This window comes from Rhipicephalus microplus, unplaced genomic scaffold (assembly GCF_043290135.1).
Source record: "Rhipicephalus microplus isolate Deutch F79 unplaced genomic scaffold, USDA_Rmic scaffold_53, whole genome shotgun sequence".
Lineage (NCBI taxonomy): Eukaryota > Metazoa > Arthropoda > Arachnida > Ixodida > Ixodidae > Rhipicephalus > Rhipicephalus microplus.
In genome coordinates this window covers 1,274,512-1,339,869 of record NW_027464626.1, presented here as the reverse complement: position 1 = coordinate 1,339,869, position 65,358 = coordinate 1,274,512, and positions in this window count along the sequence as shown.

Genomic DNA, 65,358 nt, shown 5'->3' with positions numbered 1-65,358 from the left:
TCAAGTTGTGGAGTTTAAAGTTGTGGAGTATCTAGTTGTGGAGTTTCAAGTTGTGGAGTTTGAAGTTGTGGAGTCTCAAGTTGCGGAGTTTCTAGTTGTTGAGTTTCTAGTTGTGGAGTTTCTAGTTGTGGAGTTTCTAGTTGCGGAATCTCGAGCTGTGGATTTTCTAGTTGCGTAGCTTAAGGTTTTGAGGTTTCAAGTTGTGGAGTTGCTAGTTGTGGAGTTTCTAGTTGTGGAGTTTCTAGTTGTGGAGTCTCTAGTTGTGTAGTTTCTAGCTGCGCAGTTTCTAGTTGTGGAGTTTCTATTTGTGGAGTTTCTAGTTGTTGAGTTTCTAGTTGTGGAGTTTCTAGTTGTGGAGTTTCTAGTTGCGGAATCTCTAGCTGTGGATTTTCTAGTTGTGGAACTTAAGGTTGTGAGGTTTCAAGTTGTGGAGTCTCTAGTTGTAGAGTTACTAGTTGCGGAGTATCTAGTTGTGGAGTTTCCAGTTGTGGAGTTTCTTGTTGTGGAGTGGCGGAGTCTCTGGTTGTGGAGTTTCTAGTTGTTGAGTTTCGAGTTGTGGAGTCTCTAGTTGTGGAGTTTCTAGTTGTGGAGTTTCCAGTTGTGGAGTATCTAGTTGGGGAGTTTTAAGTTGTGGAGTTTCTAGTTGCGGAGTTTCTAGTTGCGGAGTATTTAATAGTGGAGTTTCTACTTTTGAAGTTTCAAGTTGCGGAGACTCAAGTTGTGGCTTTTCCAGTTGTGGAGTTTTTAGTTGTGGAGTTTCTAGTTGTTGAGTTTCTAGTTGTGAACTCTCTAGTTTTGCAGTTTCTAGTTGTGGAGTTTTTAGATATAGAATTTCTAGTTGCCGAGTCTCTATTTGTGGAATTTCTAGTTGCAGAGTCGCTAGTTGTGGAATTTCTTGTTGCCGAGTCTCTATTCTTGGAATTTCTAGTTGCCGAGTCTCCATTTGTGGAATTTGTAGTTGTGGAGTTTCAAGTTGTGGAGTTTCTATTTGCAGAGTTTCTAGTTGTGGAGTTTCAAGTTGTGGAGTCTCTAGATGTGGAGTTTCTAGTTGTCGAGTTTCCAGTTATGGCGTATCTAGTAGTGGAGTTTCCAGTTGTGGAGTTTCTAGTTGTGGAGTTTCTAGTTGCGGAGTCCCTAGTTGTGGAGTTTCTGATTGCGGAGTTTCTAGTTGTGGAGTTTCCAGTTGCGGAGTCTCAAGCTGTGCAGTTTCTAGTTGTTGAGTTTTTAGTTGTGGAGTTTTTAGTTGTTGAGTTTCTAGTTTGAAGTCTCTACTTGTAGATTCTCTAGTTGTGGAGTCTCAAGTTTATGAGTTTCTAGTTGAAGAGTTTTTAGTTGTGGAGTGTCTAGTCGTGGAGTTTCCAGTTGTGGAGTTTCGAGTTTTGGAGTTTCTAGTTGTGGAGTCTCTAGTTGTGTAGTTTCAAGCTGCGGAGTTTCTAGTTGTGGAGTTTTCATTTGTTGAGTTTCTAGTTGTGGAGTGTCAAGTTGTGGAGTTTAAAGTTGTGGAGTTTCAAGTTGTGGAGTCTCTAGTTGTGGAGTTTCTTGTTGTGGAGTTGCAGAGTCTCTGGTTGTGGAGTTTCTAGTAGTTGAGTTTCGAGTTGTGGAGTCTCTAGTTGTGGAGTTTCTAGTTGCGGAGTTTCCAGTTGTGGAGGATCTAGTTGTGAAGTTTCCAGTTGTGAAGTATCTAGTTGTGGAGTTTCCAGTTGTGGAGTATCTAGTTGTGGAGTTTTAAGTTGTAGAGTTTCTATTTGCGGAGTTTCTAGTTGCGGAGTATTTAATAGCGGAGTTTCTAGTTGTGAAGTTTCAAGTTGCGGAGTCTCAAGTTGTGGAGTTTCCAGTTGTGGAGTTTTTAGTTGTGGAGTTTCTAGTTGTTGAGTTTCAAGTTGTGTAGTTCCTAGCTGCGCAGTTCCTAGTTGCGGAGTTTCTATCTGTGGAGTTTCTAGCTGCGGAGTTTCTAGTTGCAGAGTCTCTGGTTGTGGAGTTTCTAGTTGCGGAGTTTCTAGTTGTTGAGTTTCTAGTTGTGGAGTTTCTAGTTGTGGAGTTTCAAGTTGCGGAATCTCTAGCTGTGGATTTTCTAGTTGCGTAACTTAAGGTTGTGAGGTTTCAAGTTGTGGAGTTTCTAGTTGTGGAGTTTCTAGTTGTGGAGTTTCTATTTGTGGAGTTTCTAGTTGCGCAGTATCTAGTTGTGGAGTTTCCAGTTGTGGAGTTTCTAGTTGTGGAGTTGCGGAGTCTCTGGTTGTGGAGTTTCTAGTTTTGGAGTTTCGAGTTGTGGAGTCTTTAGTTGTAGTTGTGGAGTTTCTAGTTGTGGAGTTTCCAGTTGTGGAGTATCTAGTTGTGGAGTTTTCAGTTGTGTAGTTTCTGGCTGCGGAGTTTCTAGTTGCGGAGTTTCTATTTGTGGAGTTTCTAGCTGCGGAGTTTCTAGTTGCAGAGTCTCTGGTTTTGGAGTTTCTAGCTGCGGAGTCTCTAGTTGTGGAGTTTTTAGTTGTGGAGTTTCTAGATATGGAATTTCTAGTTGCCGAGTCTCTATTCGTGGAGTTTGTAGTTGTGGAGTTTCTTTTTGTGGAGTTTCAAGTTGTGGAGTTTCAAGTTGTGGAGTTTCTAGTTCCGGAGTTTCTAGTTGTTGAGTTTCTAGTTGTGGAGTTTCTAGTTGTGAAGTTTCTAGTTGCGGAATCTCTAGCTGTGGATTTTCTAGTTGCGTAACTTAAGGTTGTGAGGTTTCAAGTTGAGGAGTTTCTAGTTGTGGAGTTTCTAGTTGTGGAGTCTCTAGTTGTGTAGTTTCTAGCTGCGGAGTTTCTAGTTGCGGAGTTTCTATTTGTGGAGTTTCTAGCTGCGGAGTTTCTAGTTGCAGAGTCTCTGGTTGTGGAGTTTCTAGTTGCGGAGTCTCTAGTTGTGCTATTTCTAGTTGTGGGGTTTCTAGTTGTGGATTTTCCAGTTGTGGAGTTCTTAGTTGTGGACTTTCGAGACATGAAATTTCTTGTAGCCGAGTCTCTAATTGTGGAGTTTGTAGTTGTGGAGTTTCGAGTTGTGGAGTTTCTACTTGTGGAGTTTCTAGCTGCGGAGTTTCTAGTTCAGTCTCTAGTTTTGGAGTTTCTAGTTGCGAATTCTCTAGTTGAACAGTCTCTAGTTGTAGAGTTTCTAGTTGTGGAGTTTCTAGTTGTGGAGTTTCAAGTTGTGGAGGTTCTAGTTGTTGAGTTTCTAGTTTGAAGTCTCTAGTTGTAGTCTCTAGTTGTGGAGTCTCTAGTTTAGGAGTTTCTGGTTTTAGAGTTTTTAGTTGTGGAGTGTCTAGTTGTGGAGTTTCCAGTTGTGGAGTTTCCAGTTGTGGAGTTTCGAGTTGTGGAGTTTTGAGTTCTGGAGTTTCTAGTTGTGGAGTTTCTAGTTGCGGAATCTCTAACTGTGGATTTTCTAGTTGCGGAACTTAAGGTTGTAAGGTTTCAAGTTGTGGAGTTTCTAGTTGTGGTGTTTCTAGTTGTGGAGTTTCTAGTTGTGGAGTCTCTAGTTGTGGAGTTTCTAGCTGCAGAGTTTCTAATTGTGGAGTTTCTGTTTGTGGAGTTTCTAGCTGCAGAGTTTCTAATTGTGGAGTTTCTGTTTGTGGAGTTTCTAGCTGCAGAGTTTCTAGTTGCAGAGTCTCTGGCTGTGGAGTTTCTAGTTGCGGAGTCTCTTGTTGTAGAGTTTCTAGTTTTGGAGTTTCTAGTTGTGGAGTTTTTAGTTGTGGGGTTTTTAGTTGTGAAGTTTCTAGATATGGAATTTTTTGTAGTTGCCGAGCCACCATTTGTGGAGTTTGTTGTTGTGGAGTCTCTAGTTGTAGAGTTACTAGTTGCGGAGTATCTAGTTGTGGAGTTTCCAGTTGTGGAGTTTCTTGTTGTGGAGTTTCTAGTTTCGGAGTTTCTAGTTGTGGAGTTTCAAGTTGTGGAGTTTCAAGTTGCGGAGTCTCAAGCTGTGCAGTTTCTAGTTGTTGAGTTTTTAGTTGAGGAGTTTTTAGTTGTTGAGTTTCTAGTTTGAAGTCTCTACTTGTAGATTCTCTAGTTTTGGAGTCTCAAGTTTAGGAGTTTCTAGTTGAAGAGTTTTTAGTTCTGGAGTGTCTAGTTGTGGAGTTTCCAGTTGTGAAGTTTCGAGTTTTGGAGTTTCTAGTTCTGGAGTCTCTAGTTGTGTAGTTTCTAGCTGCGGAGTTTCTAGTTGCGGAGTTTTCATTTGTTGAGTTTCTAGTTGTGGAGTCTCAAGTTGTGGAGTTTAAAGTTGTGGAGTATCTAGTTGTGGAGTTTCAAGTTGTGGAGTTTGAAGTTGTGGAGTCTCAAGTTGCGGAGTTTCTAGTTGTTGAGTTTCTAGTTGTGGAGTTTCTAGTTGTGGAGTTTCTAGTTGCGGAATCTCGAGCTGTGGATTTTCTAGTTGCGTAGCTTAAGGTTTTGAGGTTTCAAGTTGTGGAGTTGCTAGTTGTGGAGTTTCTAGTTTTGGAGTTTCTAGTTGTGGAGTCTCTAGTTGTGTAGTTTCTAGCTGCGCAGTTTCTAGTTGTGGAGTTTCTATTTGTGGAGTTTCTAGTTGTTGAGTTTCTAGTTGTGGAGTTTCTAGTTGTGGAGTTTCTAGTTGCGGAATCTCTAGCTGTGGATTTTCTAGTTGTGGAACTTAAGGTTGTGAGGTTTCAAGTTGTGGAGTCTCTAGTTGTAGAGTTACTAGTTGCGGAGTATCTAGTTGTGGAGTTTCCAGTTGTGGAGTTTCTTGTTGTGGAGTGGCGGAGTCTCTGGTTGTGGAGTTTCTAGTTGTTGAGTTTCGAGTTGTGGAGTCTCTAGTTGTGGAGTTTCTAGTTGTGGAGTTTCCAGTTGTGGAGTATCTAGTTGGGGAGTTTTAAGTTGTGGAGTTTCTAGTTGCGGAGTTTCTAGTTGCGGAGTATTTAATAGTGGAGTTTCTACTTTTGAAGTTTCAAGTTGCGGAGACTCAAGTTGTGGCTTTTCCAGTTGTGGAGTTTTTAGTTGTGGAGATTCTAGTTGTTGAGTTTCTAGTTGTGAACTCTCTAGTTTTTGCAGTTTCTAGTTGTGGAGTTTTTAGATATAGAATTTCTAGTTGCCGAGTCTCTATTTGTGGAATTTCTAGTTGCAGAGTCGCTAGTTGTGGAATTTCTTGTTGCCGAGTCTCTATTCTTGGAATTTCTAGTTGCCGAGTCTCCATTTGTGGAATTTGTAGTTGTGGAGTTTCAAGTTGTGGAGTTTCTATTTGCAGAGTTTCTAGTTGTGGAGTTTCAAGTTGTGGAGTCTCTAGATGTGGAGTTTCTAGTTGTCGAGTTTCCAGTTATGGCGTATCTAGTAGTGGAGTTTCCAGTTGTGGAGTTTCTAGTTGTGGAGTTTCTAGTTGCGGAGTCCCTAGTTGTGGAGTTTCTAATTGCGGAGTTTCTAGTTGTGGAGTTTCAAGTTGTGGAGTTTCCAGTTGCGGAGTCTCAAGCTGTGCAGTTTCTAGTTGTTGAGTTTTTAGTTGTGGAGTTTTTAGTTGTTGAGTTTCTAGTTTGAAGTCTCTACTTGTAGATTCTCTAGTTGTGGAGTCTCAAGTTTATGAGTTTCTAGTTGAAGAGTTTTTAGTTGTGGAGTTTCGAGTTTTGGAGTTTCTAGTTGTGGAGTCTCTAGTTGTGTAGTTTCAAGCTGCGGAGTTTCTAGTTGTGGAGTTTTCATTTGTTGAGTTTCTAGTTGTGGAGTCTCAAGTTGTGGAGTTTAAAGTTGTGGAGTTTCAAGTTGTGGAGTCTCTAGTTGTGGAGTTTCTTGTTGTGGAGTTGCAGAGTCTCTGGTTGTGGAGTTTCTAGTAGTTGAGTTTCGAGTTGTGGAGTCTCTAGTTGTGGAGTTTCTAGTTGCGGAGTTTCCAGTTGTGGAGGATCTAGTTGTGGAGTTTCCAGTTGTGAAGTATCTAGTTGTGGAGTTTCCAGTTGTGGAGTATCTAGTTGTGGAGTTTTAAGTTGTAGAGTTTCTATTTGCGGAGTTTCTAGTTGCGGAGTATTTAATAGCGGAGTTTCTAGTTGTGAAGTTTCAAGTTGCGGAGTCTCAAGTTGTGGAGTTTCCAGTTGTGGAGTTTTTAGTTGTGGAGTTTCTAGTTGTTGAGTTTCAAGTTGTGTAGTTCCTAGCTGCGCAGTTCCTAGTTGCGGAGTTTCTATCTGTGGAGTTTCTAGCTGCGGAGTTTCTAGTTGCAGAGTCTCTGGTTGTGGAGTTTCTAGTTGCGGAGTTTCTAGTTGTTGAGTTTCTAGTTGTGGAGTTTCTAGTTGTGGAGTTTCTAGTTGCGGAATCTCTAGCTGTGGATTTTCTAGTTGCGTAACTTAAGGTTGTGAGGTTTCAAGTTGTGGAGTTTCTAGTTGTGGAGTTTCTAGTTGTGGAGTTTCTATTTGTGGAGTTTCTAGTTGCGCAGTATCTAGTTGTGGAGTTTCCAGTTGTGGAGTTTCTAGTTGTGGAGTTGCGGAGTCTCTGGTTGTGGAGTTTCTAGTTTTGGAGTTTCGAGTTGTGGAGTCTTTAGTTGTAGTTGTGGAGTTTCTAGTTGTGGAGTTTCCAGTTGTGGAGTATCTAGTTGTGGAGTTTTCAGTTGTGTAGTTTCTGGCTGCGGAGTTTCTAGTTGCGGAGTTTCTATTTGTGGAGTTTCTAGCTGCGGAGTTTCTAGTTGCAGAGTCTCTGGTTTTGGAGTTTCTAGTTGCGGAGTCTCTAGTTGTGGAGTTTTTAGTTGTGGAGTTTCTAGATATGGAATTTCTAGTTGCCGAGTCTCTATTCGTGGAGTTTGTAGTTGTGGAGTTTCTTTTTGTGGAGTTTCAAGTTGTGGAGTTTCTAGTTGTGAAGTTTGTAGTTGCGGAATCTCTAGCTGTGGATTTTCTAGTTGCGTAACTTAAGGTTGTGAGGTTTCAAGTTGAGGAGTTTCTAGTTGTGGAGTTTCTAGTTGTGGAGTCTCTAGTTGTGTAGTTTCTAGCTGCGGAGTTTCTAGTTGCGGAGTTTCTATTTGTGGAGTTTCTAGCTGCGGAGTTTCTAGTTGCAGAGTCTCTGGTTGTGGAGTTTCTAGTTGCGGAGTCTCTAGTTGTGGTATTTCTAGTTGTGGGGTTTCTAGTTGTGGAGTTTCCAGTTTTGGAGTTCTTAGTTGTGGACTTTCGAGACATGAAATTTCTTGTAGCCGAGTCTCTAATTGTGGAGTTTGTAGTTGTGGAGTTTCGAGTTGTGGAGTTTCTACTTGTGGAGTTTCTAGCTGCGGAGTTTCTAGTTCAGTCTCTAGCTTTGGAGTTTCTAGTTGCGAATTCTCTAGTTGAACAGTCTCTAGTTGTAGAGTTTCTAGTTGTGGAGTTTCTAGTTGTGGAGTTTCAAGTTGTGGAGGTTCTAGTTGTTGAGTTTCTAGTTTGAAGTCTCTAGTTGTAGTCTCTAGTTGTGGAGTCTCTAGTTTAGGAGTTTCTGGTTTTAGAGTTTTTAGTTGTGGAGTGTCTAGTTGTGGAGTTTCCAGTTGTGGAGTTTCCAGTTGTGGAGTTTCGAGTTGTGGAGTTTTGAGTTCTGGAGTTTCTAGTTGTGGAGTTTCTAGTTGCGGAATCTCTAACTGTGGATTTTCTAGTTGCGGAACTTAAGGTTGTGAGGTTTCAAGTTGTGGAGTTTCTAGTTGTGGTGTTTCTAGTTGTGGAGTTTCTAGTTGTGGAGTCTCTAGTTGTGGAGTTTCTAGCTGCAGAGTTTCTAATTGTGGAGTTTCTGTTTGTGGAGTTTCTAGCTGCAGAGTTTCTAATTGTGGAGTTTCTGTTTGTGGAGTTTCTAGCTGCAGAGTTTCTAGTTGCAGAGTCTCTGGCTGTGGAGTTTCTAGTTGCGGAGTCTCTTGTTGTAGAGTTTCTAGTTTTGGAGTTTCTAGTTGTGGAGTTTTTAGTTGTGGGGTTTTTAGTTGTGAAGTTTCTAGATATGGAATTTTTTGTAGTTGCCGAGCCACTATTTGTGGAGTTTGTTGTTGTGGAGTCTCTAGTTGTAGAGTTACTAGTTGCGGAGTATCTAGTTGTGGAGTTTCCAGTTGTGGAGTTTCTTGTTGTGGAGTTTCTAGTTTCGGAGTTTCTAGTTGTGGAGTTTCAAGTTGTGGAGTTTCAAGTTGCGGAGTCTCAAGCTGTGCAGTTTCTAGTTGTTGAGTTTTTAGTTGAGGAGTTTTTAGTTGTTGAGTTTCTAGTTTGAAGTCTCTACTTGTAGATTCTCTAGTTTTGGAGTCTCAAGTTTAGGAGTTTCTAGTTGAAGAGTTTTTAGTTCTGGAGTGTCTAGTTGTGGAGTTTCCAGTTGTGAAGTTTCGAGTTTTGGAGTTTCTAGTTCTGGAGTCTCTAGTTGTGTAGTTTCTAGCTGCGGAGTTTCTAGTTGCGGAGTTTTCATTTGTTGAGTTTCTAGTTGTGGAGTCTCAAGTTGTGGAGTTTAAAGTTGTGGAGTATCTAGTTGTGGAGTTTCAAGTTGTGGAGTTTGAAGTTGTGGAGTCTCAAGTTGCGGAGTTTCTAGTTGTTGAGTTTCTAGTTGTGGAGTTTCTAGTTGTGGAGTTTCTAGTTGCGGAATCTCGAGCTGTGGATTTTCTAGTTGCGTAACTTTAGGTTTTGAGGTTTCAAGTTGTGGAGTTGCTAGTTGTGGAGTTTCTAGTTGTGGAGTTTCTAGTTGTGGAGTCTCTAGTTGTGTAGTTTCTAGCTGCGCAGTTTCTAGTTGTGGAGTTTCTATTTGTGGAGTTTCTAGTTGTTGAGTTTCTAGTTGTGGAGTTTCTAGTTGTGGAGTTTCTAGTTGCGGAATCTCTAGCTGTGGATTTTCTAGTTGTGGAACTTAAGGTTGTGAGGTTTCAAGTTGTGGAGTTTCTAGTTGTGGAGTTTCTAGTTGTGGAGTTTCTAGTTGTGGAGTTTCTAGCTGTGGAGTGTCTAGTTGAGGAGTTTCTAGCTGCGGAGTTTCTAATTGTGGAGTTTCTGTTTGTGGAGTTTCTAGCTGCAGAGTTTCTAGTTGCAGAGTCTCTGGCTGTGGAGTTTCTAGTTGCGGAGTCTCTAGTTGTAGAGTTTCTAGTTGTGGAGTTTCTAGTTGTGGAGTTTTTAGTTGTGGGGTTTTTAGTTGAGGAGTTTCTAGATATGGAATTTCTAGTTGCCGAGTCTATATTTGTTGAGTTTGTTGTTGTGGAGTTTCTAGTTGTAGAGTTTTTAGTTGTGGAGTCTCTAGCTGCGGAGATTATAGTTGTGGAGTTTCTAGTTGTGGAGTTTCTAGTTGTACAGTTTCTGGTTGTGGAGTTTCTAGTTGTGGAGTTTCAAGTTGTGGAGTTTCTAGTTGTGGAGTCTCAAGCTGTGGAGTTTAAAGTTGTGGAGTTTCAAGTTGGGGAGTCTCTAGTTGTGGAGTTTCTAGTTGCGGAGTATCTAGTTGTGGAGTTTCCAGTTGTGGAGTTTCTATTTGTGGAGTTGCGGAGTCTCTAGTTGTGGAGTTTCTAGTTGTGGAGTTTCTAGTTGTGGAGTTTCGAGTTGTGGAGTTTCTAGGTGCAGAGTCTCTGGTTGTGGAGTTTCTAGTTGCGGAGTTTCTAGTTGTAGATTTTCTGGTTGTGGAGTTTCTAGTTGTGAAGTTTAAAGTTGTGGAGTTTCTAGTTGTGGAGTATCAAGTTGTGGAGTTGCAGAGTCTCTGGTTGTGGAGTTTCTAGTAGTTGAGTTTCAAGTTGTGGAGTCTCTAGTTGTGGAGTTTCTAGTTGCGGAGTTTCCAGTTGTGGAAGATCTAGTTGTGGAGTTTCCAGTTGTGAAGTATCTAGTTGTGGAGTTTGCAGTTGTGGAGTATCTAGTTGTGGAGTTTTAAGTTGTAGAGTTTCTATTTGCGGAGTTTCTAGTTGCGGAGTATTTAATAGCGGAGTTTCTAGTTGTGAAGTTTCAAGTTGCGGAGTCTCAAGTTGTGGAGTTTCCAGTTGTGGAGTTTTTAGTTGTGGAGTTTCTAGTTGTTGAGTTTCAAGTTGTGTAGTTCCTAGCTGCGCAGTTCCTAGTTGCGGAGTTTCTATCTGTGGAGTTTCTAGCTGCGGAGTTTCTAGTTGCAGAGTCTCTGGTTGTGGAGTTTCTAGTTGCGGAGTTTCTAGTTGTTGAGTTTCTAGTTGTGGAGTTTCTAGTTGTGGAGTTTCTAGTTGCGGAATCTCTAGCTGTGGATTTTCTAGTTGCGTAACTTAAGGTTGTGAGGTTTCAAGTTGTGGAGTTTCTAGTTGTGGAGTTTCTAGTTGTGGAGTTTCTATTTGTGGAGTTTCTAGCTGCGGAGTTTCTAGTTGCAGAGTCTTTGGTTGTGGAGTTTCTAGTTGCGGAGTCTCTAGTTGTGAAGTTTCTAGTTGTGGAGTTTCTAGATATGGAATTTCTAGTTGCCGAGTCTCTATTTGTGGAGTTTGTAGTTGTGGAGTTTCTCGTTGTGGAGTTTCAGGTTGTGGAGTTTCTAGTTGTGGAGTCTCTAGTTCCGGAGTTTCTAGTTGTTGAGTTTCTAGTTGTGGAGTTTCTAGTTGTGGAGTTTCTAGTTGCGGAATCTCTAGCTGTGGATTTTCTAGTTGCGTAATTTAAGGTTGTGAGGTTTCAAGTTGTGGAGTTTCTAGTTGTGGAGTTTCTAGTTGTGGAGTCTCTAGTTGTGTAGTTTCTAGCTGCGGAGTTTCTAGTTGCGGAGTTTCTATTTGTGGAGTTTCTAGTTGCAGAGTCTCTGGTTGTGGAGTTTCTAGTTGCGGAGTCTCTAGTTGTGGTATTTCTAGTTGTGGGGTTTCTAGTTGTGGAGTTTCCAGTTGTGGAGTTTTTAGTTGTGGACTTTCGAGACATGAAATTTCTTGTAGCCGAGTCTCCATTTGTGGAGTTTGTAGTTGTGCAGTTTCAAGTTGTGGAGTTTCTACTCGTGGAGTTTCTAGCTGTGGAGTTTCTAGTTCAGAGTCTCTAGTTTTGGAGTTTCTAGTTGCGAATTCTCTAGTTGAAGAGTCTCTAGTTGTAGAGTTTCTAGTTGTGGAGTTTCTAGTTTTAGAGTTTCAAGTTGTGGAGTTTCTAGTTGTTGAGTTTCTAGTTTGAAGTCTCTAGTTGTAGTCTCTAGTTGTGGAGTCTCTAGTTTAGGAGTTTCTGGTTGTAGAGTTTTTAGTTGTGGAGTGTCTAGTTGTGGAGTTTCCAGTTGTGGAGTTTCCAGTTGTGGAGTTTCGAGTTGTGGAGTATTGAGTTCTGGAGTTTCTAGTTGTGGAGTTTCTAGTTGCGGAATCTCTAGCTGTGGATTTTCTAGTTGCGGCACTTATGGTTGTGAGGTTTCAAGTTGTGGAGTTTCTAGTTGTGGAGTTTCTAGTTGTGGAGTCTCTAGTTGTGGAGTTTCTAGCTGCGGAGTTTCTAATTCTGGAGTTTCTGGTTGTGGAGTTTCGAGTTTTGGAGTTTCTAGTTGTGGAGTCTCTAGTTATCTAGTTTCTAGCTGCGGAGTTTCTAGTTGCGGAGTTTTCATTTGTTGAGTTTCTAGTTGTGGAGTCTCAAGTTGTGGAGTTTAAAGTTGTGGAGTTTCAAGTTGTGGAGTCTCTAGTTGTAGAGTTACTAGTTGCGGAGTATCTAGTTGTGGAGTTTCCAGTTGTGGAGTTTCTTGTTGTGGAGTGGCGGAGTCTCTGGTTGTGGAGTTTCTAGTTGTTGAGTTTCGAGTTGTGGAGTCTCTAGTTGTGGAGTTTCTAGTTGTGGAGTTTCCAGTTGTGGAGTATCTAGTTGGGGAGTTTTAAGTTGTGGAGTTTCTAGTTGCGGAGTTTCTAGTTGCGGAGTATTTAATAGTGGAGTTTCTACTTTTGAAGTTTCAAGTTGCGGAGACTCAAGTTGTGGCTTTTCCAGTTGTGGAGTTTTTAGTTGTGGAGTTTCTAGTTGTTGAGTTTCAAGTTGTGAACTCTCTAGTTTTGCAGTTTCTAGTTGTGGAGTTTTTAGATATAGAATTTCTAGTTGCCGAGTCTCTATTTGTGGAATTTCTAGTTGCAGAGTCGCTAGTTGTGGAATTTCTTGTTGCCGAGTCTCTATTCTTGGAATTTCTAGTTGCCGAGTCTCCATTTGTGGAATTTGTAGTTGTGGAGTTTCAAGTTGTGGAGTTTCTATTTGCAGAGTTTCTAGTTGTGGAGTTTCAAGTTGTGGAGTCTCTAGATGTGGAGTTTCTAGTTGTCGAGTTTCCAGTTATGGCGTATCTAGTAGTGGAGTTTCCAGTTGTGGAGTTTCTAGTTGTGGAGTTTCCGGTTGCGGAGTCCCTAGTTGTGGAGTTTCTGATTGCGGAGTTTCTAGTTGTGGAGTTTCAAGTTGTGGAGTTTCCAGTTGCGGAGTCTCAAGCTGTGCAGTTTCTAGTTGTTGAGTTTTTAGTTGTGGAGTTTTTAGTTGTTGAGTTTCTAGTTTGAAGTCTCTACTTGTAGATTCTCTAGTTGTGGAGTCTCAAGTTTATGAGTTTCTAGTTGAAGAGTTTTTAGTTGTGGAGTGTCTAGTTGTGGAGTTTCCAGTTGTGGAGTTTCGAGTTTTGGAGTTTCTGGTTGTGGAGTCTCTAGTTGTGTAGTTTCAAGCTGCGGAGTTTCTAGTTGTGGAGTTTTCATTTGTTGAGTTTCTAGTTGTGGAGTCTCAAGTTGTGGAGTTTAAAGTTGTGGAGTTTCAAGTTGTGGAGTCTCTAGTTGTGGAGTTTCTTGTTGTGGAGTTGCAGAGTCTCTGGTTGTGGAGTTTCTAGTAGTTGAGTTTCGAGTTGTGGAGTCTCTAGTTGTGGAGTTTCTAGTTGCGGAGTTTCCAGTTGTGGAGGATCTAGTTGTGAAGTTTCCAGTTGTGAAGTATCTAGTTGTGGAGTTTCCAGTTGTGGAGTATCTAGTTGTGGAGTTTTAAGTTGTAGAGTTTCTATTTGCGGAGTTTCTAGTTGCGGAGTATTTAATAGCGGAGTTTCTAGTTGTGAAGTTTCAAGTTGCGGAGTCTCAACGTGTGGAGTTTCCAGTTGTGGAGTTTTTAGTTGTGGAGTTTCTAGTTGTTGAGTTTCAAGTTGTGTAGTTCCTAGCTGCGCAGTTCCTAGTTGCGGAGTTTCTATCTGTGGAGTTTCTAGCTGCGGAGTTTCTAGTTGCAGAGTCTCTGGTTGTGGAGTTTCTAGTTGCGGAGTTTCTAGTTGTTGAGTTTCTAGTTGTGGAGTTTCTAGTTGTGGAGTTTCAAGTTGCGGAATCTCTAGCTGTGGATTTTCTAGTTGCGTAACTTAAGGTTGTGAGGTTTCAAGTTGTGGAGTTTCTAGTTGTGGAGTTTCTAGTTGTGGAGTTTCTATTTGTGGAGTTTCTAGTTGCGCAGTATCTAGTTGTGGAGTTTCCAGTTGTGGAGTTTCTAGTTGTGGAGTTGCGGAGTCTCTGGTTGTGGAGTTTCTAGTTTTGGAGTTTCGAGTTGTGGAGTCTTTAGTTGTAGTTGTGGAGTTTCTAGTTGTGGAGTTTCCAGTTGTGGAGTATCTAGTTGTGGAGTTTTCAGTTGTGTAGTTTCTGGCTGCGGAGTTTCTAGTTGCGGAGTTTCTATTTGTGGAGTTTCTAGCTGCGGAGTTTCTAGTTGCAGAGTCTCTGGTTTTGGAGTTTCTAGCTGCGGAGTCTCTAGTTGTGGAGTTTTTAGTTGTGGAGTTTCTAGATATGGAATTTCTAGTTGCCGAGTCTCTATTCGTGGAGTTTGTAGTTGTGGAGTTTCTTTTTGTGGAGTTTCAAGTTGTGGAGTTTCTAGTTGTGGAGTTTCTAGTTCCGGAGTTTCTAGTTGTTGAGTTTCTAGTTGTGGAGTTTCTAGTTGTGAAGTTTCTAGTTGCGGAATCTCTAGCTGTGGATTTTCTTGTTGCGTAACTTAAGGTTGTGAGGTTTCAAGTTGAGGAGTTTCTAGTTGTGGAGTTTCTAGTTGTGGAGTCTCTAGTTGTGTAGTTTCTAGCTGCGGAGTTTCTAGTTGCGGAGTTTCTATTTGTGGAGTTTCTAGCTGCGGAGTTTCTAGTTGCAGAGTCTCTGGTTGTGGAGTTTCTAGTTGCGGAGTCTCTAGTTGTGCTATTTCTAGTTGTGGGGTTTCTAGTTGTGGAGTTTCCAGTTGTGGAGTTCTTAGTTGTGGACTTTCGAGACATGAAATTTCTTGTAGCCGAGTCTCTAATTGTGGAGTTTGTAGTTGTGGAGTTTCGAGTTGTGGAGTTTCTACTTGTGGAGTTTCTAGCTGCGGAGTTTCTAGTTCAGTCTCTAGTTTTGGAGTTTCTAGTTGCGAATTCTCTAGTTGAACAGTCTCTAGTTGTAGAGTTTCTAGTTGTGGAGTTTCTAGTTGTGGAGTTTCAAGTTGTGGAGGTTCTAGTTGTTGAGTTTCTAGTTTGAAGTCTCTAGTTGTAGTCTCTAGTTGTGGAGTCTCTAGTTTAGGAGTTTCTGGTTTTAGAGTTTTTAGTTGTGGAGTGTCTAGTTGTGGAGTTTCCAGTTGTGGAGTTTCCAGTTGTGGAGTTTCGAGTTGTGGAGTTTTGAGTTCTGGAGTTTCTAGTTGTGGAGTTTCTAGTTGCGGAATCTCTAACTGTGGATTTTCTATTTGCGGAACTTAAGGTTGTGAGGTTTCAAGTTGTGGAGTTTCTAGTTGTGGAGTTTCTAGCTGCAGAGTTTCTAATTGTGGAGTTTCTGTTTGTGGAGTTTCTAGCTGCAGAGTTTCTAGTTGCAGAGTCTCTGGCTGTGGAGTTTCTAGTTGCGGAGTCTCTTCTTGTAGAGTTTCTAGTTTTGGAGTTTCTAGTTGTGGAGTTTTTAGTTGTGGGGTTTTTAGTTGTGAAGTTTCTAGATATGGAATTTTTTGTAGTTGCCGAGCCACTATTTGTGGAGTTTGTTGTTGTGGAGTCTCTAGTTGTAGAGTTACTAGTTGCGGAGTATCTAGTTGTGGAGTTTCCAGTTGTGGAGTTTCTTGTTGTGGAGTTTCTAGTTTCGGAGTTTCTAGTTGTGGAGTTTCAAGTTGTGGAGTTTCAAGTTGCGGAGTCTCAAGCTGTGCAGTTTCTAGTTGTTGAGTTTTTAGTTGAGGAGTTTTTAGTTGTTGAGTTTCTAGTTTGAAGTCTCTACTTGTAGATTCTCTAGTTTTGGAGTCTCAAGTTTAGGAGTTTCTAGTTGAAGAGTTTTTAGTTCTGGAGTGTCTAGTTGTGGAGTTTCCAGTTGTGAAGTTTCGAGTTTTGGAGTTTCTAGTTCTGGAGTCTCTAGTTGTGTAGTTTCTAGCTGCGGAGTTTCTAGTTGCGGAGTTTTCATTTGTTGAGTTTCTAGTTGTGGAGTCTCAAGTTGTGGAGTTTAAAGTTGTGGAGTATCTAGTTGTGGAGTTTCAAGTTGTGGAGTTTGAAGTTGTGGAGTCTCAAGTTGCGGAGTTTCTAGTTGTTGAGTTTCTAGTTGTGGAGTTTCTAGTTGTGGAGTTTCTAGTTGCGGAATCTCGAGCTGTGGATTTTCTAGTTGCGTAACTTAAGGTTTTGAGGTTTCAAGTTGTGGAGTTGCTAGTTGTGGAGTTTCTAGTTGTGGAGTTTCTAGTTGTGGAGTCTCTAGTTGTGTAGTTTCTAGCTGCGCAGTTTCTAGTTGTGGAGTTTCTATTTGTGGAGTTTCTAGTTGTTGAGTTTCTAGTTGTGGAGTTTCTAGTTGTGGAGTTTCTTGTTGTGGAGTGGCGGAGTCTCTGGTTGTGGAGTTTCTAGTTGTTGAGTTTCGAGTTGTGGAGTCTCTAGTTGTGGAGTTTCTAGTTGTGGAGTTTCCAGTTGTGGAGTATCTAGTTGGGGAGTTTTAAGTTGTGGAGTTTCTAGTTGCGGAGTATTTAATAGTGGAGTTTCTACTTTTGAAGTTTCAAGTTGCGGAGACTCAAGTTGTGGCTTTTCCAGTTGTGGAGTTTTTAGTTGTGGAGTTTCTAGTTGTTGAGTTTCTAGTTGTGAACTCTCTAGTTTTGCAGTTTCTAGTTGTGGAGTTTTTAGATATAGAATTTCTAGTTGCCGAGTCTCTATTTGTGGAATTTCTAGTTGCAGAGTCGCTAGTTGTGGAATTTCTTGTTGCCGAGTCTCTATTCTTGGAATTTCTAGTTGCCGAGTCTCCATTTGTGGAATTTGTAGTTGTGGAGTTTCAAGTTGTGGAGTTTCTATTTGCAGAGTTTCTAGTTGTGGAGTTTCAAGTTGTGGAGTCTCTAGATGTGGAGTTTCTAGTTGTCGAGTTTCCAGTTATGGCGTATCTAGTAGTGGAGTTTCCAGTTGTGGAGTTTCTAGTTGTGGAGTTTCTAGTTGCGGAGTCCCTAGTTGTGGAGTTTCTAATTGCGGAGTTTCTAGTTGTGGAGTTTCAAGTTGTGGAGTTTCCAGTTGCGGAGTCTCAAGCTGTGCAGTTTCTAGTTGTTGAGTTTTTAGTTGTGGAGTTTTTAGTTGTTGAGTTTCTAGTTTGAAGTCTCTACTTGTAGATTCTCTAGTTGTGGAGTCTCAAGTTTATGAGTTTCTAGTTGAAGAGTTTTTAGTTGTGGAGTGTCTAGTTGTGGAGTTTCCAGTTGTGGAGTTTCGAGTTTTGGAGTTTCTAGTTGTGGAGTCTCTAGTTGTGTAGTTTCAAGCTGCGGAGTTTCTAGTTGTGGAGTTTTCATTTGTTGAGTTTCTAGTTGTGGAGTCTCAAGTTGTGGAGTTTAAAGTTGTGGAGTTTCAAGTTGTGGAGTCTCTAGTTGTGGAGTTTCTTGTTGTGGAGTTGCAGAGTCTCTGGTTGTGGAGTTTCTAGTAGTTGAGTTTCGAGTTGTGGAGTCTCTAGTTGTGGAGTTTCTAGTTGCGGAGTTTCCAGTTGTGGAGGATCTAGTTGTGGAGTTTCCAGTTGTGAAGTATCTAGTTGTGGAGTTTCCAGTTGTGGAGTATCTAGTTGTGGAGTTTTAAGTTGTAGAGTTTCTATTTGCGGAGTTTCTAGTTGCGGAGTATTTAATAGCGGAGTTTCTAGTTGTGAAGTTTCAAGTTGCGGAGTCTCAAGTTGTGGAGTTTCCAGTTGTGGAGTTTTTAGTTGTGGAGTTTCTAGTTGTTGAGTTTCAAGTTGTGTAGTTCCTAGCTGCGCAGTTCCTAGTTGCGGAGTTTCTATCTGTGGAGTTTCTAGCTGCGGAGTTTCTAGTTGCAGAGTCTCTGGTTGTGGAGTTTCTAGTTGCGGAGTTTCTAGTTGTTGAGTTTCTAGTTGTGGAGTTTCTAGTTGTGGAGTTTCTAGTTGCGGAATCTCTAGCTGTGGATTTTCTAGTTGCGTAACTTAAGGTTGTGAGGTTTCAAGTTGTGGAGTTTCTAGTTGTGGAGTTTCTAGTTGTGGAGTTTCTATTTGTGGAGTTTCTAGTTGCGCAGTATCTAGTTGTGGAGTTTCCAGTTGTGGAGTTTCTAGTTGTGGAGTTGCGGAGTCTCTGGTTGTGGAGTTTCTAGTTTTGGAGTTTCGAGTTGTGGAGTCTTTAGTTGTAGTTGTGGAGTTTCTAGTTGTGGAGTTTCCAGTTGTGGAGTATCTAGTTGTGGAGTTTTCAGTTGTGTAGTTTCTGGCTGCGGAGTTTCTAGTTGCGGAGTTTCTATTTGTGGAGTTTCTAGCTGCGGAGTTTCTAGTTGCAGAGTCTCTGGTTTTGGAGTTTCTAGTTGCGGAGTCTCTAGTTGTGGAGTTTTTAGTTGTGGAGTTTCTAGATATGGAATTTCTAGTTGCCGAGTCTCTATTCGTGGAGTTTGTAGTTGTGGAGTTTCTTTTTGTGGAGTTTCAAGTTGTGGAGTTTCTAGTTGTGGAGTTTCTAGTTCCGGAGTTTCTAGTTGTTGAGTTTCTAGTTGCGGAGTTTCTAGTTGTGAAGTTTCTAGTTGCGGAATCTCTAGCTGTGGATTTTCTAGTTGCGTAACTTAAGGTTGTGAGGTTTCAAGTTGAGGAGTTTCTAGTTGTGGAGTTTCTAGTTGTGGAGTCTCTAGTTGTGTAGTTTCTAGCTGCGGAGTTTCTAGTTGCGGAGTTTCTATTTGTGGAGTTTCTAGCTGCGGAGTTTCTAGTTGCAGAGTCTCTGGTTGTGGAGTTTCTAGTTGCGGAGTCTCTAGTTGTGGTATTTCTAGTTGTGGGGTTTCTAGTTGTGGAGTTTCCAGTTGTGGAGTTCTTAGTTGTGGACTTTCGAGACATGAAATTTCTTGTAGCCGAGTCTCTAATTGTGGAGTTTGTAGTTGTGGAGTTTCGAGTTGTGGAGTTTCTACTTGTGGAGTTTCTAGCTGCGGAGTTTCTAGTTCAGTCTCTAGTTTTGGAGTTTCTAGTTGCGAATTCTCTAGTTGAACAGTCTCTAGTTGTAGAGTTTCTAGTTGTGGAGTTTCTAGTTGTGGAGTTTCAAGTTGTGGAGGTTCTAGTTGTTGAGTTTCTAGTTTGAAGTCTCTAGTTGTAGTCTCTAGTTGTGGAGTCTCTAGTTTAGGAGTTTCTGGTTTTAGAGTTTTTAGTTGTGGAGTGTCTAGTTGTGGAGTTTCCAGTTGTGGAGTTTCCAGTTGTGGAGTTTCGAGTTGTGGAGTTTTGAGTTCTGGAGTTTCTAGTTGTGGAGTTTCTAGTTGCGGAATCTCTAACTGTGGATTTTCTAGTTGCGGAACTTAAGGTTGTGAGGTTTCAAGTTGTGGAGTTTCTAGTTGTGGTGTTTCTAGTTGTGGAGTTTCTAGTTGTGGAGTTTCTAGTTGTGGAGTTTCTAGCTGCAGAGTTTCTAATTGTGGAGTTTCTGTTTGTGGAGTTTCTAGCTGCAGAGTTTTTTATTGTGGAGTTTCTGTTTGTGGAGTTTCTAGCTGCAGAGTTTCTAGTTGCAGAGTCTCTGGCTGTGGAGTTTCTAGTTGCGGAGTCTCTTGTTGTAGAGTTTCTAGTTTTGGAGTTTCTAGTTGTGGAGTTTTTAGTTGTGGGGTTTTTAGTTGTGAAGTTTCTAGATATGGAATTTTTTGTAGTTGCCGAGCCACTATTTGTGGAGTTTGTTGTTGTGGAGTCTCTAGTTGTAGAGTTACTAGTTGCGGAGTATCTAGTTGTGGAGTTTCCAGTTGTGGAGTTTCTTGTTGTGGAGTTTCTAGTTTCGGAGTTTCTAGTTGTGGAGTTTCAAGTTGTGGAGTTTCAAGTTGCGGAGTCTCAAGCTGTGCAGTTTCTAGTTGTTGAGTTTTTAGTTGAGGAGTTTTTAGTTGTTGAGTTTCTAGTTTGAAGTCTCTACTTGTAGATTCTCTAGTTTTGGAGTCTCAAGTTTAGGAGTTTCTAGTTGAAGAGTTTTTAGTTCTGGAGTGTCTAGTTGTGGAGTTTCCAGTTGTGAAGTTTCGAGTTTTGGAGTTTCTAGTTCTGGAGTCTCTAGTTGTGTAGTTTCTAGCTGCGGAGTTTCTAGTTGCGGAGTTTTCATTTGTTGAGTTTCTAGTTGTGGAGTCTCAAGTTGTGGAGTTTAAAGTTGTGGAGTATCTAGTTGTGGAGTTTCAAGTTGTGGAGTTTGAAGTTGTGGAGTCTCAAGTTGCGGAGTTTCTAGTTGTTGAGTTTCTAGTTGTGGAGTTTCTAGTTGTGGAGTTTCTAGTTGCGGAATCTCGAGCTGTGGATTTTCTAGTTGCGTAACTTAAGGTTTTGAGGTTTCAAGTTGTGGAGTTGCTAGTTGTGGAGTTTCTAGTTGTGGAGTTTCTAGTTGTGGAGTCTCTAGTTGTGTAGTTTCTAGCTGCGCAGTTTCTAGTTGTGGAGTTTCTATTTGTGGAGTTTCTAGTTGTTGAGTTTCTAGTTGTGGAGTTTCTAGTTGTGGAGTTTCTAGTTGCGGAATCTCTAGCTGTGGATTTTCTAGTTGTGGAACTTAAGGTTGTGAGGTTTCAAGTTGTGGAGTTTCTAGTTGTGGAGTTTCTAGTTGTGGAGTTTCTAGTTGTGGAGTTTCTAGCTGTGGAGTGTCTAGTTGAGGAGTTTCTAGCTGCGGAGTTTCTAATTGTGGAGTTTCTGTTTGTGGAGTTTCTAGCTGCAGAGTTTCTAGTTGCAGAGTCTCTGGCTGTGGAGTTTCTAGTTGCGGAGTCTCTAGTTGTAGAGTTTCTAGTTGTGGAGTTTCTAGTTGTGGAGTTTTTAGTTGTGGGGTTTTTAGTTGAGGAGTTTCTAGATATGGAATTTCTAGTTGCCGAGTCTATATTTGTTGAGTTTGTTGTTGTGGAGTTTCTAGTTGTAGAGTTTTTAGTTGTGGAGTCTCTAGCTGCGGAGATTATAGTTGTGGAGTTTCTAGTTGTGGAGTTTCTAGTTGTACAGTTTCTGGTTGTGGAGTTTCTAGTTGTGGAGTTTCAAGTTGTGGAGTTTCTAGTTGTGGAGTCTCAAGCTGTGGAGTTTAAAGTTGTGGAGTTTCAAGTTGGGGAGTCTCTAGTTGTGGAGTTTCTAGTTGCGGAGTATCTAGTTGTGGAGTTTCCAGTTGTGGAGTTTCTATTTATGGAGTTGCGGAGTCTCTAGTTGTGGAGTTTCTAGTTGTGGAGTTTCTAGTTGTGGAGTTTCGAGTTGTGGAGTTTCTAGGTGCAGAGTCTCTGGTTGTGGAGTTTCTAGTTGCGGAGTTTCTAGTTGTAGATTTTCTGGTTGTGGAGTTTCTAGTTGTGAAGTTTAAAGTTGTGGAGTTTCTAGTTGTGGAGTATCAAGTTGTGGAGTTCAAAGTTGTGGAGTTTCAAGTTGGGGAGTCTCTAGTTGTGGAGTTTCTAGTTGTGGAGTATCTAGTTGTGGAGTTTCCAGTTGTGGAGTTTCTAGTTGTGGAAATGCGGAGTCTCTAGTTGTGGAGTTTCTAGTTGTGGAGTTTCTAGTTGTGGAGTTTCGAGTTGCGGAGTTTCTAGTTGCAGAGTCTCTGTTGGTGGAGTTTCCAGTTGTGGAGTATCTAGTTGTGGAGTTTCCGGTTGTGAAGTTTCTAGTTGTGGAGTTTCCAGTTGGAGTATCTAGTTGTGGAGTTTCTAGTTGCGGAGTTTTTAATAGCTGAGTTTTCTAGTTGTGGAGTTTGAAGTTGCGGAGTCTCAAGTTGTGGAGTTTCCAGTTGTGGCGTTTTTAGTTGTGGAGTTTCTAGTTGTTGAGTTTCTAGTGTTGAAGTCTCTAGTTTTGCAGATTCTAGTTGTAAAGTTTTTAGTTGTGGAGTTTCTAGATATGGAATTTCTAGTTGCCGAGTCTCTATTTCTGGAGTTTGTAGTTGTGGAGTTTCTAGTTGTGGAGTTTCAAGTTGTGGAGTTTCTAGTTGTGGAGTCTCTAGCTGCGGAGTTTCTAGTTGTGGAGTTTCTAGTTGTGGAGTTTCTAGTTATGGAATTTCTAGTTGCGGAATCTCTGGCTGTGGATTTTCTAGTTGCGTAACTTAAGGTTGGGAGGTTTCAAGTTGTGGAGTTTCTAGTTGTGGAGTTTCTAGTTGTGGAGTTTCTAGTTGTGGAGTCTCTAGTTGTGTAGTTTCTAGCTGCGGAGGTTCTAGTTGCGGAGTTTCTATTTGTGGAGTTTGTAGCTGCGGAGTTTCCAGTTGCAGAGTCTCTGGTTGTGGAGTTTCTAGTTGCGGAGTCTCTAGTTGTGGAGTTTCTAGTTGCGGAATCTCTAGCTGTGGATTTTCTAGTTGCGTAACTTAAGGTTGTGAGGTTTCAAGTTGTGGAGTTTCTAGTTGTGGAGTTTCTAGTTGTGGAGTTTCTAGTTGTTGAGTTTGTAGTTGTGGTGTTTCTAGTTGTGGAGTTTCTATTTGTGGAGTCTCTAGTTGCAGAGTTTCTAGTTGTGGAGTTTCTAGTTGTGGAGTTTCTGGTTGTGGAGTTTCTAGTTGTGGAGTCTCAAGTTGTGGAGTTTCAAGTTGTGGAGTTTTAAGTTGTGGACTCTCTAGTTGTGGAGTTTCTAGTTGCGCAGTATCTAGATGTGGAGTTTCCAGTTGTGGAGTTTCTAGTTGTGGAGTTGCGGAGTCTCTGGTTGTGGAGTTTCTAGTTTTGGAGTTTCGAGTTGTGGAGTCTTTAGTTGTAGTTGTGGAGTTTCTAGTTGTGGAGTATCTAGTTGTGGTGTTTACAGTTGTGTAGTTTCTAGCTGCGGAGTTTCTAGTTGCGGAGTTTCTATTTGTGGAGTTTCTAGCTGCGGAGTTTCTAGTTGCAGAGTCTCTGGTTGTGGAGTTTCTAGTTGCGGAGTCTCTAGTTGTGAAGTTTCTAGTTGTGGAGTTTCTAGATATGGAATTTCTAGTTGCCGAGTCTCTATTTGTGGAGTTTGTAGTTGTGGAGTTTCTCGTTGTGGAGTTTCAGGTTGTGGAGTTTCTAATTGTGGAGTCTCTAGTTCCGGAGTTTCTAGTTGTTGAGTTTCTAGTTGTGGAGTTTCTAGTTGTGAAGTTTCTAGTTGCGGAATCTCTAGCTGTGGATTTTCTAGTTGCGTAACTTAAGGTTGTGAGGTTTCAAGTTGAGGAGTTTCTAGTTGTGGAGTTTCTAGTTGTGGAGTCTCTAGTTGTGTAGTTTCTAGCTGCGGAGTTTCTAGTTGCGGAGTATTTAATAGCGGAGTTTCTAGTTGTGAAGTTTCAAGTTGCGGAGTCTCAAGTTGTGGAGTTTCCAGTTGTGGAGTTTTTAGTTGTGGAGTTTCTAGTTGTTGAGTTTCAAGTTGTGTAGTTCCTAGCTGCGCAGTTCCTAGTTGCGGAGTTTCTATCTGTGGAGTTTCTAGCTGCGGAGTTTCTAGTTGCAGAGTCTCTGGTTGTGGAGTTTCTAGTTGCGGAGTTTCTAGTTGTTGAGTTTCTAGTTGTGGAGTTTCTAGTTGTGGAGTTTCTAGTTGCGGAATCTCTAGCTGTGGATTTTCTAGTTGCGTAACTTAAGGTTGTGAGGTTTCAAGTTGTGGAGTTTCTAGTTGTGGAGTTTCTAGTTGTGGAGTTTCTATTTGTGGAGTTTCTAGTTGCGCAGTATCTAGTTGTGGAGTTTCCAGTTGTGGAGTTTCTAGTTGTGGAGTTGCGGAGTCTCTGGTTGTGGAGTTTCTAGTTTTGGAGTTTCGAGTTGTGGAGTCTTTAGTTGTAGTTGTGGAGTTTCTAGTTGTGGAGTTTCCAGTTGTGGAGTATCTAGTTGTGGAGTTTTCAGTTGTGTAGTTTCTGGCTGCGGAGTTTCTAGTTGCGGAGTTTCTATTTGTGGAGTTTCTAGCTGCGGAGTTTCTAGTTGCAGAGTCTCTGGTTTTGGAGTTTCTAGTTGCGGAGTCTCTAGTTGTGGAGTTTTTAGTTGTGGAGTTTCTAGATATGGAATTTCTAGTTGCCGAGTCTCTATTCGTGGAGTTTGTAGTTGTGGAGTTTCTTTTTGTGGAGTTTCAAGTTGTGGAGTTTCTAGTTGTGGAGTTTCTAGTTCCGGAGTTTCTAGTTGTTGAGTTTCTAGTTGCGGAGTTTCTAGTTGTGAAGTTTCTAGTTGCGGAATCTCTAGCTGTGGATTTTCTAGTTGCGTAACTTAAGGTTGTGAGGTTTCAAGTTGAGGAGTTTCTAGTTGTGGAGTTTCTAGTTGTGGAGTCTCTAGTTGTGTAGTTTCTAGCTGCGGAGTTTCTAGTTGCGGAGTTTCTATTTGTGGAGTTTCTAGCTGCGGAGTTTCTAGTTGCAGAGTCTCTGGTTGTGGAGTTTCTAGTTGCGGAGTCTCTAGTTGTGGTATTTCTAGTTGTGGGGTTTCTAGTTGTGGAGTTTCCAGTTGTGGAGTTCTTAGTTGTGGACTTTCGAGACATGAAATTTCTTGTAGCCGAGTCTCTAATTGTGGAGTTTGTAGTTGTGGAGTTTCGAGTTGTGGAGTTTCTACTTGTGGAGTTTCTAGCTGCGGAGTTTCTAGTTCAGTCTCTAGTTTTGGAGTTTCTAGTTGCGAATTCTCTAGTTGAACAGTCTCTAGTTGTAGAGTTTCTAGTTGTGGAGTTTCTAGTTGTGGAGTTTCAAGTTGTGGAGGTTCTAGTTGTTGAGTTTCTAGTTTGAAGTCTCTAGTTGTAGTCTCTAGTTGTGGAGTCTCTAGTTTAGGAGTTTCTGGTTTTAGAGTTTTTAGTTGTGGAGTGTCTAGTTGTGGAGTTTCCAGTTGTGGAGTTTCCAGTTGTGGAGTTTCGAGTTGTGGAGTTTTGAGTTCTGGAGTTTCTAGTTGTGGAGTTTCTAGTTGCGGAATCTCTAACTGTGGATTTTCTAGTTGCGGAACTTAAGGTTGTGAGGTTTCAAGTTGTGGAGTTTCTAGTTGTGGTGTTTCTAGTTGTGGAGTTTCTAGTTGTGGAGTTTCTAGTTGTGGAGTTTCTAGCTGCAGAGTTTCTAATTGTGGAGTTTCTGTTTGTGGAGTTTCTAGCTGCAGAGTTTTTTATTGTGGAGTTTCTGTTTGTGGAGTTTCTAGCTGCAGAGTTTCTAGTTGCAGAGTCTCTGGCTGTGGAGTTTCTAGTTGCGGAGTCTCTTGTTGTAGAGTTTCTAGTTTTGGAGTTTCTAGTTGTGGAGTTTTTAGTTGTGGGGTTTTTAGTTGTGAAGTTTCTAGATATGGAATTTTTTGTAGTTGCCGAGCCACTATTTGTGGAGTTTGTTGTTGTGGAGTCTCTAGTTGTAGAGTTACTAGTTGCGGAGTATCTAGTTGTGGAGTTTCCAGTTGTGGAGTTTCTTGTTGTGGAGTTTCTAGTTTCGGAGTTTCTAGTTGTGGAGTTTCAAGTTGTGGAGTTTCAAGTTGCGGAGTCTCAAGCTGTGCAGTTTCTAGTTGTTGAGTTTTTAGTTGAGGAGTTTTTAGTTGTTGAGTTTCTAGTTTGAAGTCTCTACTTGTAGATTCTCTAGTTTTGGAGTCTCAAGTTTAGGAGTTTCTAGTTGAAGAGTTTTTAGTTCTGGAGTGTCTAGTTGTGGAGTTTCCAGTTGTGAAGTTTCGAGTTTTGGAGTTTCTAGTTCTGGAGTCTCTAGTTGTGTAGTTTCTAGCTGCGGAGTTTCTAGTTGCGGAGTTTTCATTTGTTGAGTTTCTAGTTGTGGAGTCTCAAGTTGTGGAGTTTAAAGTTGTGGAGTATCTAGTTGTGGAGTTTCAAGTTGTGGAGTTTGAAGTTGTGGAGTCTCAAGTTGCGGAGTTTCTAGTTGTTGAGTTTCTAGTTGTGGAGTTTCTAGTTGTGGAGTTTCTAGTTGCGGAATCTCGAGCTGTGGATTTTCTAGTTGCGTAACTTAAGGTTTTGAGGTTTCAAGTTGTGGAGTTGCTAGTTGTGGAGTTTCTAGTTGTGGAGTTTCTAGTTGTGGAGTCTCTAGTTGTGTAGTTTCTAGCTGCGCAGTTTCTAGTTGTGGAGTTTCTATTTGTGGAGTTTCTAGTTGTTGAGTTTCTAGTTGTGGAGTTTCTAGTTGTGGAGTTTCTAGTTGCGGAATCTCTAGCTGTGGATTTTCTAGTTGTGGAACTTAAGGTTGTGAGGTTTCAAGTTGTGGAGTTTCTAGTTGTGGAGTTTCTAGTTGTGGAGTTTCTAGTTGTGGAGTTTCTAGCTGTGGAGTGTCTAGTTGAGGAGTTTCTAGCTGCGGAGTTTCTAATTGTGGAGTTTCTGTTTGTGGAGTTTCTAGCTGCAGAGTTTCTAGTTGCAGAGTCTCTGGCTGTGGAGTTTCTAGTTGCGGAGTCTCTAGTTGTAGAGTTTCTAGTTGTGGAGTTTCTAGTTGTGGAGTTTTTAGTTGTGGGGTTTTTAGTTGAGGAGTTTCTAGATATGGAATTTCTAGTTGCCGAGTCTATATTTGTTGAGTTTGTTGTTGTGGAGTTTCTAGTTGTAGAGTTTTTAGTTGTGGAGTCTCTAGCTGCGGAGATTATAGTTGTGGAGTTTCTAGTTGTGGAGTTTCTAGTTGTACAGTTTCTGGTTGTGGAGTTTCTAGTTGTGGAGTTTCAAGTTGTGGAGTTTCTAGTTGTGGAGTCTCAAGCTGTGGAGTTTAAAGTTGTGGAGTTTCAAGTTGGGGAGTCTCTAGTTGTGGAGTTTCTAGTTGCGGAGTATCTAGTTGTGGAGTTTCCAGTTGTGGAGTTTCTATTTATGGAGTTGCGGAGTCTCTAGTTGTGGAGTTTCTAGTTGTGGAGTTTCTAGTTGTGGAGTTTCGAGTTGTGGAGTTTCTAGGTGCAGAGTCTCTGGTTGTGGAGTTTCTAGTTGCGGAGTTTCTAGTTGTAGATTTTCTGGTTGTGGAGTTTCTAGTTGTGAAGTTTAAAGTTGTGGAGTTTCTAGTTGTGGAGTATCAAGTTGTGGAGTTCAAAGTTGTGGAGTTTCAAGTTGGGGAGTCTCTAGTTGTGGAGTTTCTAGTTGTGGAGTATCTAGTTGTGGAGTTTCCAGTTGTGGAGTTTCTAGTTGTGGAAATGCGGAGTCTCTAGTTGTGGAGTTTCTAGTTGTGGAGTTTCTAGTTGTGGAGTTTCGAGTTGCGGAGTTTCTAGTTGCAGAGTCTCTGTTGGTGGAGTTTCCAGTTGTGGAGTATCTAGTTGTGGAGTTTCCGGTTGTGAAGTTTCTAGTTGTGGAGTTTCCAGTTGGAGTATCTAGTTGTGGAGTTTCTAGTTGCGGAGTTTTTAATAGCTGAGTTTTCTAGTTGTGGAGTTTGAAGTTGCGGAGTCTCAAGTTGTGGAGTTTCCAGTTGTGGCGTTTTTAGTTGTGGAGTTTCTAGTTGTTGAGTTTCTAGTGTTGAAGTCTCTAGTTTTGCAGATTCTAGTTGTAAAGTTTTTAGTTGTGGAGTTTCTAGATATGGAATTTCTAGTTGCCGAGTCTCTATTTCTGGAGTTTGTAGTTGTGGAGTTTCTAGTTGTGGAGTTTCAAGTTGTGGAGTTTCTAGTTGTGGAGTCTCTAGCTGCGGAGTTTCTAGTTGTGGAGTTTCTAGTTGTGGAGTTTCTAGTTATGGAATTTCTAGTTGCGGAATCTCTGGCTGTGGATTTTCTAGTTGCGTAACTTAAGGTTGGGAGGTTTCAAGTTGTGGAGTTTCTAGTTGTGGAGTTTCTAGTTGTGGAGTTTCTAGTTGTGGAGTCTCTAGTTGTGTAGTTTCTAGCTGCGGAGGTTCTAGTTGCGGAGTTTCTATTTGTGGAGTTTGTAGCTGCGGAGTTTCCAGTTGCAGAGTCTCTGGTTGTGGAGTTTCTAGTTGCGGAGTCTCTAGTTGTGGAGTTTCTAGTTGCGGAATCTCTAGCTGTGGATTTTCTAGTTGCGTAACTTAAGGTTGTGAGGTTTCAAGTTGTGGAGTTTCTAGTTGTGGAGTTTCTAGTTGTGGAGTTTCTAGTTGTTGAGTTTGTAGTTGTGGTGTTTCTAGTTGTGGAGTTTCTATTTGTGGAGTCTCTAGTTGCAGAGTTTCTAGTTGTGGAGTTTCTAGTTGTGGAGTTTCTGGTTGTGGAGTTTCTAGTTGTGGAGTCTCAAGTTGTGGAGTTTCAAGTTGTGGAGTTTTAAGTTGTGGACTCTCTAGTTGTGGAGTTTCTAGTTGCGCAGTATCTAGATGTGGAGTTTCCAGTTGTGGAGTTTCTAGTTGTGGAGTTGCGGAGTCTCTGGTTGTGGAGTTTCTAGTTTTGGAGTTTCGAGTTGTGGAGTCTTTAGTTGTAGTTGTGGAGTTTCTAGTTGTGGAGTATCTAGTTGTGGTGTTTACAGTTGTGTAGTTTCTAGCTGCGGAGTTTCTAGTTGCGGAGTTTCTATTTGTGGAGTTTCTAGCTGCGGAGTTTCTAGTTGCAGAGTCTCTGGTTGTGGAGTTTCTAGTTGCGGAGTCTCTAGTTGTGAAGTTTCTAGTTGTGGAGTTTCTAGATATGGAATTTCTAGTTGCCGAGTCTCTATTTGTGGAGTTTGTAGTTGTGGAGTTTCTCGTTGTGGAGTTTCAGGTTGTGGAGTTTCTAATTGTGGAGTCTCTAGTTCCGGAGTTTCTAGTTGTTGAGTTTCTAGTTGTGGAGTTTCTAGTTGTGAAGTTTCTAGTTGCGGAATCTCTAGCTGTGGATTTTCTAGTTGCGTAACTTAAGGTTGTGAGGTTTCAAGTTGAGGAGTTTCTAGTTGTGGAGTTTCTAGTTGTGGAGTCTCTAGTTGTGTAGTTTCTAGCTGCGGAGTTTCTAGTTGCGGAGTTTCTATTTGTGGAGTTTCTAGCTGCGGAGTTTCTAGTTGCAGAGTCTCTGGTTGTGGAGTTTCTAGTTGCGGAGTCTCTAGTTGTGGTATTTCTAGTTGTGGGGTTTCTAGTTGTGGAGTTTCCAGTTGTGGAGTTCTTAGTTGTGGACTTTCGAGACATGAAATTTCTTTTAGCCGAGTCTCTAATTGTGGAGTTTGTAGTTGTGGAGTTTCGAGTTGTGGAGTTTCTACTTGTGGAGTTTCTAGCTGCGGAGTTTCCAGTTCAGTCTCTAGTTTTGGAGTTTCTAGTTGCGAATTCTCTAGTTGAACAGTCTCTAGTTGTAGAGTTTCTAGTTGTGGAGTTTCTAGTTGTGGAGTTTCAAGTTGTGGAGTTTCTAGTTGTTTAGTTTCTAGTTTGAAGTCTCTAGTTGTAGTCTCTAGTTGTGGAGTCTCTAGTTTAGGAGTTTCTGGTTGTAGAGTTTTAAGTTGTGGAGTGTCTAGTTGTGGAGTTTCCAGTTGTGGAGTTTCCAGTTGTGGAGTTTCGAGTTGTGGAGTTTTGAGTTCTGGAGTTTCTAGTTGTGGAGTTTCTAGTTGCGGAATCTCTAACTGTGGATTTTCTAGTTGCGGAACTTAAGGTTGTGAGGTTTCAAGTTGTCGAGTTTCTAGTTGTGGTGTTTCTAGTTGTGGAGTTTCTAGTTGTGGAGTCTCTAGTTGTGGAGTTTCTAGCTGCAGAGTTTCTAATTGTGGAGTTTCTGTTTGTGGAGTTTCTAGCTGCAGAGTTTCTAATTGTGGAGTTTCTGTTTGTGGAGTTTCTAGCTGCAGAGTTTCTAGTTGCAGAGTCTCTGGCTGTGGAGTTTCTAGTTGCGGAGTCTCTAGTTGTAGAGTTTCTAGTTTTGGAGTTTCTAGTTGTGGAGTTTTTAGTTGTGGGGTTTTTAGTTGTGAAGTTTCTAGATATGGAATTTTTTGTAGTTGCCGAGCCTCTATTTGTGGAGTTTGTTGTTGTGGAGTTTCTAGTTGTGGAGTCTCTAGTTGTAGAGTTACTAGTTGCGGAGTATCTAGTTGTGGAGTTTCCAGTTGTGGAGTTTCTTGTTGTGGAGTTGCGGAGTCTCTGGTTGTGGAGTTTCTAGTTGTTGAGCTTCGAGTTGTGGAGTCTCTAGTTGTGGAGTTTCTAGTTGTGGAGTTTCCAGTTGTGGAGTATCTAGTTGTTGAGTTTACAGTTGTGAAGTATCTAGTTGTGGAGTTTCCAGTTGTGGAGTATCTAGTTGTGGAGTTTTAAGTTGTGGAGTTTCTAGTTGCGCAGTTTCTAGTTGCGGAGTATTTAATAGCGGAGTTTCTACTTGTGAAGTTTCAAGTTGCGGAGTCTCAAGTTGTGGAGTTTCCAGTTGTGGAGTTTTTAGTTGTGGAGTTTCTAGTTGTTGAGTTTCTAGTTGTGAAGTCTCTAGTTTTGCAGTTTCTAGCTGTGGAGTTTCTTGATATAGAATTTCTAGTTGCCGAGTCTCTATTTGTGGGATTTCTAGTTGCCGAATCTCTAGTTGTGGAGTTTCTAGTTGCAGAGTCTCTAGTTGTGGAATTTCTAGTTACCGAGTCTCTATGTGTGGATTTTCTAGTTGCCGAGTCTCTATTTGTGGAGTTTGTAGTTGCGGAGTTTCTAGTTGTGGAGTTTCTAGTTGCAGAGTTTCTAGTTGTGGAGTTTCAATTCGTGGAGTCTCTAGATGTGGCGTATCTAGTAGTGGAGTTTCCAGTTGTGGAGTTTCTAGTTGTAGAGTTTCAAGTTGTGGAGTTTCAAGTTGCGGAGTCTCAAGCTGTGCAGTTTCTATGTTTGAGTTTCTAGTTGTGGAGTTTTTAGTTGTTGCGCTTCTAGTTTGAAGTCTCTACTTGTAGATTCTCTAGTTGTGGAGTCTCAAGTTTAGGAGTTTCTAGTTGAAGAGTTTTTAGTTGTGGAGTGTCTAGTTGTGGAGTTTCTAGTTGTGAAGTTTCGAGTTTTGGAGTTTCTAGTTGTGGAGTCTCTAGCTGTGCAGTTTCTAGCTGCGGAGTTTCTAGTTGCGGAGTTTTCATTTGTTGAGTTTCTAGTTGTGGAGTCTCAAGTTGTGGAGTTTAAAGTTGTGGAGTTTCAAGTTGTGGAGTCTCTAGTTGTAGAGTTACTAGTTGCAGAGTATCTAGTTGTGGAGTTTCCAGTTGTGGAGTTTCTAGTTGTGAAGTCTCTAGTTTTGCAGTTTCTAGTTGTGGAGTTTCTAGATATAGAATTTCTAGTTGCCGAGTCTCTATTTGTGGAATTTCTAGTTGCCGAGTATCTAGTTGTGGAGTTTCTAGTTGCAGAGTCTCTAGTTGTGGAATTTCTAGTTGCCGAGTCTCTAGTTGTGTAGTTTCTAGCTGCAACGTTTCTAGTTGCGGAGTTTCTATTTGTGGAGTTTCTAGCTGCGGAGTTTCTAGTTGCGGAGTTTCTAGTTGTTGAGTTTCTAGTTGTGGAGTTTCTAGTTGTGGAGTTTCTAGTTGCGGAATCTCTAGCTGGGGATTTTCTAGTTGCGTAACTTAAGGTTGTCAGGTTTCAAGTTGTGGAGTTTCTAGTTGTTTAGTTTCTAGTTGTGAAGTCTCTAGTTTTGCAGTTTCTAGTTGTGGAGTTTCTAGATATAGAATTTCTAGTTGCCGAGTCTCTATTTGTGGAATTTCTAGTTGCCGAGTCTCTAGTTGTGGAGTTTCTAGTTGCAGAGTCTCTAGTTGTGGAATTTCTAGTTGCCGAGTTTGTATTTTTGGAATTTCTAGTTGCCGAGTCTCTATTTGTGGAGTTTGTAGTTGTGGAGTTTCTAGTTGTGGAGTCTCTAGTTGCGGAGTTTCTAGTGTGGAGTTTCTAGTTGTGAAGTTTCTAGTTATGGAGTTTCCAGTTGCGGAATCTCTAGCTGTGGATTTTCTAGTTGCGTAACTTAAAGTTGTGAGGTTTCAAGTTGTGGAGTTTCTAGTTGTGGAGTTTCTAGTTGTGGAGTCTCTAGTTGTGTAGTTTCTAGCTGCGGAGTTCCTAGTTGCGGAGTTTCTATTTGTGGAGTTTCTAGCTGCGGAGTTTCTAGTTGCAGAGTCTCTGGTTGTGGAGATTCTAGTTGCGGAGTCTCTAGTTGTGGAGTTTTTACTTGTGGAGTTTCCAGATATGGAATTTCTAGTTGCCGAGTCTCTATTTGTGGAGTTTGTAGTTCTGGAGTTTCTAGTTGTGGAGTTTCAAGTTGTGGAGTTTCTGGTTGTGGAGTCTCTAGTTGCGGAGTTTTTAGTTGTTGAGTTTCTAGTTGTGGAGTTTCTAGTTGTGGGGTTTCTAGTTGCGGAATCTCTAGCAGTGGATTCTCTAGTTGCGTAACTTAAGGTTGTGAGGTTTCAAGTTGTGGAGTTTCTAGTTGCGGAGTTTCTAGTTGTGAAGTTTCTAGTTGTGGAGTCTCTAGTTGTGTAGTTTCTAGCTGCGGAGTTTTTAGTTGCGGAGTTTCTATTTGTGGAGTTTCTAGCTGCGGAGTTTCTAGTTGCAGAGTCTCTGGTTGTGGAGTTTCTAGTTACGGAGTCTCTAGTTGTGGTATTTCTAGTTGTGGAGTTTCTAGTTGTGGAGTTTCCAGTTGTGGAGTTTTTAGTTGTGGACTTTCTAGACATGAAATTTCTTGTAGCCGAGTCTCTATTTGTGGAGTTTGTAGTTGTGGAGTTTCTAGTTGTGGAGTTTTTAGTTGTGGAGTTTCTAGATATGGAATTTCTAGTTGCCGAGTCTCTATTTCTGGAGTTTGTAGTTGTGGAGTTTCAAGTTGTGGAGTTTCTAGTTGTGGAGTCTCTAGCTGCGGAGTTTCTAGTTGTGGAGTTTCTAGTTGTGGAGTTTCTAGTTATGGAGTTTCTAGTTGCGGAATCTCTGGCTGTGGATTTTCTAGTTGCGTAACTTAAGGTTGTGAGGTTTCAAGTTGTGGAGTTTCTAGTTGTGGAGTTTCTAGTTGTTGAGTTTGTAGTTGTGGTGTTTCTAGTTGTGGAGTTTCTATTTGTGGAGTCTCTAGTTGCAGAGTTTCTAGTTGTGGAGTTTCTAGTTGTGGAGTTTCTGGTTGTGCAGTTTCTAGTTGTGGAGTTTCAAGTTGTGGAGTTTCTAGTTGTGGAGTCTCAAATTGTGGAGTTTCAAGTTGTGGAGTTTAAAGTTGTGGAGTCTCTAGTTGTGGAGTTTCTAGTTGCGCAGTATCTAGTTGTGGAGTTTCCAGTTGTGGAGTTTCTAGTTGTGGAGTTTCAAGTTGCAGAGTCTCAAGCTGTGCAGTTTCTAGTTGTTGAGTTTTTAGTTGTGGAGTTTTTAGTTGTTGAGTTTCTAGTTTGAAGTCTCTACTTGTAGATTCTCTAGTTGTGGAGTCTCAAGTTTAGGAGTTTTTAGTTGAAGAGTTTTTAGTTGTGGAGTGTCTAGTTGTGGAGTTTCCAGTTGTGGAGTTTCGAGTTTTGGAGTTTCTAGTTGTGGAGTCTCTAGTTATGTAGTTTCTAGCTGCGGAGTTTCTAGTTGCGGAGTGTTCATTTGTTGAGTTTCTAGTTGTGGAGTCTCAAGTTGTGGAGTTTAAAGTTGTGGAGTTTCAAGTTGTGGAGTCTCTAGTTGTAGAGTTACTAGTTGCGGAGTATCTAGTTGTGGAGTTTCCAGTTGCGGAGTTTCTTGTTGTGGAGTTGCGGAGTCTCTGGTTGTAGAGTTTCTAGTTGTTGAGTTTCGAGTTGTGGAGTCTCTAGTTGTGGAGTTTCTAGTTGTGGAGTTTCCAGTTGTGGAGTATCTAGTTGTGGAGTTTTAAGTTGTGGAGTTTCTAGTTGCGAAGTTTCTAATTGCGGAGTATTTAATAGCGGAGTTTCTACTTGTGAAGTTTCAAGTTGCGGAGTCTCAAGTTGTGGAGTTTCCAGTTGTGGAGTTTTTAGTTGTGGAGTTTCTAGTTGTTGAGTTTCTAGTTGTGAAGTCTCTAGTTTTGCAGTTTCTAGTTGTGGAGTTTCTAGATATAGAATTTCTAGTTGCCGAGTCTCTATTTGTGGAATTTCTAGTTGCCGAGTCTCTAGTTGTGGAGTTTCCAGTTGCAGAGTCTCTAGTTGTAGAATTTCTAGTTGCCGAGTCTCTATTTGTGGAATTTCTAGTTGCCGAGTCTCTATTTGTGGAGTTTGTAGTTGTGGAGTTTCTAGTTGTGGAGTTTCTAGTTGTGGAGTTTCTAGTTGCAGAGTTTCTAGTTGTGGAGTTTCAAGTTGTGGAGTCTCTAGATGTGAAGTTTCTAGTTGTCGAGTTTCCAGTTGTGGCGTATCTAGTAGTGGAGTTTCCAGTTGTGGAGATTATAGTTGTGGAGTTTCTAGTTGCGGAGTCCCTAGTTGTGGAGTTTCTAGTTGCGGAGTTTCTAGTTGGGGAGTTTCAAGTTGTGGAGTTTCAAGTTGCGGAATCTCAAGCTGTGCAGTTTCTAGTTGTACAGTTTCTGGTTGTGAAGTTTCTAGCTGTGGAGTTTCAAGTTGTGGAGTTTCTAGTTGTGGAGTCTGAAGTTGTGGAGTTTAAAGTTGTGGAGTTTCTAGTTGTGGAGTATCTAGTTGTGGAGTTTCCAGTTGTGGAGTTTCTATTTGTGGAGTTGCGGAGTCTCAAGTTGTGGAGTTTCTAGTTGTGGAGTTTCGAGTTGTGGAGTTTCTAGGTGCAGAGTCTCAGGTTGTGGAGTTTCTAGTTGCGGAGTTTCTAGTTGTAGATTTTCTGGTTGTGGAGTTTCTAGTTGTGGAGTTTCGAGTTGTGGAGTTTCTAGTTGTGGAAATGCGGAGTCTCTAGTTGTGGAGATTCTAGTTGTGGAGTTTCTAGTTGTGGATTTTCGAGTTGCGGAGTTTCTAGTTGCAGAGTCTCTGGTTGTGGAGTTTCCAGTTGTGGAGTATCTGGTTGTGGAGTTTCCGGTTGTGAAGTTTCTAGTTGTGGAGTTTCCAGTTGGAGTATCTAGTTGTGGAGTTTCTAGTTGTTGAGTTTCTAGTTGTGAAGTCTCTAGTTTTGCAGATTCTAGTTGTAAAGTTTTTAGTTGTGGAGTTTCTAGATATGGAATATCTAGTTGCCGAGTCTCTATTTGTGGAGTTTGTAGTTGTGGAGTTTCTAATTGTGGAGTTTCAAGTTGTGGAGTTTCTAGTTGTGGAGTCTCTAGTTGCGGAGTTTCTAGTTGTGGAGTTTCTAGTTGTGGAGTTTCTAGTTATGGAGTTTCTAGTTGCGGAATCTCTAGCTGTGGATTTTCTAGTTGCGTAACTTAAGGTTGGGATGTTTAAAGTTGTGGAGTTTCTAGTTGTGGAGTTTCTATTTGTGGATTTTCTAGTTGTGGAGTCTCTAGTTGTGTAGTTTTTAGCTGCGGAGTTTCTAGTTGCGGAGTTTCTAGTTGTGGAGTTTCTAGCTGCGGAGTTTCTAGTTGCAGAGTCTCTGGTTGTGGAGTTTCTAGTTGCGGAGTCTCTAGTTGTGGAGTTTTTAGTTGTGAAGTTTAGAGATATGGAATTTCTAGTTGCCGAGTCTCTATTTGTGGAGTTTGTAGTTGTGGAGTATCTAGTTGTGGAGTTTCAAGTTGTGGAGTTTGAAGTTGTGGAGTCTCAAGTTGCGGAGTTTCTAGTTGTTGAGTTTCTAGTTGTGGAGTTTCTAGTTGTGGAGTTTCTAGTTGCGGAATCTCTAGCTGTGGATTTTCTAGTTGCGTAACTTAAGGTTTTGAGGTTTCAAGTTGTGAAGTTGCTAGTTGTGGAGTTTCTAGTTGTGGAGTTTCTAGTTGTGGAGTCTCTAGTTGTGTAGTTTCTAGCTGCGCAGTTTCTAGTTGTGGAGTTTCTATTTGTGGAGTTTCTAGTTGTTGAGTTTCTAGTTGTGGAGTTTCTAGTTGTGGAGTTTCTAGTTGCGGAATCTCTAGCTGTGGATTTTCTAGTTGTGGAACTTAAGGTTGTGAGGTTTCAAGTTGTGGAGTTTCTAGTTGTGAAGATTCTAGTTGTGGAGTTTCTAGTTGTGGAGTTTCTAGCTGTGGAGTGTCTAGTTGAGGAGTTTCTAGCTGCGGAGTTTCTAATTTTGGAGTTTCTGTTTGTGGAGTTTCTAGCTGCAGAGTTTCTAGTTGCAGAGTCTCTGGCTGTGGAGTTTCTAGTTGCGGAGTCTCTAGTTGTAGAGTTTCTAGTTGTGGAGTTTCTAGTTGTGGAGTTTTTAGTTGTGGGGTTTTTAGTTGAGGAGTTTCTAGATATGGAATTTCTAGTTGCCGAGTCTATATTTGTTGAGTTTGTTGTTGTGGAGTTTCTAGTTGTAGAGTTTTTAGTTGTGGAGTCTCTAGTTGCGGAGATTATAGTTGTGGAGTTTCTAGTTGTGGAGTTTCTAGTTGTACAGTTTCTGGTTGTGGAGTTTCTAGTTGTGGAGTTTCAAGTTGTGGAGTTTCTAGTTGTGGAGTCTCAAGCTGTGGAGTTTAAAGTTGTGGAGTTTCAAGTTGGGGAGTCTCTAGTTGTGGAGTTTCTAGTTATGGAGTTTCTAGTTGCGGAATCTCTAGCTGTGGATTTTCTAGTTGCGTAACTTAAGGTTGGGATGTTTAAAGTTGTGGAGTTTCTAGTTGTGGAGTTTCTATTTGTGGATTTTCTAGTTGTGGAGTCTCTAGTTGTGTAGTTTCTAGCTGCGGAGTTTCTAGTTGCGGAGTTTCTAGTTGTGGAGTTTCTAGCTGCGGAGTTTCTAGTTGCAGAGTCTCTGGTTGTGGATTTTCTAGTTGCGGAGTCTCTAGTTGTGGAGTTTTTAGTTGTGAAGTTTAGAGATATGGAATTTCTAGTTGCCGAGTCTCTATTTGTGGAGTTTGTAGTTGTGGAGTATCTAGTTGTGGAGTTTCAAGTTGTGGAGTTTGAAGTTGTGGAGTCTCAAGTTGTGGAGTTTCTAGTTGTTGAGTTTCTAGTTGTGGAGTTTCTAGTTGTGGAGTTTCTAGTTGCGGAATCTCTAGCTGTGGATTTTCTAGTTGCGTAACTTAAGGTTTTGAGGTTTCAAGTTGTGGAGTTGCTAGTTGTGGAGTTTCTAGTTGTGGAGTTTCTAGTTGTGGAGTCTCTAGTTGTGTAGTTTCTAGCTGCGCAGTTTCTAGTTGTGGAGTTTCTATTTGTGGAGTTTCTAGTTGTTGAGTTTCTAGTTGTGGAGTTTCTAGTTGTGGAGTTTCTAGTTGCGGAATCTCTAGCTGTGGATTTTCTAGTTGTGGAACTTAAGGTTGTGAGGTTTCAAGTTGTGGAGTTTCTAGTTGTGGAGATTCTAGTTGTGGAGTTTCTAGTTGTGGAGTTTCTAGCTGTGGAGTGTCTAGTTGAGGAGTTTCTAGCTGCGGAGTTTCTAATTTTGGAGTTTCTGTTTGTGGAGTTTCTAGCTGCAGAGTTTCTAGTTGCAGAGTCTCTGGCTGTGGAGTTTCTAGTTGCGGAGTCTCTAGTTGTAGAGTTTCTAGTTGTGGAGTTTCTAGTTGTGGAGTTTTTAGTTGTGGGGTTTTTAGTTGAGGAGTTTCTAGATATGGAATTTCTAGTTGCCGAGTCTATATTTGTTGAGTTTGTTGTTGTGGAGTTTCTAGTTGTAGAGTTTTTAGTTGTGGAGTCTCTAGTTGCGGAAATTATAGTTGTGGAGTTTCTAGTTGTGGAGTTTCTAGTTGTACAGTTTCTGGTTGTGGAGTTTCTAGTTGTGGAGTTTCAAGTTGTGGAGTTTCTAGTTGTGGAGTCTCAAGCTGTGGAGTTTAAAGTTGTGGAGTTTCAAGTTGGGGAGTCTCTAGTTGTGGAGTTTCTAGTTGTGGAGTATCTAGTTGTGGAGTTTCCGGTTGTGAAGTTTCTAGTTGTGGAGTTTCCAGTTGGAGTATCTAGTTGTGGAGTTTCTAGTTGCGGAGTTTTTAATAGCTGAGTTTTCTAGTTGTGGAGTTTGAAGTTGCGGAGTCTCAAGTTGTGGAGTTTCCAGTTGTGGCGTTTTTAGTTGGGGAGTTTCTAGTTGTTGAGTTTCTAGTTGTGAAGTCTCTAGTTTTGCAGATTCTAGTTCTAAAGTTTTTAGTTGTGGAGTTTCTAGATATGGAATTTCTAGTTGCCGAGTCTCTATTTCTGGAGTTTCAAGTTGTGGAGTTTCTAGTTGTGGAGTCTCTAGCTGCGGAGTTTCTAGTTGTGGAGTTTCTAGTTGTGGAGTTTCTAGTTATGGAGTTTCTAGTTGCGGAATCTCTGGCTGTGGATTTTCTAGTTGCGTAACTTAAGGTTGGGAGGTTTCAAGTTGTGGAGTTTCTAGTTGTGGAGTTTCTAGTTGTGGAGTATCTAGTTGTGGTGTTTCCACTTGTGTTGTTTCTAGCTGCGGAGTTTCTAGTTGCGGAGTTTCTATTTGTGGAGTTTCTAGCTGCGGAGTTTCTAGTTGCAGAGTCTCTGGTTGTGGAGTTTCTAGTTGCGGAGTCTCTAGTTGTGGAGTTTCTAGTTGTGGAGTTTCTAGATATGGAATTTCTAGTTGCCGAGTCTCTATTTGTGGAGTTTGTAGTTGTGGAGTTTCTCGTTGTGGAGTTTCAGGTTGTGGAGTTAATAGTTGTGGAGTCTCTAGTTCCGGAGTTTCTAGTTGTTGAGTTTCTAGTTGTGGAGTTTCTAGTTGTGGAGTTTCTAGTTGCGGAATCTCTAGCTGTGGATTTTCTAGTTGCGTAATTTAAGGTTTTGAGGTTTCAAGTTGTGGAGTTTCTAGTTGTGGAGTTTCTAGTTGTGGAGTCTCTAGTTGTGTAGTTTCTAGCTGCGGAGTTTCTAGTTGCGGAGTTTCTATTTGTGGAGTTTCTAGTTGCAGAGTCTCTGGTTGTGGAGTTTCTAGTTGCGGAGTCTCTAGTTGTGGTATTTCTAGTTGTGGGGTTTCTAGTTGTGGAGTTTCCAGTTGTGGAGTTTTTAGTTGTGGACTTTCGAGACATGAAATTTCTTGTAGCCGAGTCTCCATTTGTGGAGTTTGTAGTTGTTGAGTTTCAAGTTGTGGAGTTTCTACTCGTGGAGTTTCTAGCTGTGGAGTTTCTAGTTCAGAGTCTCTAGTTTTGGAGTTTCTAGTTGCGAATTCTCTAGTTGAAGAGTCTCTAGTTGTAGAGTTTCTAGTTGTGGAGTTTCTAGTTTTGGAGTTTCAAGTTGTGGAGTTTCTAGTTGTTGAGTTTCTAGTTTGAAGTCTCTAGTTGTAGTCTCTAGTTGTGGAGTCTCTAGTTTAGGAGTTTCTGGTTGTAGAGTTTTTAGTTGTGGAGTGTCTAGTTGTGGAGTTTCCTGTTGTGGAGTTTCCAGTTGTGGAGTTTCGAGTTGTGGAGTAATGAGTTCTGGAGTTTCTAGTTGTGAAGTTTCTAGTTGCGGAATCTCTAGCTGTGGATTTTCTAGTTGCGGAACTTATGGTTGTGAGGTTTCAAGTTGTGGAGTTTCTAGTTGTGGAGTTTCTAGTTGTGGAGTCTCTAGTTGTGGAGTTTCTAGCTGCGGAGTTTCTAATTGTGGAGTTTCTGTTTGTGGAGTTTCTAGCTGCAGAGTTTCTAGTTGCAGAGTCTCTGGCTGTGGAGTTTCTAGTTGCGGAGTCTCTAGTTGTAGAGTTTCTAGTTGTGGAGTTTCTAGTTGTGGAGTTTTTAGTTGTGGGATTCTTAGTTGTGAAGTTTCTAGATATGAAATTTTTTCTAGTTGCCGAGTCTCTATTTGTAGAGTTTGTTGTTGTGGAGTTTCGAGTTTTGGAGTTTCTAGTTGTGGAGTCTCTAGTTATGTAGTTTCTAGCTGCGGAGTTTCTAGTTGCGGAGTGTTCATTTGTTGAGTTTCTAGTTGTGGAGTCTGAAGTTGTGGAGTTTAAAGTTGTGGAGTTTCTAGTTGTGGAGTATCTAGTGGTGGAGTTTCCAGTTGTGGAGTTTCTATTTGTGGAGTTGCGGAGTCTCAAGTTGTGGAGTTTCTAGTTGTGGAGTTTCGAGTTGTGGAGTTTCTAGGTGCAGAGTCTCAGGTTGTGGAGTTTCTAGTTGCGGAGTTTCTAGTTGTAGATTTTCTGGTTGTGGAGTTTCTAGTTGTGGAGTTTCGAGTTGTGGAGTTTCTAGTTGTGGAAATGCGGAGTCTCTAGTTGTGGAGATTCTAGTTGTGGAGTTTCTAGTTGTGGATTTTCGAGTTGCGGAGTTTCTAGTTGCAGAGTCTCTGGTTGTGGAGTTTCCAGTTGTGGAGTATCTGGTTGTGGAGTTTCCGGTTGTGAAGTTTCTAGTTGTGGAGTTTCCAGTTGGAGTATCTAGTTGTGGAGTTTCTAGTTGTTGAGTTTCTAGTTGTGAAGTCTCTAGTTTTGCAGATTCTAGTTGTAAAGTTTTTAGTTGTGGAGTTTCTAGATATGGAATATCTAGTTGCCGAGTCTCTATTTGTGGAGTTTGTAGTTGTGGAGTTTCTAATTGTGGAGTTTCAAGTTGTGGAGTTTCTAGTTGTGGAGTTTTTAGTTGTGGGGTTTTTAGTTGAGGAGTTTCTAGATATGGAATTTCTAGTTGCCGAGTCTATATTTGTTGAGTTTGTTGTTGTGGAGTTTCTAGTTGTAGAGTTTTTAGTTGTGGAGTCTCTAGTTGCGGAGATTATAGTTGTGGAGTTTCTAGTTGTGGAGTTTCTAGTTGTACAGTTTCTGGTTGTGGAGTTTCTAGTTGTGGAGTTTCAAGTTGTGGAGTTTCTAGTTGTGGAGTCTCAAGCTGTGGAGTTTAAAGTTGTGGAGTTTCAAGTTGGGGAGTCTCTAGTTGTGGAGTTTCTAGTTATGGAGTTTCTAGTTGCGGAATCTCTAGCTGTGGATTTTCTAGTTGCGTAACTTAAGGTTGGGATGTTTAAAGTTGTGGAGTTTCTAGTTGTGGAGTTTCTATTTGTGGATTTTCTAGTTGTGGAGTCTCTAGTTGTGTAGTTTTTAGCTGCGGAGTTTCTAGTTGCGGAGTTTCTAGTTGTGGAGTTTCTAGCTGCGGAGTTTCTAGTTGCAGAGTCTCTGGTTGTGGAGTTTCTAGTTGCGGAGTCTCTAGTTGTGGAGTTTTTAGTTGTGAAGTTTAGAGATATGGAATTTCTAGTTGCCGAGTCTCTATTTGTGGAGTTTGTAGTTGTGGAGTATCTAGTTGTGGAGTTTCAAGTTGTGGAGTTTGAAGTTGTGGAGTCTCAAGTTGCGGAGTTTCTAGTTGTTGAGTTTCTAGTTGTGGAGTTTCTAGTTGTGGAGTTTCTAGTTGCGGAATCTCTAGCTGTGGATTTTCTAGTTGCGTAACTTAAGGTTTTGAGGTTTCAAGTTGTGAAGTTGCTAGTTGTGGAGTTTCTAGTTGTGGAGTTTCTAGTTGTGGAGTCTCTAGTTGTGTAGTTTCTAGCTGCGCAGTTTCTAGTTGTGGAGTTTCTATTTGTGGAGTTTCTAGTTGTTGAGTTTCTAGTTGTGGAGTTTCTAGTTGTGGAGTTTCTAGTTGCGGAATCTCTAGCTGTGGATTTTCTAGTTGTGGAACTTAAGGTTGTGAGGTTTCAAGTTGTGGAGTTTCTAGTTGTGAAGATTCTAGTTGTGGAGTTTCTAGTTGTGGAGTTTCTAGCTGTGGAGTGTCTAGTTGAGGAGTTTCTAGCTGCGGAGTTTCTAATTTTGGAGTTTCTGTTTGTGGAGTTTCTAGCTGCAGAGTTTCTAGTTGCAGAGTCTCTGGCTGTGGAGTTTCTAGTTGCGGAGTCTCTAGTTGTAGAGTTTCTAGTTGTGGAGTTTCTAGTTGTGGAGTTTTTAGTTGTGGGGTTTTTAGTTGAGGAGTTTCTAGATATGGAATTTCTAGTTGCCGAGTCTATATTTGTTGAGTTTGTTGTTGTGGAGTTTCTAGTTGTAGAGTTTTTAGTTGTGGAGTCTCTAGTTGCGGAGATTATAGTTGTGGAGTTTCTAGTTGTGGAGTTTCTAGTTGTACAGTTTCTGGTTGTGGAGTTTCTAGTTGTGGAGTTTCAAGTTGTGGAGTTTCTAGTTGTGGAGTCTCAAGCTGTGGAGTTTAAAGTTGTGGAGTTTCAAGTTGGGGAGTCTCTAGTTGTGGAGTTTCTAGTTATGGAGTTTCTAGTTGCGGAATCTCTAGCTGTGGATTTTCTAGTTGCGTAACTTAAGGTTGGGATGTTTAAAGTTGTGGAGTTTCTAGTTGTGGAGTTTCTATTTGTGGATTTTCTAGTTGTGGAGTCTCTAGTTGTGTAGTTTCTAGCTGCGGAGTTTCTAGTTGCGGAGTTTCTAGTTGTGGAGTTTCTAGCTGCGGAGTTTCTAGTTGCAGAGTCTCTGGTTGTGGAGTTTCTAGTTGCGGAGTCTCTAGTTGTGGAGTTTTTAGTTGTGAAGTTTAGAGATATGGAATTTCTAGTTGCCGAGTCTCTATTTGTGGAGTTTGTAGTTGTGGAGTATCTAGTTGTGGAGTTTCAAGTTGTGGAGTTTGAAGTTGTGGAGTCTCAAGTTGTGGAGTTTCTAGTTGTTGAGTTTCTAGTTGTGGAGTTTCTAGTTGTGGAGTTTCTAGTTGCGGAATCTCTAGCTGTGGATTTTCTAGTTGCGTAACTTAAGGTTTTGAGGTTTCAAGTTGTGGAGTTGCTAGTTGTGGAGTTTCTAGTTGTGGAGTTTCTAGTTGTGGAGTCTCTAGTTGTGTAGTTTCTAGCTGCGCAGTTTCTAGTTGTGGAGTTTCTATTTGTGGAGTTTCTAGTTGTTGAGTTTCTAGTTGTGGAGTTTCTAGTTGTGGAGTTTCTAGTTGCGGAATCTCTAGCTGTGGATTTTCTAGTTGTGGAACTTAAGGTTGTGAGGTTTCAAGTTGTGGAGTTTCTAGTTGTGGAGATTCTAGTTGTGGAGTTTCTAGTTGTGGAGTTTCTAGCTGTGGAGTGTCTAGTTGAGGAGTTTCTAGCTGCGGAGTTTCTAATTTTGGAGTTTCTGTTTGTGGAGTTTCTAGCTGCAGAGTTTCTAGTTGCAGAGTCTCTGGCTGTGGAGTTTCTAGTTGCGGAGTCTCTAGTTGTAGAGTTTCTAGTTGTGGAGTTTCTAGTTGTGGAGTTTTTAGTTGTGGGGTTTTTAGTTGAGGAGTTTCTAGATATGGAATTTCTAGTTGCCGAGTCTATATTTGTTGAGTTTGTTGTTGTGGAGTTTCTAGTTGTAGAGTTTTTAGTTGTGGAGTCTCTAGTTGCGGAAATTATAGTTGTGGAGTTTCTAGTTGTGGAGTTTCTAGTTGTACAGTTTCTGGTTGTGGAGTTTCTAGTTGTGGAGTTTCAAGTTGTGGAGTTTCTAGTTGTGGAGTCTCAAGCTGTGGAGTTTAAAGTTGTGGAGTTTCAAGTTGGGGAGTCTCTAGTTGTGGAGTTTCTAGTTGTGGAGTATCTAGTTGTGGAGTTTCCGGTTGTGAAGTTTCTAGTTGTGGAGTTTCCAGTTGGAGTATCTAGTTGTGGAGTTTCTAGTTGCGGAGTTTTTAATAGCTGAGTTTTCTAGTTGTGGAGTTTGAAGTTGCGGAGTCTCAAGTTGTGGAGTTTCCAGTTGTGGCGTTTTTAGTTGGGGAGTTTCTAGTTGTTGAGTTTCTAGTTGTGAAGTCTCTAGTTTTGCAGATTCTAGTTCTAAAGTTTTTAGTTGTGGAGTTTCTAGATATGGAATTTCTAGTTGCCGAGTCTCTATTTCTGGAGTTTCAAGTTGTGGAGTTTCTAGTTGTGGAGTCTCTAGCTGCGGAGTTTCTAGTTGTGGAGTTTCTAGTTGTGGAGTTTCTAGTTATGGAGTTTCTAGTTGCGGAATCTCTGGCTGTGGATTTTCTAGTTGCGTAACTTAAGGTTGGGAGGTTTCAAGTTGTGGAGTTTCTAGTTGTGGAGTTTCTAGTTGTGGAGTATCTAGTTGTGGTGTTTCCACTTGTGTTGTTTCTAGCTGCGGAGTTTCTAGTTGCGGAGTTTCTATTTGTGGAGTTTCTAGCTGCGGAGTTTCTAGTTGCAGAGTCTCTGGTTGTGGAGTTTCTAGTTGCGGAGTCTCTAGTTGTGGAGTTTCTAGTTGTGGAGTTTCTAGATATGGAATTTCTAGTTGCCGAGTCTCTATTTGTGGAGTTTGTAGTTGTGGAGTTTCTCGTTGTGGAGTTTCAGGTTGTGGAGTTAATAGTTGTGGAGTCTCTAGTTCCGGAGTTTCTAGTTGTTGAGTTTCTAGTTGTGGAGTTTCTAGTTGTGGAGTTTCTAGTTGCGGAATCTCTAGCTGTGGATTTTCTAGTTGCGTAATTTAAGGTTTTGAGGTTTCAAGTTGTGGAGTTTCTAGTTGTGGAGTTTCTAGTTGTGGAGTCTCTAGTTGTGTAGTTTCTAGCTGCGGAGTTTCTAGTTGCGGAGTTTCTATTTGTGGAGTTTCTAGTTGCAGAGTCTCTGGTTGTGGAGTTTCTAGTTGCGGAGTCTCTAGTTGTGGTATTTCTAGTTGTGGGGTTTCTAGTTGTGGAGTTTCCAGTTGTGGAGTTTTTAGTTGTGGACTTTCGAGACATGAAATTTCTTGTAGCCGAGTCTCCATTTGTGGAGTTTGTAGTTGTTGAGTTTCAAGTTGTGGAGTTTCTACTCGTGGAGTTTCTAGCTGTGGAGTTTCTAGTTCAGAGTCTCTAGTTTTGGAGTTTCTAGTTGCGAATTCTCTAGTTGAAGAGTCTCTAGTTGTAGAGTTTCTAGTTGTGGAGTTTCTAGTTTTGGAGTTTCAAGTTGTGGAGTTTCTAGTTGTTGAGTTTCTAGTTTGAAGTCTCTAGTTGTAGTCTCTAGTTGTGGAGTCTCTAGTTTAGGAGTTTCTGGTTGTAGAGTTTTTAGTTGTGGAGTGTCTAGTTGTGGAGTTTCCTGTTGTGGAGTTTCCAGTTGTGGAGTTTCGAGTTGTGGAGTAATGAGTTCTGGAGTTTCTAGTTGTGAAGTTTCTAGTTGCGGAATCTCTAGCTGTGGATTTTCTAGTTGCGGAACTTATGGTTGTGAGGTTTCAAGTTGTGGAGTTTCTAGTTGTGGAGTTTCTAGTTGTGGAGTCTCTAGTTGTGGAGTTTCTAGCTGCGGAGTTTCTAATTGTGGAGTTTCTGTTTGTGGAGTTTCTAGCTGCAGAGTTTCTAGTTGCAGAGTCTCTGGCTGTGGAGTTTCTAGTTGCGGAGTCTCTAGTTGTAGAGTTTCTAGTTGTGGAGTTTCTAGTTGTGGAGTTTTTAGTTGTGGGATTCTTAGTTGTGAAGTTTCTAGATATGAAATTTTTTCTAGTTGCCGAGTCTCTATTTGTAGAGTTTGTTGTTGTGGAGTTTCGAGTTTTGGAGTTTCTAGTTGTGGAGTCTCTAGTTATGTAGTTTCTAGCTGCGGAGTTTCTAGTTGCGGAGTGTTCATTTGTTGAGTTTCTAGTTGTGGAGTCTCAAGTTGTGGAGTTTAAAGTTGTGGAGTTTCAAGTTGTGGAGTCTCTAGTTGTAGAGTTACTAGTTGCGGAGTATCTAGTTGTGGAGTTTCCAGTTGTGGAGTTTCTAGTTGTGAAGTCTCTAGTTTTGCAGTTTCTAGTTGTGGAGTTTCTAGATATAGAATTTCTAGTTGCCGAGTCTCTATTTGTGGAATTTCTAGTTGCCGAGTATCTAGTTGTGGAGTTTCTAGTTGCAGAGTCTCTAGTTGTGGAATTTCTAGTTGCCGAGTCTCTAGTTGTGTAGTTTCTAGCTGCAACGTTTCTAGTTGCGGAGTTTCTATTTGTGGAGTTTCTAGCTGCGGAGTTTCTAGTTGCGGAGTTTCTAGTTGTTGAGTTTCTAGTTGTGGAGTTTCTAGTTGTGGAGTTTCTAGTTGCGGAATCTCTAGCTGGGGATTTTCTAGTTGCGTAACTTAAGGTTGTCAGGTTTCAAGTTGTGGAGTTTCTAGTTGTTTAGTTTCTAGTTGTGAAGTCTCTAGTTTTGCAGTTTCTAGTTGTGGAGTTTCTAGATATAGAATTTCTAGTTGCCGAGTCTCTATTTGTGGAATTTCTAGTTGCCGAGTCTCTAGTTGTGGAGTTTCTAGTTGCAGAGTCTCTAGTTGTGGAATTTCTAGTTGCCGAGTTTGTATTTTTGGAATTTCTAGTTGCCGAGTCTCTATTTGTGGAGTTTGTAGTTGTGGAGTTTCTAGTTGTGGAGTCTCTAGTTGCGGAGTTTCTAGTGTGGAGTTTCTAGTTGTGAAGTTTCTAGTTATGGAGTTTCCAGTTGCGGAATCTCTAGCTGTGGATTTTCTAGTTGCGTAACTTAAAGTTGTGAGGTTTCAAGTTGTGGAGTTTCTAGTTGTGGAGTTTCTAGTTGTGGAGTCTCTAGTTGTGTAGTTTCTAGCTGCGGAGTTCCTAGTTGCGGAGTTTCTATTTGTGGAGTTTCTAGCTGCGGAGTTTCTAGTTGCAGAGTCTCTGGTTGTGGAGATTCTAGTTGCGGAGTCTCTAGTTGTGGAGTTTTTACTTGTGGAGTTTCCAGATATGGAATTTCTAGTTGCCGAGTCTCTATTTGTGGAGTTTGTAGTTCTGGAGTTTCTAGTTGTGGAGTTTCAAGTTGTGGAGTTTCTGGTTGTGGAGTCTCTAGTTGCGGAGTTTTTAGTTGTTGAGTTTCTAGTTGTGGAGTTTCTAGTTGTGGGGTTTCTAGTTGCGGAATCTCTAGCAGTGGATTCTCTAGTTGCGTAACTTAAGGTTGTGAGGTTTCAAGTTGTGGAGTTTCTAGTTGCGGAGTTTCTAGTTGTGAAGTTTCTAGTTGTGGAGTCTCTAGTTGTGTAGTTTCTAGCTGCGGAGTTTTTAGTTGCGGAGTTTCTATTTGTGGAGTTTCTAGCTGCGGAGTTTCTAGTTGCAGAGTCTCTGGTTGTGGAGTTTCTAGTTACGGAGTCTCTAGTTGTGGTATTTCTAGTTGTGGAGTTTCTAGTTGTGGAGTTTCCAGTTGTGGAGTTTTTAGTTGTGGACTTTCTAGACATGAAATTTCTTGTAGCCGAGTCTCTATTTGTGGAGTTTGTAGTTGTGGAGTTTCTAGTTGTGGAGTTTTTAGTTGTGGAGTTTCTAGATATGGAATTTCTAGTTGCCGAGTCTCTATTTCTGGAGTTTGTAGTTGTGGAGTTTCAAGTTGTGGAGTTTCTAGTTGTGGAGTCTCTAGCTGCGGAGTTTCTAGTTGTGGAGTTTCTAGTTGTGGAGTTTCTAGTTATGGAGTTTCTAGTTGCGGAATCTCTGGCTGTGGATTTTCTAGTTGCGTAACTTAAGGTTGTGAGGTTTCAAGTTGTGGAGTTTCTAGTTGTGGAGTTTCTAGTTGTTGAGTTTGTAGTTGTGGTGTTTCTAGTTGTGGAGTTTCTATTTGTGGAGTCTCTAGTTGCAGAGTTTCTAGTTGTGGAGTTTCTAGTTGTGGAGTTTCTGGTTGTGCAGTTTCTAGTTGTGGAGTTTCAAGTTGTGGAGTTTCTAGTTGTGGAGTCTCAAATTGTGGAGTTTCAAGTTGTGGAGTTTAAAGTTGTGGAGTCTCTAGTTGTGGAGTTTCTAGTTGCGCAGTATCTAGTTGTGGAGTTTCCAGTTGTGGAGTTTCTAGTTGTGGAGTTTCAAGTTGCAGAGTCTCAAGCTGTGCAGTTTCTAGTTGTTGAGTTTTTAGTTGTGGAGTTTTTAGTTGTTGAGTTTCTAGTTTGAAGTCTCTACTTGTAGATTCTCTAGTTGTGGAGTCTCAAGTTTAGGAGTTTTTAGTTGAAGAGTTTTTAGTTGTGGAGTGTCTAGTTGTGGAGTTTCCAGTTGTGGAGTTTCGAGTTTTGGAGTTTCTAGTTGTGGAGTCTCTAGTTATGTAGTTTCTAGCTGCGGAGTTTCTAGTTGCGGAGTGTTCATTTGTTGAGTTTCTAGTTGTGGAGTCTCAAGTTGTGGAGTTTAAAGTTGTGGAGTTTCAAGTTGTGGAGTCTCTAGTTGTAGAGTTACTAGTTGCGGAGTATCTAGTTGTGGAGTTTCCAGTTGCGGAGTTTCTTGTTGTGGAGTTGCGGAGTCTCTGGTTGTAGAGTTTCTAGTTGTTGAGTTTCGAGTTGTGGAGTCTCTAGTTGTGGAGTTTCTAGTTGTGGAGTTTCCAGTTGTGGAGTATCTAGTTGTGGAGTTTTAAGTTGTGGAGTTTCTAGTTGCGAAGTTTCTAATTGCGGAGTATTTAATAGCGGAGTTTCTACTTGTGAAGTTTCAAGTTGCGGAGTCTCAAGTTGTGGAGTTTCCAGTTGTGGAGTTTTTAGTTGTGGAGTTTCTAGTTGTTGAGTTTCTAGTTGTGAAGTCTCTAGTTTTGCAGTTTCTAGTTGTGGAGTTTCTAGATATAGAATTTCTAGTTGCCGAGTCTCTATTTGTGGAATTTCTAGTTGCCGAGTCTCTAGTTGTGGAGTTTCCAGTTGCAGAGTCTCTAGTTGTAGAATTTCTAGTTGCCGAGTCTCTATTTGTGGAATTTCTAGTTGCCGAGTCTCTATTTGTGGAGTTTGTAGTTGTGGAGTTTCTAGTTGTGGAGTTTCTAGTTGTGGAGTTTCTAGTTGCAGAGTTTCTAGTTGTGGAGTTTCAAGTTGTGGAGTCTCTAGATGTGAAGTTTCTAGTTGTCGAGTTTCCAGTTGTGGCGTATCTAGTAGTGGAGTTTCCAGTTGTGGAGATTATAGTTGTGGAGTTTCTAGTTGCGGAGTCCCTAGTTGTGGAGTTTCTAGTTGCGGAGTTTCTAGTTGGGGAGTTTCAAGTTGTGGAGTTTCAAGTTGCGGAATCTCAAGCTGTGCAGTTTCTAGTTGTACAGTTTCTGGTTGTGAAGTTTCTAGCTGTGGAGTTTCAAGTTGTGGAGTTTCTAGTTGTGGAGTCTGAAGTTGTGGAGTTTAAAGTTGTGGAGTTTCTAGTTGTGGAGTATCTAGTTGTGGAGTTTCCAGTTGTGGAGTTTCTATTTGTGGAGTTGCGGAGTCTCAAGTTGTGGAGTTTCTAGTTGTGGAGTTTCGAGTTGTGGAGTTTCTAGGTGCAGAGTCTCAGGTTGTGGAGTTTCTAGTTGCGGAGTTTCTAGTTGTAGATTTTCTGGTTGTGGAGTTTCTAGTTGTGGAGTTTCGAGTTGTGGAGTTTCTAGTTGTGGAAATGCGGAGTCTCTAGTTGTGGAGATTCTAGTTGTGGAGTTTCTAGTTGTGGATTTTCGAGTTGCGGAGTTTCTAGTTGCAGAGTCTCTGGTTGTGGAGTTTCCAGTTGTGGAGTATCTGGTTGTGGAGTTTCCGGTTGTGAAGTTTCTAGTTGTGGAGTTTCCAGTTGGAGTATCTAGATGTGGAGTTTCTAGTTGTTGAGTTTCTAGTTGTGAAGTCTCTAGTTTTGCAGATTCTAGTTGTAAAGTTTTTAGTTGTGGAGTTTCTAGATATGGAATATCTAGTTGCCGAGTCTCTATTTGTGGAGTTTGTAGTTGTGGAGTTTCTAATTGTGGAGTTTCAAGTTGTGGAGTTTCTAGTTGTGGAGTCTCTAGTTGCGGAGTTTCTAGTTGTGGAGTTTCTAGTTGTGGAGTTTCTAGTTATGGAGTTTCTAGTTGCGGAATCTCTAGCTGTGGATTTTCTAGTTGCGTAACTTAAGGTTGGGATGTTTAAAGTTGTGGAGTTTCTAGTTGTGGAGTTTCTATTTGTGGATTTTCTAGTTGTGGAGTCTCTAGTTGTGTAGTTTTTAGCTGCGGAGTTTCTAGTTGCGGAGTTTCTAGTTGTGGAGTTTCTAGCTGCGGAGTTTCTAGTTGCAGAGTCTCTGGTTGTGGAGTTTCTAGTTGCGGAGTCTCTAGTTGTGGAGTTTTTAGTTGTGAAGTTTAGAGATATGGAATTTCTAGTTGCCGAGTCTCTATTTGTGGAGTTTGTAGTTGTGGAGTATCTAGTTGTGGAGTTTCAAGTTGTGGAGTTTGAAGTTGTGGAGTCTCAAGTTGCGGAGTTTCTAGTTGTTGAGTTTCTAGTTGTGGAGTTTCTAGTTGTGGAGTTTCTAGTTGCGGAATCTCTAGCTGTGGATTTTCTAGTTGCGTAACTTAAGGTTTTGAGGTTTCAAGTTGTGAAGTTGCTAGTTGTGGAGTTTCTAGTTGTGGAGTTTCTAGTTGTGGAGTCTCTAGTTGTGTAGTTTCTAGCTGCGCAGTTTCTAGTTGTGGAGTTTCTATTTGTGGAGTTTCTAGTTGTTGAGTTTCTAGTTGTGGAGTTTCTAGTTGTGGAGTTTCTAGTTGCGGAATCTCTAGCTGTGGATTTTCTAGTTGTGGAACTTAAGGTTGTGAGGTTTCAAGTTGTGGAGTTTCTAGTTGTGAAGATTCTAGTTGTGGAGTTTCTAGTTGTGGAGTTTCTAGCTGTGGAGTGTCTAGTTGAGGAGTTTCTAGCTGCGGAGTTTCTAATTTTGGAGTTTCTGTTTGTGGAGTTTCTAGCTGCAGAGTTTCTAGTTGCAGAGTCTCTGGCTGTGGAGTTTCTAGTTGCGGAGTCTCTAGTTGTAGAGTTTCTAGTTGTGGAGTTTCTAGTTGTGGAGTTTTTAGTTGTGGGGTTTTTAGTTGAGGAGTTTCTAGATATGGAATTTCTAGTTGCCGAGTCTATATTTGTTGAGTTTGTTGTTGTGGAGTTTCTAGTTGTAGAGTTTTTAGTTGTGGAGTCTCTAGTTGCGGAGATTATAGTTGTGGAGTTTCTAGTTGTGGAGTTTCTAGTTGTACAGTTTCTGGTTGTGGAGTTTCTAGTTGTGGAGTTTCAAGTTGTGGAGTTTCTAGTTGTGGAGTCTCAAGCTGTGGAGTTTAAAGTTGTGGAGTTTCAAGTTGGGGAGTCTCTAGTTGTGGAGTTTCTAGTTATGGAGTTTCTAGTTGCGGAATCTCTAGCTGTGGATTTTCTAGTTGCGTAACTTAAGGTTGGGATGTTTAAAGTTGTGGAGTTTCTAGTTGTGGAGTTTCTATTTGTGGATTTTCTAGTTGTGGAGTCTCTAGTTGTGTAGTTTCTAGCTGCGGAGTTTCTAGTTGCGGAGTTTCTAGTTGTGGAGTTTCTAGCTGCGGAGTTTCTAGTTGCAGAGTCTCTGGTTGTGGAGTTTCTAGTTGCGGAGTCTCTAGTTGTGGAGTTTTTAGTTGTGAAGTTTAGAGATATGGAATTTCTAGTTGCCGAGTCTCTATTTGTGGAGTTTGTAGTTGTGGAGTATCTAGTTGTGGAGTTTCAAGTTGTGGAGTTTGAAGTTGTGGAGTCTCAAGTTGTGGAGTTTCTAGTTGTTGAGTTTCTAGTTGTGGAGTTTCTAGTTGTGGAGTTTCTAGTTGCGGAATCTCTAGCTGTGGATTTTCTAGTTGCGTAACTTAAGGTTTTGAGGTTTCAAGTTGTGGAGTTGCTAGTTGTGGAGTTTCTAGTTGTGGAGTTTCTAGTTGTGGAGTCTCTAGTTGTGTAGTTTCTAGCTGCGCAGTTTCTAGTTGTGGAGTTTCTATTTGTGGAGTTTCTAGTTGTTGAGTTTCTAGTTGTGGAGTTTCTAGTTGTGGAGTTTCTAGTTGCGGAATCTCTAGCTGTGGATTTTCTAGTTGTGGAACTTAAGGTTGTGAGGTTTCAAGTTGTGGAGTTTCTAGTTGTGGAGATTCTAGTTGTGGAGTTTCTAGTTGTGGAGTTTCTAGCTGTGGAGTGTCTAGTTGAGGAGTTTCTAGCTGCGGAGTTTCTAATTTTGGAGTTTCTGTTTGTGGAGTTTCTAGCTGCAGAGTTTCTAGTTGCAGAGTCTCTGGCTGTGGAGTTTCTAGTTGCGGAGTCTCTAGTTGTAGAGTTTCTAGTTGTGGAGTTTCTAGTTGTGGAGTTTTTAGTTGTGGGGTTTTTAGTTGAGGAGTTTCTAGATATGGAATTTCTAGTTGCCGAGTCTATATTTGTTGAGTTTGTTGTTGTGGAGTTTCTAGTTGTAGAGTTTTTAGTTGTGGAGTCTCTAGTTGCGGAAATTATAGTTGTGGAGTTTCTAGTTGTGGAGTTTCTAGTTGTACAGTTTCTGGTTGTGGAGTTTCTAGTTGTGGAGTTTCAAGTTGTGGAGTTTCTAGTTGTGGAGTCTCAAGCTGTGGAGTTTAAAGTTGTGGAGTTTCAAGTTGGGGAGTCTCTAGTTGTGGAGTTTCTAGTTGTGGAGTATCTAGTTGTGGAGTTTCCGGTTGTGAAGTTTCTAGTTGTGGAGTTTCCAGTTGGAGTATCTAGTTGTGGAGTTTCTAGTTGCGGAGTTTTTAATAGCTGAGTTTTCTAGTTGTGGAGTTTGAAGTTGCGGAGTCTCAAGTTGTGGAGTTTCCAGTTGTGGCGTTTTTAGTTGGGGAGTTTCTAGTTGTTGAGTTTCTAGTTGTGAAGTCTCTAGTTTTGCAGATTCTAGTTCTAAAGTTTTTAGTTGTGGAGTTTCTAGATATGGAATTTCTAGTTGCCGAGTCTCTATTTCTGGAGTTTCAAGTTGTGGAGTTTCTAGTTGTGGAGTCTCTAGCTGCGGAGTTTCTAGTTGTGGAGTTTCTAGTTGTGGAGTTTCTAGTTATGGAGTTTCTAGTTGCGGAATCTCTGGCTGTGGATTTTCTAGTTGCGTAACTTAAGGTTGGGAGGTTTCAAGTTGTGGAGTTTCTAGTTGTGGAGTTTCTAGTTGTGGAGTATCTAGTTGTGGTGTTTCCACTTGTGTTGTTTCTAGCTGCGGAGTTTCTAGTTGCGGAGTTTCTATTTGTGGAGTTTCTAGCTGCGGAGTTTCTAGTTGCAGAGTCTCTGGTTGTGGAGTTTCTAGTTGCGGAGTCTCTAGTTGTGGAGTTTCTAGTTGTGGAGTTTCTAGATATGGAATTTCTAGTTGCCGAGTCTCTATTTGTGGAGTTTGTAGTTGTGGAGTTTCTCGTTGTGGAGTTTCAGGTTGTGGAGTTAATAGTTGTGGAGTCTCTAGTTCCGGAGTTTCTAGTTGTTGAGTTTCTAGTTGTGGAGTTTCTAGTTGTGGAGTTTCTAGTTGCGGAATCTCTAGCTGTGGATTTTCTAGTTGCGTAATTTAAGGTTTTGAGGTTTCAAGTTGTGGAGTTTCTAGTTGTGGAGTTTCTAGTTGTGGAGTCTCTAGTTGTGTAGTTTCTAGCTGCGGAGTTTCTAGTTGCGGAGTTTCTATTTGTGGAGTTTCTAGTTGCAGAGTCTCTGGTTGTGGAGTTTCTAGTTGCGGAGTCTCTAGTTGTGGTATTTCTAGTTGTGGGGTTTCTAGTTGTGGAGTTTCCAGTTGTGGAGTTTTTAGTTGTGGACTTTCGAGACATGAAATTTCTTGTAGCCGAGTCTCCATTTGTGGAGTTTGTAGTTGTTGAGTTTCAAGTTGTGGAGTTTCTACTCGTGGAGTTTCTAGCTGTGGAGTTTCTAGTTCAGAGTCTCTAGTTTTGGAGTTTCTAGTTGCGAATTCTCTAGTTGAAGAGTCTCTAGTTGTAGAGTTTCTAGTTGTGGAGTTTCTAGTTTTGGAGTTTCAAGTTGTGGAGTTTCTAGTTGTTGAGTTTCTAGTTTGAAGTCTCTAGTTGTAGTCTCTAGTTGTGGAGTCTCTAGTTTAGGAGTTTCTGGTTGTAGAGTTTTTAGTTGTGGAGTGTCTAGTTGTGGAGTTTCCTGTTGTGGAGTTTCCAGTTGTGGAGTTTCGAGTTGTGGAGTAATGAGTTCTGGAGTTTCTAGTTGTGAAGTTTCTAGTTGCGGAATCTCTAGCTGTGGATTTTCTAGTTGCGGAACTTATGGTTGTGAGGTTTCAAGTTGTGGAGTTTCTAGTTGTGGAGTTTCTAGTTGTGGAGTCTCTAGTTGTGGAGTTTCTAGCTGCGGAGTTTCTAATTGTGGAGTTTCTGTTTGTGGAGTTTCTAGCTGCAGAGTTTCTAGTTGCAGAGTCTCTGGCTGTGGAGTTTCTAGTTGCGGAGTCTCTAGTTGTAGAGTTTCTAGTTGTGGAGTTTCTAGTTGTGGAGTTTTTAGTTGTGGGATTCTTAGTTGTGAAGTTTCTAGATATGAAATTTTTTCTAGTTGCCGAGTCTCTATTTGTAGAGTTTGTTGTTGTGGAGTTTCGAGTTTTGGAGTTTCTAGTTGTGGAGTCTCTAGTTATGTAGTTTCTAGCTGCGGAGTTTCTAGTTGCGGAGTGTTCATTTGTTGAGTTTCTAGTTGTGGAGTCTCAAGTTGTGGAGTTTAAAGTTGTGGAGTTTCAAGTTGTGGAGTCTCTAGTTGTAGAGTTACTAGTTGCGGAGTATCTAGTTGTGGAGTTTCCAGTTGTGGAGTTTCTTGTTGTGGAGTTGCGGAGTCTCTGGTTGTAGAGTTTCTAGTTGTTGAGTTTCTAGTTGTGGAGTCTCTAGTTGTGGAGTTTCTAGTTGTGGAGTTTCCAGTTGTGGAGTATCTAGTTGTGGAGTTTTAAGTTGTGGAGTTTCTAGTTGCGAAGTTTCTAATTGCGGAGTATTTAATAGCGAGTTTCAACTTGTGAAGTTTCAAGTTGCGGAGTCTCAAGTTGTGGAGTTTCCAGTTGTGGAGTTTTTAGTTGTGGAGTTTCTAGTTGTTGAGTTTCTAGTTGTGAAGTCTCTAGTTTTGCAGTTTCTAGTTGTGGAGTTTCTAGATATAGAATTTCTAGTTGCCGAGTCTCTATTTGTGGAATTTCTAGTTGCCGAGTCTCTAGTTGTGGAGTTTCTAGTTGCAGAGTCTCTAGTTGTAGAATTTCTAGTTGCCGAGTCTCTTTTTGTGGAATTTCTAGTTGCCGAGTCTCTATTTGTGGAGTTTGTAGTTGTGGAGTTTCTAGTTGTGGAGTTTCTAGTTGTGGAGTTTCTAGTTGCAGAGTTTCTAGTTGTGGAGTTTCAAGTTGTGGAGTCTCTAGATGTGAAGTTTCTAGTTGTCGAGTTTCCAGTTGTGGCGTATCTAGTAGTGGAGTTTCCAGTTGTGGAGATTCTAGTTGTGGAGTTTCTAGTTGCGGAGTCCCTAGTTGTGGAGTTTCTAGTTGCGGAGTTTCTAGTTGGGGAGTTTCTAGTTGTTGAGTTTCAAGTTGTGTAGTTCCTAGCTGCGCAGTTCCTAGTTGCGGAGTTTCTATCTGTGGAGTTTCTAGCTGCGGAGTTTCTAGTTGCAGAGTCTCTGGTTGTGGAGTTTCTAGTTGCGGAGTTTCTAGTTGAGTTTCTAGTTGTGGAGTTTCTAGTTGTGGAGTTTCTAGTTGCGGAATCTCTAGCTGTGGATTTTCTAGTTGCGTAACTTAAGGTTGTGAGGTTTCAAGTTGTGGAGTTTCTAGTTGTGGAGTTTCTAGTTGTGGAGTTTCTAGTTGTGGAGTTTCTATTTGTGGAGTCTCTAGTTGCAGAGTTTCTAGTTGTGGAGTTTCAAGTTGTGGAGTTTCTAGTTGTGGAGTCTCAAGTTGTGGAGTTTCAAGTTGTGGAGTCTCAAGTTGTGGAGTTTCTAGTTGCGCAGTATCTAGTTGTGGAGTTTCCAGTGGTGGAGTTTCTAGTTGTGGAGTTGCGGAGTCTCTGGTTGTGGAGTTTCTAGTTTTGGAGTTTCGAGTTGTGGAGTCTTTAGTTGTAGTTGTGGAGTTTCTAGTTGTGGAGTTTCCAGTTGTGGAGTATCTAGTTGTGGAGTTTTCAGTTGTGTAGTTTCTAGCTGCGGAGTTTCTAGTTGCGGAGTTTCTATTTGTGGAGTTTCTAGCTGCGGAGTTTCTAGTTGCAGAGTCTCTGGTTTTGGAGTTTCTAGTTGCGGAGTCTCTAGTTGTGGAGTTTTTAGTTGTGGAGTTTCTAGATATGGAATTTCTAGTTGCCGAGTCTCTATTTGTGGAGTTTGTAGTTGTGGAGTTTCTATTTGTGGAGTTTCAAGTTGTGGAGTTTCTAGTTGCGGAATCTCTAGCTGGGGATTTTCTAGTTGCATAACTTAAGGTTGTCAGGTTTCAAGTTGTGGAGTTTCTAGTTGTGGATTTTCTAGTTGTGGATTTTCTAGTTGTGGAGTCTCTAGTTGTGTAGTTTCTAGCTGCGCAGTTTCTAGTTGCGGAGTTTCTATTTGTGGAGTTTCTAGCTGCGGAGTTTCTAGTTGCAGAGTCTCTGGTTGTGGAGTTTCTAGTTGCGGAGTTTCTAGTTGTTGAGTTTCTAGTTGTGGTGTTTCTAGTTGTGGAGTTTCTAGTTGCGGAATCTCTAGCTGTGGATTTTCTAGTTGCGTAACTTAAGGTTGTGAGGTTTCAAGTTGTGGAGTTTCTAGTTGTGGAGTTTCTAGTTGTGGACTTTCTAGTTGTGGAGTTTGTAGTTGTGGAGTTTCTAGTTGTGGAGTTTCTATTTGTGGAGTCTCTAGTTGCAGAGTTTCTAGTTGTGGAGTTTCTAGTTGGGGAGTTTCTGGTTGTGGAGTTTCTAGTTGTGGAGTTTCAAGTTGTGGAGTTTCTAGTTGTGGAGTCTCAAGTTGTGGAGTTTCAAGTTGTGGAGTTTCTAGTTGTGGAGTTGCGGAGTCTCTGGTTGTGGAGTTTTTAGTTTTGGAGTTTCGAGTTGTGGAGTCTTTAGTTGTAGTTGTGGAGTTTCTAGTTGTAGAGTTTCCAGTTGTGGAGTATCTAGTTGTGGAGTTTCCAGTTGTGTAGTTTCTAGCTGCGGAGTTTCTAGTTGCGGAGTTTCTAGTTGCGGAATCTCTAGCTGTGGATTTTCTAGTTGTGGAACTTAAGGTTGTGAGGTTTCAAGTTGTGGAGTTTCTAGTTGTGGAGATTCTAGTTGTGGAGTTTCTAGTTGTGGAGTTTCTAGCTGTGGAGTGTCTAGTTGAGGAGTTTCTAGCTGCGGAGTTTCTAATTTTGGAGTTTCTGTTTGTGGAGTTTCTAGCTGCAGAGTTTCTAGTTGCAGAGTCTCTGGCTGTGGAGTTTCTAGTTGCGGAGTCTCTAGTTGTAGAGTTTCTAGTTGTGGAGTTTCTAGTTGTGGAGTTTTTAGTTGTGGGGTTTTTAGTTGAGGAGTTTCTAGATATGGAATTTCTAGTTGCCGAGTCTATATTTGTTGAGTTTGTTGTTGTGGAGTTTCTAGTTGTAGAGTTTTTAGTTGTGGAGTCTCTAGTTGCGGAAATTATAGTTGTGGAGTTTCTAGTTGTGGAGTTTCTAGTTGTACAGTTTCTGGTTGTGGAGTTTCTAGTTGTGGAGTTTCAAGTTGTGGAGTTTCTAGTTGTGGAGTCTCAAGCTGTGGAGTTTAAAGTTGTGGAGTTTCAAGTTGGGGAGTCTCTAGTTGTGGAGTTTCTAGTTGTGGAGTATCTAGTTGTGGAGTTTCCGGTTGTGAAGTTTCTAGTTGTGGAGTTTCCAGTTGGAGTATCTAGTTGTGGAGTTTCTAGTTGCGGAGTCCCTAGTTGTGGAGTTTCTAGTTGCGGAGTTTCTAGTTGGGGAGTTTCTAGTTGTTGAGTTTCAAGTTGTGTAGTTCCTAGCTGCGCAGTTCCTAGTTGCGGAGTTTCTATCTGTGGAGTTTCTAGCTGCGGAGTTTCTAGTTGCAGAGTCTCTGGTTGTGGAGTTTCTAGTTGCGGAGTTTCTAGTTGAGTTTCTAGTTGTGGAGTTTCTAGTTATGGAGTTTCCAGTTGGAGTATCTAGTTGTGGAGTTTCTAGTTGCGGAATCTCTAGCTGTGGATTTTCTAGTTGCGTAATTTAAGGTTTTGAGGTTTCAAGTTGTGGAGTTTCTAGTTGTGGAGTTTCTAGTTGTGGAGTCTCTAGTTGTGTAGTTTCTAGCTGCGGAGTTTCTAGTTGCGGAGTTTCTATTTGTGGAGTTTCTAGTTGCAGAGTCTCTGGTTGTGGAGTTTCTAGTTGCGGAGTCTCTAGTTGTGGTATTTCTAGTTGTGGGGTTTCTAGTTGTGGAGTTTCCAGTTGTGGAGTTTTTAGTTGTGGACTTTCGAGACATGAAATTTCTTGTAGCCGAGTCTCCATTTGTGGAGTTTGTAGTTGTTGAGTTTCAAGTTGTGGAGTTTCTACTCGTGGAGTTTCTAGCTGTGGAGTTTCTAGTTCAGAGTCTCTAGTTTTGGAGTTTCTAGTTGCGAATTCTCTAGTTGAAGAGTCTCTAGTTGTAGAGTTTCTAGTTGTGGAGTTTCTAGTTTTGGAGTTTCAAGTTGTGGAGTTTCTAGTTGTTGAGTTTCTAGTTTGAAGTCTCTAGTTGTAGTCTCTAGTTGTGGAGTCTCTAGTTTAGGAGTTTCTGGTTGTAGAGTTTTTAGTTGTGGAGTGTCTAGTTGTGGAGTTTCCTGTTGTGGAGTTTCCAGTTGTGGAGTTTCGAGTTGTGGAGTAATGAGTTCTGGAGTTTCTAGTTGTGAAGTTTCTAGTTGCGGAATCTCTAGCTGTGGATTTTCTAGTTGCGGAACTTATGGTTGTGAGGTTTCAAGTTGTGGAGTTTCTAGTTGTGGAGTTTCTAGTTGTGGAGTCTCTAGTTGTGGAGTTTCTAGCTGCGGAGTTTCTAATTGTGGAGTTTCTGTTTGTGGAGTTTCTAGCTGCAGAGTTTCTAGTTGCAGAGTCTCTGGCTGTGGAGTTTCTAGTTGCGGAGTCTCTAGTTGTAGAGTTTCTAGTTGTGGAGTTTCTAGTTGTGGAGTTTTTAGTTGTGGGATTCTTAGTTGTGAAGTTTCTAGATATGAAATTTTTTCTAGTTGCCGAGTCTCTATTTGTAGAGTTTGTTGTTGTGGAGTTTCGAGTTTTGGAGTTTCTAGTTGTGGAGTCTCTAGTTATGTAGTTTCTAGCTGCGGAGTTTCTAGTTGCGGAGTGTTCATTTGTTGAGTTTCTAGTTGTGGAGTCTCAAGTTGTGGAGTTTAAAGTTGTGGAGTTTCAAGTTGTGGAGTCTCTAGTTGTAGAGTTACTAGTTGCGGAGTATCTAGTTGTGGAGTTTCCAGTTGTGGAGTTTCTTGTTGTGGAGTTGCGGAGTCTCTGGTTGTAGAGTTTCTAGTTGTTGAGTTTCTAGTTGTGGAGTCTCTAGTTGTGGAGTTTCTAGTTGTGGAGTTTCCAGTTGTGGAGTATCTAGTTGTGGAGTTTTAAGTTGTGGAGTTTCTAGTTGCGAAGTTTCTAATTGCGGAGTATTTAATAGCGAGTTTCAACTTGTGAAGTTTCAAGTTGCGGAGTCTCAAGTTGTGGAGTTTCCAGTTGTGGAGTTTTTAGTTGTGGAGTTTCTAGTTGTTGAGTTTCTAGTTGTGAAGTCTCTAGTTTTGCAGTTTCTAGTTGTGGAGTTTCTAGATATAGAATTTCTAGTTGCCGAGTCTCTATTTGTGGAATTTCTAGTTGCCGAGTCTCTAGTTGTGGAGTTTCTAGTTGCAGAGTCTCTAGTTGTAGAATTTCTAGTTGCCGAGTCTCTTTTTGTGGAATTTCTAGTTGCCGAGTCTCTATTTGTGGAGTTTGTAGTTGTGGAGTTTCTAGTTGTGGAGTTTCTAGTTGTGGAGTTTCTAGTTGCAGAGTTTCTAGTTGTGGAGTTTCAAGTTGTGGAGTCTCTAGATGTGAAGTTTCTAGTTGTCGAGTTTCCAGTTGTGGCGTATCTAGTAGTGGAGTTTCCAGTTGTGGAGATTCTAGTTGTGGAGTTTCTAGTTGCGGAGTCCCTAGTTGTGGAGTTTCTAGTTGCGGAGTTTCTAGTTGGGGAGTTTCTAGTTGTTGAGTTTCAAGTTGTGTAGTTCCTAGCTGCGCAGTTCCTAGTTGCGGAGTTTCTATCTGTGGAGTTTCTAGCTGCGGAGTTTCTAGTTGCAGAGTCTCTGGTTGTGGAGTTTCTAGTTGCGGAGTTTCTAGTTGAGTTTCTAGTTGTGGAGTTTCTAGTTGTGGAGTTTCTAGTTGCGGAATCTCTAGCTGTGGATTTTCTAGTTGCGTAACTTAAGGTTGTGAGGTTTCAAGTTGTGGAGTTTCTAGTTGTGGAGTTTCTAGTTGTGGAGTTTCTAGTTGTGGAGTTTCTATTTGTGGAGTCTCTAGTTGCAGAGTTTCTAGTTGTGGAGTTTCAAGTTGTGGAGTTTCTAGTTGTGGAGTCTCAAGTTGTGGAGTTTCAAGTTGTGGAGTCTCAAGTTGTGGAGTTTCTAGTTGCGCAGTATCTAGTTGTGGAGTTTCCAGTGGTGGAGTTTCTAGTTGTGGAGTTGCGGAGTCTCTGGTTGTGGAGTTTCTAGTTTTGGAGTTTCGAGTTGTGGAGTCTTTAGTTGTAGTTGTGGAGTTTCTAGTTGTGGAGTTTCCAGTTGTGGAGTATCTAGTTGTGGAGTTTTCAGTTGTGTAGTTTCTAGCTGCGGAGTTTCTAGTTGCGGAGTTTCTATTTGTGGAGTTTCTAGCTGCGGAGTTTCTAGTTGCAGAGTCTCTGGTTTTGGAGTTTCTAGTTGCGGAGTCTCTAGTTGTGGAGTTTTTAGTTGTGGAGTTTCTAGATATGAAATTTCTAGTTGCCGAGTCTCTATTTGTGGAGTTTGTAGTTGTGGAGTTTCTATTTGTGGAGTTTCAAGTTGTGGAGTTTCTAGTTGCGGAATCTCTAGCTGGGGATTTTCTAGTTGCATAACTTAAGGTTGTCAGGTTTCAAGTTGTGGAGTTTCTAGTTGTGGATTTTCTAGTTGTGGATTTTCTAGTTGTGGAGTCTCTAGTTGTGTAGTTTCTAGCTGCGCAGTTTCTAGTTGCGGAGTTTCTATTTGTGGAGTTTCTAGCTGCGGAGTTTCTAGTTGCAGAGTCTCTGGTTGTGGAGTTTCTAGTTGCGGAGTTTCTAGTTGTTGAGTTTCTAGTTGTGGTGTTTCTAGTTGTGGAGTTTCTAGTTGCGGAATCTCTAGCTGTGGATTTTCTAGTTGCGTAACTTAAGGTTGTGAGGTTTCAAGTTGTGGAGTTTCTAGTTGTGGAGTTTCTAGTTGTGGACTTTCTAGTTGTGGAGTTTGTAGTTGTGGAGTTTCTAGTTGTGGAGTTTCTATTTGTGGAGTCTCTAGTTGCAGAGTTTCTAGTTGTGGAGTTTCTAGTTGGGGAGTTTCTGGTTGTGGAGTTTCTAGTTGTGGAGTTTCAAGTTGTGGAGTTTCTAGTTGTGGAGTCTCAAGTTGTGGAGTTTCAAGTTGTGGAGTTTCTAGTTGTGGAGTTGCGGAGTCTCTGGTTGTGGAGTTTTTAGTTTTGGAGTTTCGAGTTGTGGAGTCTTTAGTTGTAGTTGTGGAGTTTCTAGTTGTAGAGTTTCCAGTTGTGGAGTATCTAGTTGTGGAGTTTCCAGTTGTGTAGTTTCTAGCTGCGGAGTTTCTAGTTGCGGAGTTTCTAGTTGCGGAATCTCTAGCTGTGGATTTTCTAGTTGTGGAACTTAAGGTTGTGAGGTTTCAAGTTGTGGAGTTTCTAGTTGTGGAGATTCTAGTTGTGGAGTTTCTAGTTGTGGAGTTTCTAGCTGTGGAGTGTCTAGTTGAGGAGTTTCTAGCTGCGGAGTTTCTAATTTTGGAGTTTCTGTTTGTGGAGTTTCTAGCTGCAGAGTTTCTAGTTGCAGAGTCTCTGGCTGTGGAGTTTCTAGTTGCGGAGTCTCTAGTTGTAGAGTTTCTAGTTGTGGAGTTTCTAGTTGTGGAGTTTTTAGTTGTGGGGTTTTTAGTTGAGGAGTTTCTAGATATGGAATTTCTAGTTGCCGAGTCTATATTTGTTGAGTTTGTTGTTGTGGAGTTTCTAGTTGTAGAGTTTTTAGTTGTGGAGTCTCTAGTTGCGGAAATTATAGTTGTGGAGTTTCTAGTTGTGGAGTTTCTAGTTGTACAGTTTCTGGTTGTGGAGTTTCTAGTTGTGGAGTTTCAAGTTGTGGAGTTTCTAGTTGTGGAGTCTCAAGCTGTGGAGTTTAAAGTTGTGGAGTTTCAAGTTGGGGAGTCTCTAGTTGTGGAGTTTCTAGTTGTGGAGTATCTAGTTGTGGAGTTTCCGGTTGTGAAGTTTCTAGTTGTGGAGTTTCCAGTTGGAGTATCTAGTTGTGGAGTTTCTAGTTGCGGAGTCCCTAGTTGTGGAGTTTCTAGTTGCGGAGTTTCTAGTTGGGGAGTTTCTAGTTGTTGAGTTTCAAGTTGTGTAGTTCCTAGCTGCGCAGTTCCTAGTTGCGGAGTTTCTATCTGTGGAGTTTCTAGCTGCGGAGTTTCTAGTTGCAGAGTCTCTGGTTGTGGAGTTTCTAGTTGCGGAGTTTCTAGTTGAGTTTCTAGTTGTGGAGTTTCTAGTTATGGAGTTTCCAGTTGGAGTATCTAGTTGTGGAGTTTCTAGTTGTTGAGTTTCTAGTTGTGAAGTCTCTAGTTTTGCAGATTCTAGTTGTAAAGTTTTTAGTTGTGGAGTTTCTAGATATGGAATATCTAGTTGCCGAGTCTCTATTTGTGGAGTTTGTAGTTGTGGAGTTTCTAGTTGTGGAAATGCGGAGTCTCTAGTTGTGGAGATTCTAGTTGTGGAGTTTCTAGTTGTGGATTTTCGAGTTGCGGAGTTTCTAGTTGCAGAGTCTCTGGTTGTGGAGTTTCCAGTTGTGGAGTATCTGGTTGTGGAGTTTCCGGTTGTGAAGTTTCTAGTTGTGGAGTTTCCAGTTGGAGTATCTAGTTGTGGAGTTTCTAGTTGTTGAGTTTCTAGTTGTGAAGTCTCTAGTTTTGCAGATTCTAGTTGTAAAGTTTTTAGTTGTGGAGTTTCTAGATATGGAATATCTAGTTGCCGAGTCTCTATTTGTGGAGTTTGTAGTTGTGGAGTTTCTAATTGTGGAGTTTCAAGTTGTGGAGTTTCTAGTTGTGGAGTCTCTAGTTGCGGAGTTTCTAGTTGTGGAGTTTCTAGTTGTGGAGTTTCTAGTTATGGAGTTTCTAGTTGCGGAATCTCTAGCTGTGGATTTTCTAGTTGCGTAACTTAAGGTTGGGATGTTTAAAGTTGTGGAGTTTCTAGTTGTGGAGTTTCTATTTGTGGATTTTCTAGTTGTGGAGTCTCTAGTTGTGTAGTTTTTAGCTGCGGAGTTTCTAGTTGCGGAGTTTCTAGTTGTGGAGTTTCTAGCTGCGGAGTTTCTAGTTGCAGAGTCTCTGGTTGTGGAGTTTCTAGTTGCGGAGTCTCTAGTTGTGGAGTTTTTAGTTGTGAAGTTTAGAGATATGGAATTTCTAGTTGCCGAGTCTCTATTTGTGGAGTTTGTAGTTGTGGAGTATCTAGTTGTGGAGTTTCAAGTTGTGGAGTTTGAAGTTGTGGAGTCTCAAGTTGCGGAGTTTCTAGTTGTTGAGTTTCTAGTTGTGGAGTTTCTAGTTGTGGAGTTTCTAGTTGCGGAATCTCTAGCTGTGGATTTTCTAGTTGCGTAACTTAAGGTTTTGAGGTTTCAAGTTGTGAAGTTGCTAGTTGTGGAGTTTCTAGTTGTGGAGTTTCTAGTTGTGGAGTCTCTAGTTGTGTAGTTTCTAGCTGCGCAGTTTCTAGTTGTGGAGTTTCTATTTGTGGAGTTTCTAGTTGTTGAGTTTCTAGTTGTGGAGTTTCTAGTTGTGGAGTTTCTAGTTGCGGAATCTCTAGCTGTGGATTTTCTAGTTGTGGAACTTAAGGTTGTGAGGTTTCAAGTTGTGGAGTTTCTAGTTGTGAAGATTCTAGTTGTGGAGTTTCTAGTTGTGGAGTTTCTAGCTGTGGAGTGTCTAGTTGAGGAGTTTCTAGCTGCGGAGTTTCTAATTTTGGAGTTTCTGTTTGTGGAGTTTCTAGCTGCAGAGTTTCTAGTTGCAGAGTCTCTGGCTGTGGAGTTTCTAGTTGCGGAGTCTCTAGTTGTAGAGTTTCTAGTTGTGGAGTTTCTAGTTGTGGAGTTTTTAGTTGTGGGGTTTTTAGTTGAGGAGTTTCTAGATATGGAATTTCTAGTTGCCGAGTCTATATTTGTTGAGTTTGTTGTTGTGGAGTTTCTAGTTGTAGAGTTTTTAGTTGTGGAGTCTCTAGTTGCGGAGATTATAGTTGTGGAGTTTCTAGTTGTGGAGTTTCTAGTTGTACAGTTTCTGGTTGTGGAGTTTCTAGTTGTGGAGTTTCAAGTTGTGGAGTTTCTAGTTGTGGAGTCTCAAGCTGTGGAGTTTAAAGTTGTGGAGTTTCAAGTTGGGGAGTCTCTAGTTGTGGAGTTTCTAGTTATGGAGTTTCTAGTTGCGGAATCTCTAGCTGTGGATTTTCTAGTTGCGTAACTTAAGGTTGGGATGTTTAAAGTTGTGGAGTTTCTAGTTGTGGAGTTTCTATTTGTGGATTTTCTAGTTGTGGAGTCTCTAGTTGTGTAGTTTCTAGCTGCGGAGTTTCTAGTTGCGGAGTTTCTAGTTGTGGAGTTTCTAGCTGCGGAGTTTCTAGTTGCAGAGTCTCTGGTTGTGGAGTTTCTAGTTGCGGAGTCTCTAGTTGTGGAGTTTTTAGTTGTGAAGTTTAGAGATATGGAATTTCTAGTTGCCGAGTCTCTATTTGTGGAGTTTGTAGTTGTGGAGTATCTAGTTGTGGAGTTTCAAGTTGTGGAGTTTGAAGTTGTGGAGTCTCAAGTTGTGGAGTTTCTAGTTGTTGAGTTTCTAGTTGTGGAGTTTCTAGTTGTGGAGTTTCTAGTTGCGGAATCTCTAGCTGTGGATTTTCTAGTTGCGTAACTTAAGGTTTTGAGGTTTCAAGTTGTGGAGTTGCTAGTTGTGGAGTTTCTAGTTGTGGAGTTTCTAGTTGTGGAGTCTCTAGTTGTGTAGTTTCTAGCTGCGCAGTTTCTAGTTGTGGAGTTTCTATTTGTGGAGTTTCTAGTTGTTGAGTTTCTAGTTGTGGAGTTTCTAGTTGTGGAGTTTCTAGTTGCGGAATCTCTAGCTGTGGATTTTCTAGTTGTGGAACTTAAGGTTGTGAGGTTTCAAGTTGTGGAGTTTCTAGTTGTGGAGATTCTAGTTGTGGAGTTTCTAGTTGTGGAGTTTCTAGCTGTGGAGTGTCTAGTTGAGGAGTTTCTAGCTGCGGAGTTTCTAATTTTGGAGTTTCTGTTTGTGGAGTTTCTAGCTGCAGAGTTTCTAGTTGCAGAGTCTCTGGCTGTGGAGTTTCTAGTTGCGGAGTCTCTAGTTGTAGAGTTTCTAGTTGTGGAGTTTCTAGTTGTGGAGTTTTTAGTTGTGGGGTTTTTAGTTGAGGAGTTTCTAGATATGGAATTTCTAGTTGCCGAGTCTATATTTGTTGAGTTTGTTGTTGTGGAGTTTCTAGTTGTAGAGTTTTTAGTTGTGGAGTCTCTAGTTGCGGAAATTATAGTTGTGGAGTTTCTAGTTGTGGAGTTTCTAGTTGTACAGTTTCTGGTTGTGGAGTTTCTAGTTGTGGAGTTTCAAGTTGTGGAGTTTCTAGTTGTGGAGTCTCAAGCTGTGGAGTTTAAAGTTGTGGAGTTTCAAGTTGGGGAGTCTCTAGTTGTGGAGTTTCTAGTTGTGGAGTATCTAGTTGTGGAGTTTCCGGTTGTGAAGTTTCTAGTTGTGGAGTTTCCAGTTGGAGTATCTAGTTGTGGAGTTTCTAGTTGCGGAGTTTTTAATAGCTGAGTTTTCTAGTTGTGGAGTTTGAAGTTGCGGAGTCTCAAGTTGTGGAGTTTCCAGTTGTGGCGTTTTTAGTTGGGGAGTTTCTAGTTGTTGAGTTTCTAGTTGTGAAGTCTCTAGTTTTGCAGATTCTAGTTCTAAAGTTTTTAGTTGTGGAGTTTCTAGATATGGAATTTCTAGTTGCCGAGTCTCTATTTCTGGAGTTTCAAGTTGTGGAGTTTCTAGTTGTGGAGTCTCTAGCTGCGGAGTTTCTAGTTGTGGAGTTTCTAGTTGTGGAGTTTCTAGTTATGGAGTTTCTAGTTGCGGAATCTCTGGCTGTGGATTTTCTAGTTGCGTAACTTAAGGTTGGGAGGTTTCAAGTTGTGGAGTTTCTAGTTGTGGAGTTTCTAGTTGTGGAGTATCTAGTTGTGGTGTTTCCACTTGTGTTGTTTCTAGCTGCGGAGTTTCTAGTTGCGGAGTTTCTATTTGTGGAGTTTCTAGCTGCGGAGTTTCTAGTTGCAGAGTCTCTGGTTGTGGAGTTTCTAGTTGCGGAGTCTCTAGTTGTGGAGTTTCTAGTTGTGGAGTTTCTAGATATGGAATTTCTAGTTGCCGAGTCTCTATTTGTGGAGTTTGTAGTTGTGGAGTTTCTCGTTGTGGAGTTTCAGGTTGTGGAGTTAATAGTTGTGGAGTCTCTAGTTCCGGAGTTTCTAGTTGTTGAGTTTCTAGTTGTGGAGTTTCTAGTTGTGGAGTTTCTAGTTGCGGAATCTCTAGCTGTGGATTTTCTAGTTGCGTAATTTAAGGTTTTGAGGTTTCAAGTTGTGGAGTTTCTAGTTGTGGAGTTTCTAGTTGTGGAGTCTCTAGTTGTGTAGTTTCTAGCTGCGGAGTTTCTAGTTGCGGAGTTTCTATTTGTGGAGTTTCTAGTTGCAGAGTCTCTGGTTGTGGAGTTTCTAGTTGCGGAGTCTCTAGTTGTGGTATTTCTAGTTGTGGGGTTTCTAGTTGTGGAGTTTCCAGTTGTGGAGTTTTTAGTTGTGGACTTTCGAGACATGAAATTTCTTGTAGCCGAGTCTCCATTTGTGGAGTTTGTAGTTGTTGAGTTTCAAGTTGTGGAGTTTCTACTCGTGGAGTTTCTAGCTGTGGAGTTTCTAGTTCAGAGTCTCTAGTTTTGGAGTTTCTAGTTGCGAATTCTCTAGTTGAAGAGTCTCTAGTTGTAGAGTTTCTAGTTGTGGAGTTTCTAGTTTTGGAGTTTCAAGTTGTGGAGTTTCTAGTTGTTGAGTTTCTAGTTTGAAGTCTCTAGTTGTAGTCTCTAGTTGTGGAGTCTCTAGTTTAGGAGTTTCTGGTTGTAGAGTTTTTAGTTGTGGAGTGTCTAGTTGTGGAGTTTCCTGTTGTGGAGTTTCCAGTTGTGGAGTTTCGAGTTGTGGAGTAATGAGTTCTGGAGTTTCTAGTTGTGAAGTTTCTAGTTGCGGAATCTCTAGCTGTGGATTTTCTAGTTGCGGAACTTATGGTTGTGAGGTTTCAAGTTGTGGAGTTTCTAGTTGTGGAGTTTCTAGTTGTGGAGTCTCTAGTTGTGGAGTTTCTAGCTGCGGAGTTTCTAATTGTGGAGTTTCTGTTTGTGGAGTTTCTAGCTGCAGAGTTTCTAGTTGCAGAGTCTCTGGCTGTGGAGTTTCTAGT